The sequence below is a fragment of the Patagioenas fasciata genome, chromosome Z (genome assembly GCF_037038585.1).
Source record: "Patagioenas fasciata isolate bPatFas1 chromosome Z, bPatFas1.hap1, whole genome shotgun sequence".
In the NCBI taxonomy this organism is placed as follows: domain Eukaryota; kingdom Metazoa; phylum Chordata; class Aves; order Columbiformes; family Columbidae; genus Patagioenas; species Patagioenas fasciata.
Window position 1 is genome coordinate 41,688,203 of NC_092560.1, and position 71,805 is coordinate 41,760,007.

Here is a 71,805-nt window from a genome sequence, read left to right on the forward strand (position 1 = left end):
GAGCTCCGCTAGTAGGGTAGCAAAGACACTCGTAGGCAGTACTGAATGCTGCTCCGTGCTACTTCTCCTCCGCTGGCAAATGCTTCACAGTCGCCCGAGGAAAGACGTTTAACAATCGATCTCCAAGAGAAACGAAACACATGATGCCATAAGGCGAAAGAATAGCAGGGCATCTCTTCACAAGCTTGTCCCTGATGTATAGCTGAGGGCAAACACTTGTGTGCTTGTGGGAGAGCCTGTGTCTTTCCTGGAAGCGTTTGGGAGTTTTGCTCAGACGCGTGTTTCCTCAAGTTCAAGAATCAAGATCTAGGATACCTGCAGACAGGTGCCTGTTTGTGTGGAGACAGTCTGTTTGAAACTGTGTTCCTCAGCGCCCGCTCTTTCTCCCCGTCGCTCCACACGCCTGGGAGTCCCTTTCTTTCTCTCCACAAGCACGTGTGTTGACTTCGTCGCACATGTGCATCTGCACAAGCGTTGAGCTCAGCAGAGCGTGTCTCTTGACACTTGATGTGCGTTGGCTGTGTCTGCGTGCTCCAGTGAAGAGAGAAACGGGAAATCATCTTGGTAGAGGCAACAAAGCAAAAGCGAGGCAGGATTGACATCTGCTCAACAGAGACGGATTCCCTGCGCTGACACAGTTCACAGTTACACGAGAAGCAATCTGAGCGGTCCATCGACCGGAGACGTGTTTCCCAAGAGGTCGTTTAGCGAGTGAACAGCAGTGTGCGCGACTTTCAGGAGTGTGCGTGGAAAGTGCCAGAATCACCAGAGCATCTGTGCAAAAGCTGCTGCCTCTGTGACCGCATTGAGGCACGTTCCCGTGTCTGCGAGTATATAGACGGCTCTTTCGCGTTCGCTCCGAGGGAAACGGTCCGCTATTGCTTCTGTGCGTACAGACGCGATTCCCTTGTCTCTTGCGAACACAGGGAACTCTGTGCATCCAAATCTACAGGCTAAGGACGCGTCTGCATATGTTTTGGTGAACAATCGAGTGTGCGTGTTCTGACAGCTGCCTCTATGCAGACGTCTCCACAGAGCCACTTCTGAATGCCCCGCAGCCCAGGACTGAATGGATACACTAACAAGTGCACCGGTGTGAGCAACCACATATGCAGAAGGACGTCTTTCATCTCACAGAAGCGCGAACGTCTTGGCGTTCAAGCACATGGCAGAAACAAGGTGTGAACAGATGCGCTGCTTCTATTTTCTCCGTTCGGCATGCTTCGTTGTAGCTCTCTTGCCGGTCGCCGGCTTAGCGGCTTGCTTTGCGCGACTAGGACTGGGGAGTGAAGGAGATAGCGCCGGAAACCTTGCCTTTTGCCTTCTTCGGCGCTGGAACCTGGTTGCTGCGCCTTCTCTTTGTCCAAGTGCACACACACGATTCCTCAGCGAAAACCATGCAGAAACCTTACCTCGAGCACCCAGGGATGTGCACCCAGCACCACGTGCACGCACACGCAGCTAGAGAAAAGCACCTACCTTTTCACACACTGATGCCTAAGCAAACGCGTGGCCACACACACGCACACATCCGCAAGCGCGCCTACTCCCATCTATTGAGGGAAAGACGGACGAGCAACGTCCTGACAGGCTTGAGGGGAAAAACGTCCGTTGATGGTTGGCGTACTGCACGCCCGCCTACGGGGCTGCAGGGGAATCCACATTTGGAAGGTACCTGAAGATGTGTGCCTGTTCTTGGAGCTCCGCTAGTAGGGTAGCAAAGACACTCGTAGGCAGTACTGAATGCTGCTCCGTGCTACTTCTCCTCCGCTGGCAAATGCTTCACAGTTGCCCGAGGAAAGACGTTTAACAATCGATCTCCAAGAGAAACGAAACACATGATGCCATAAGGCGAAAGAATAGCAGGGCATCTCTTCACAAGCTTGTCCCTGATCTATAGCTGAGGGCAAACACTTGTGTGCTTGTGGGAGAGCCTGTGTCTTTCCTGGAAGCGTTTGGGAGTTTTGCTCAGACGCGTGTTTCCTCAAGTTCAAGAATCAAGATCTAGGATACCTGCAGACAGGTGCCTGTTTGTGTGGAGACAGTCTGTTTGAAACTGTGTTCCTCAGCGCCCGCTCTTTCTCCCCGTCGCTCCACACGCCTGGGAGTCCCTTTCTTTCTCTCCACAAGCACGTGTGTTGACTTCGTCGCACATGTGCATCTGCACAAGCGTTGAGCTCAGCAGAGCGTGTCTCTTGACACTTGATGTGCGTTGGCTGTGTCTGCGTGCTCCAGTGAAGAGAGAAACGGGAAATCATCTTGGTAGAGGCAACAAAGCAAAAGCGAGGCAGGATTGACATCTGCTCAACAGAGACGGATTCCCTGCGCTGACACAGTTCACAGTTACACGAGAAGCAATCTGAGCGGTCCATCGACCGGAGACGTGTTTCCCAAGAGGTCGTTTAGCGAGTGAACAGCAGTGTGCGCGACTTTCAGGAGTGTGCCTGGAAAGTGCCAGAATCACCAGAGCATCTGTGCAAAAGCTGCTGCCTCTGTGACCGCATTGAGGCACGTTCCCGTGTCTGCGAGTATATAGACGGCTCTTTCGCGTTCGCTCCGAGGGAAACGGTCCGCTATTGCTTCTGTGCGTACAGACGCGATTCCCTTGTCTCTTGCGAACACAGGGAACTCTGTGCATCCAAATCTACAGGCTAAGGACGCGTCTGCATATGTTTTGGTGAACAATCGAGTGTGCGTGTTCTGACAGCTGCCTCTATGCAGACGTCTCCACAGAGCCACTTCTGAATGCCCCGCAGCCCAGGACTGAATGGATACACTAACAAGTGCACCGGTGTGAGCAACCACATATGCAGAAGGACGTCTTTCATCTCACAGAAGCGCGAACGTCTTGGCGTTCAAGCACATGGCAGAAACAAGGTGTGAACAGATGCGCTGCTTCTATTTTCTCCGTTCGGCATGCTTCGTTGTAGCTCTCTTGCCGGTCGCCGGCTTAGCGGCTTGCTTTGCGCGACTAGGACTGGGGAGTGAAGGAGATAGCGCCGGAAACCTTGCCTTTTGCCTTCTTCGGCGCTGGAACCTGGTTGCTGCGCCTTCTCTTTGTCCAAGTGCACACACACGATTCCTCAGCGAAAACCATGCAGAAACCTTACCTCGAGCACCCAGGGATGTGCACCCAGCACCACGTGCACGCACACGCAGCTAGAGAAAAGCACCTACCTTTTCACACACTGATGCCTAAGCAAACGCGTGGCCACACACACGCACACATCCGCAAGCGCGCCTACTCCCATCTATTGAGGGAAAGACGGACGAGCAACGTCCTGACAGGCTTGAGGGGAAAAACGTCCGTTGATGGTTGGCGTACTGCACGCCCGCCTACGGGGCTGCAGGGGAATCCACATTTGGAAGGTACCTGAAGATGTGTGCCTGTTCTTGGAGCTCCGCTAGTAGGGTAGCAAAGACACTCGTAGGCAGTACTGAATGCTGCTCCGTGCTACTTCTCCTCCGCTGGCAAATGCTTCACAGTTGCCCGAGGAAAGACGTTTAACAATCGATCTCCAAGAGAAACGAAACACATGATGCCATAAGGCGAAAGAATAGCAGGGCATCTCTTCACAAGCTTGTCCCTGATCTATAGCTGAGGGCAAACACTTGTGTGCTTGTGGGAGAGCCTGTGTCTTTCCTGGAAGCGTTTGGGAGTTTTGCTCAGACGCGTGTTTCCTCAAGTTCAAGAATCAAGATCTAGGATACCTGCAGACAGGTGCCTGTTTGTGTGGAGACAGTCTGTTTGAAACTGTGTTCCTCAGCGCCCGCTCTTTCTCCCCGTCGCTCCACACGCCTGGGAGTCCCTTTCTTTCTCTCCACAAGCACGTGTGTTGACTTCGTCGCACATGTGCATCTGCACAAGCGTTGAGCTCAGCAGAGCGTGTCTCTTGACACTTGATGTGCGTTGGCTGTGTCTGCGTGCTCCAGTGAAGAGAGAAACGGGAAATCATCTTGGTAGAGGCAACAAAGCAAAAGCGAGGCAGGATTGACATCTGCTCAACAGAGACGGATTCCCTGCGCTGACACAGTTCACAGTTACACGAGAAGCAATCTGAGCGGTCCATCGACCGGAGACGTGTTTCCCAAGAGGTCGTTTAGCGAGTGAACAGCAGTGTGCGCGACTTTCAGGAGTGTGCCTGGAAAGTGCCAGAATCACCAGAGCATCTGTGCAAAAGCTGCTGCCTCTGTGACCGCATTGAGGCACGTTCCCGTGTCTGCGAGTATATAGACGGCTCTTTCGCGTTCGCTCCGAGGGAAACGGTCCGCTATTGCTTCTGTGCGTACAGACGCGATTCCCTTGTCTCTTGCGAACACAGGGAACTCTGTGCATCCAAATCTACAGGCTAAGGACGCGTCTGCATATGTTTTGGTGAACAATCGAGTGTGCGTGTTCTGACAGCTGCCTCTATGCAGACGTCTCCACAGAGCCACTTCTGAATGCCCCGCAGCCCAGGACTGAATGGATACACTAACAAGTGCACCGGTGTGAGCAACCACATATGCAGAAGGACGTCTTTCATCTCACAGAAGCGCGAACGTCTTGGCGTTCAAGCACATGGCAGAAACAAGGTGTGAACAGATGAGCTGCTGCTATTTTCTCCGTTCGGCATGCTTCGTTGTAGCTCTCTTGCCGGTCGCCGGCTTAGCGGCTTGCTTTGCGCGACTAGGACTGGGGAGTGAAGGAGATAGCGCCGGAAACCTTGCCTTTTGCCTTCTTCGGCGCTGGAACCTGGTTGCTGCGCCTTCTCTTTGTCCATGTGCACACACACGATTCCTCAGCGAAAACCATGCAGAAACCTTACCTCGAGCACCCAGGGATGTGCACCCAGCACCACGTGCACGCACACGCAGCTAGAGAAAAGCACCTACCTTTTCACACACTGATGCCTAAGCAAACGCGTGGCCACACACACGCACACATCCGCAAGCGCGCCTACTCCCATCTATTGAGGGAAAGACGGACGAGCAACGTCCTGACAGACTTGAGGGGAAAAACGTCCGTTGATGGTTGGCGTACTGCACGCCCGCCTACGGGGCTGCAGGGGAATCCACATTTGGAAGGTACCTGAAGATGTGTGCCTGTTCTTGGAGCTCCGCTAGTAGGGTAACAAAGACACTCGTAGGCAGTACTGAATGCTGCTCCGTGCTACTTCTCCTCCGCTGGCAAATGCTTCACAGTCGCCCGAGGAAAGACGTTTAACAATCGATCTCCAAGAGAAACGAAACACATGATGCCATAAGGCGAAAGAATAGCAGGGCATCTCTTCACAAGCTTGTCCCTGATCTATAGCTGAGGGCAAACACTTGTGTGCTTGTGGGAGAGCCTGTGTCTTTCCTGGAAGCGTTTGGGAGTTTTGCTCAGACGCGTGTTTCCTCAAGTTCAAGAATCAAGATCTAGGATACCTGCAGACAGGTGCCTGTTTGTGTGGAGACAGTCTGTTTGAAACTGTGTTCCTCAGCGCCCGCTCTTTCTCCCCGTCGCTCCACACGCCTGGGAGTCCCTTTCTTTCTCTCCACAAGCACGTGTGTTGACTTCGTCGCACATGTGCATCTGCACAAGCGTTGAGCTCAGCAGAGCGTGTCTCTTGACACTTGATGTGCGTTGGCTGTGTCTGCGTGCTCCAGTGAAGAGAGAAACGGGAAATCATCTTGGTAGAGGCAACAAAGCAAAAGCGAGGCAGGATTGACATCTGCTCAACAGAGACGGATTCCCTGCGCTGACACAGTTCACAGTTACACGAGAAGCAATCTGAGCGGTCCATCGACCGGAGACGTGTTTCCCAAGAGGTCGTTTAGCGAGTGAACAGCAGTGTGCGCGACTTTCAGGAGTGTGCCTGGAAAGTGCCAGAATCACCAGAGCATCTGTGCAAAAGCTGCTGCCTCTGTGACCGCATTGAGGCACGTTCCCGTGTCTGCGAGTATATAGACGGCTCTTTCGCGTTCGCTCCGAGGGAAACGGTCCGCTATTGCTTCTGTGCGTACAGACGCGATTCCCTTGTCTCTTGCGAACACAGGGAACTCTGTGCATCCAAATCTACAGGCTAAGGACGCGTCTGCATATGTTTTGGTGAACAATCGAGTGTGCGTGTTCTGACAGCTGCCTCTATGCAGACGTCTCCACAGAGCCACTTCTGAATGCCCCGCAGCCCAGGACTGAATGGATACACTAACAAGTGCACCGGTGTGAGCAACCACATATGCAGAAGGACGTCTTTCATCTCACAGAAGCGCGAACGTCTTGGCGTTCAAGCACATGGCAGAAACAAGGTGTGAACAGATGAGCTGCTGCTATTTTCTCCGTTCGGCATGCTTCGTTGTAGCTCTCTTGCCGGTCGCCGGCTTAGCGGCTTGCTTTGCGCGACTAGGACTGGGGAGTGAAGGAGATAGCGCCGGAAACCTTGCCTTTTGCCTTCTTCGGCGCTGGAACCTGGTTGCTGCGCCTTCTCTTTGTCCATGTGCACACACACGATTCCTCAGCGAAAACCATGCAGAAACCTTACCTCGAGCACCCAGGGATGTGCACCCAGCACCACGTGCACGCACACGCAGCTAGAGAAAAGCACCTACCTTTTCACACACTGATGCCTAAGCAAACGCGTGGCCACACACACGCACACATCCGCAAGCGCGCCTACTCCCATCTATTGAGGGAAAGACGGACGAGCAACGTCCTGACAGGCTTGAGGGGAAAAACGTCCGTTGATGGTTGGCGTACTGCACGCCCGCCTACGGGGCTGCAGGGGAATCCACATTTGGAAGGTACCTGAAGATGTGTGCCTGTTCTTGGAGCTCCGCTAGTAGGGTAACAAAGACACTCGTAGGCAGTACTGAATGCTGCTCCGTGCTACTTCTCCTCCGCTGGCAAATGCTTCACAGTCGCCCGAGGAAAGACGTTTAACAATCGATCTCCAAGAGAAACGAAACACATGATGCCATAAGGCGAAAGAATAGCAGGGCATCTCTTCACAAGCTTGTCCCTGATCTATAGCTGAGGGCAAACACTTGTGTGCTTGTGGGAGAGCCTGTGTCTTTCCTGGAAGCGTTTGGGAGTTTTGCTCAGACGCGTGTTTCCTCAAGTTCAAGAATCAAGATCTAGGATACCTGCAGACAGGTGCCTGTTTGTGTGGAGACAGTCTGTTTGAAACTGTGTTCCTCAGCGCCCGCTCTTTCTCCCCGTCGCTCCACACGCCTGGGAGTCCCTTTCTTTCTCTCCACAAGCACGTGTGTTGACTTCGTCGCACATGTGCATCTGCACAAGCGTTGAGCTCAGCAGAGCGTGTCTCTTGACACTTGATGTGCGTTGGCTGTGTCTGCGTGCTCCAGTGAAGAGAGAAACGGGAAATCATCTTGGTAGAGGCAACAAAGCAAAAGCGAGGCAGGATTGACATCTGCTCAACAGAGACGGATTCCCTGCGCTGACACAGTTCACAGTTACACGAGAAGCAATCTGAGCGGTCCATCGACCGGAGACGTGTTTCCCAAGAGGTCGTTTAGCGAGTGAACAGCAGTGTGCGCGACTTTCAGGAGTGTGCGTGGAAAGTGCCAGAATCACCAGAGCATCTGTGCAAAAGCTGCTGCCTCTGTGACCGCATTGAGGCACGTTCCCGTGTCTGCGAGTATATAGACGGCTCTTTCGCGTTCGCTCCGAGGGAAACGGTCCGCTATTGCTTCTGTGCGTACAGACGCGATTCCCTTGTCTCTTGCGAACACAGGGAACTCTGTGCATCCAAATCTACAGGCTAAGGACGCGTCTGCATATGTTTTGGTGAACAATCGAGTGTGCGTGTTCTGACAGCTGCCTCTATGCAGACGTCTCCACAGAGCCACTTCTGAATGCCCCGCAGCCCAGGACTGAATGGATACACTAACAAGTGCACCGGTGTGAGCAACCACATATGCAGAAGGACGTCTTTCATCTCACAGAAGCGCGAACGTCTTGGCGTTCAAGCACATGGCAGAAACAAGGTGTGAACAGATGAGCTGCTGCTATTTTCTCCGTTCGGCATGCTTCGTTGTAGCTCTCTTGCCGGTCGCCGGCTTAGCGGCTTGCTTTGCGCGACTAGGACTGGGGAGTGAAGGAGATAGCGCCGGAAACCTTGCCTTTTGCCTTCTTCGGCGCTGGAACCTGGTTGCTGCGCCTTCTCTTTGTCCATGTGCACACACACGATTCCTCAGCGAAAACCATGCAGAAACCTTACCTCGAGCACCCAGGGATGTGCACCCAGCACCACGTGCACGCACACGCAGCTAGAGAAAAGCACCTACCTTTTCACACACTGATGCCTAAGCAAACGCGTGGCCACACACACGCACACATCCGCAAGCGCGCCTACTCCCATCTATTGAGGGAAAGACGGACGAGCAACGTCCTGACAGGCTTGAGGGGAAAAACGTCCGTTGATGGTTGGCGTACTGCACGCCCGCCTACGGGGCTGCAGGGGAATCCACATTTGGAAGGTACCTGAAGATGTGTGCCTGTTCTTGGAGCTCCGCTAGTAGGGTAACAAAGACACTCGTAGGCAGTACTGAATGCTGCTCCGTGCTACTTCTCCTCCGCTGGCAAATGCTTCACAGTCGCCCGAGGAAAGACGTTTAACAATCGATCTCCAAGAGAAACGAAACACATGATGCCATAAGGCGAAAGAATAGCAGGGCATCTCTTCACAAGCTTGTCCCTGATCTATAGCTGAGGGCAAACACTTGTGTGCTTGTGGGAGAGCCTGTGTCTTTCCTGGAAGCGTTTGGGAGTTTTGCTCAGACGCGTGTTTCCTCAAGTTCAAGAATCAAGATCTAGGATACCTGCAGACAGGTGCCTGTTTGTGTGGAGACAGTCTGTTTGAAACTGTGTTCCTCAGCGCCCGCTCTTTCTCCCCGTCGCTCCACACGCCTGGGAGTCCCTTTCTTTCTCTCCACAAGCACGTGTGTTGACTTCGTCGCACATGTGCATCTGCACAAGCGTTGAGCTCAGCAGAGCGTGTCTCTTGACACTTGATGTGCGTTGGCTGTGTCTGCGTGCTCCAGTGAAGAGAGAAACGGGAAATCATCTTGGTAGAGGCAACAAAGCAAAAGCGAGGCAGGATTGACATCTGCTCAACAGAGACGGATTCCCTGCGCTGACACAGTTCACAGTTACACGAGAAGCAATCTGAGCGGTCCATCGACCGGAGACGTGTTTCCCAAGAGGTCGTTTAGCGAGTGAACAGCAGTGTGCGCGACTTTCAGGAGTGTGCCTGGAAAGTGCCAGAATCACCAGAGCATCTGTGCAAAAGCTGCTGCCTCTGTGACCGCATTGAGGCACGTTCCCGTGTCTGCGAGTATATAGACGGCTCTTTCGCGTTCGCTCCGAGGGAAACGGTCCGCTATTGCTTCTGTGCGTACAGACGCGATTCCCTTGTCTCTTGCGAACACAGGGAACTCTGTGCATCCAAATCTACAGGCTAAGGACGCGTCTGCATATGTTTTGGTGAACAATCGAGTGTGCGTGTTCTGACAGCTGCCTCTATGCAGACGTCTCCACAGAGCCACTTCTGAATGCCCCGCAGCCCAGGACTGAATGGATACACTAACAAGTGCACCGGTGTGAGCAACCACATATGCAGAAGGACGTCTTTCATCTCACAGAAGCGCGAACGTCTTGGCGTTCAAGCACATGGCAGAAACAAGGTGTGAACAGATGAGCTGCTGCTATTTTCTCCGTTCGGCATGCTTCGTTGTAGCTCTCTTGCCGGTCGCCGGCTTAGCGGCTTGCTTTGCGCGACTAGGACTGGGGAGTGAAGGAGATAGCGCCGGAAACCTTGCCTTTTGCCTTCTTCGGCGCTGGAACCTGGTTGCTGCGCCTTCTCTTTGTCCAAGTGCACACACACGATTCCTCAGCGAAAACCATGCAGAAACCTTACCTCGAGCACCCAGGGATGTGCACCCAGCACCACGTGCACGCACACGCAGCTAGAGAAAAGCACCTACCTTTTCACACACTGATGCCTAAGCAAACGCGTGGCCACACACACGCACACATCCGCAAGCGCGCCTACTCCCATCTATTGAGGGAAAGACGGACGAGCAACGTCCTGACAGGCTTGAGGGGAAAAACGTCCGTTGATGGTTGGCGTACTGCACGCCCGCCTACGGGGCTGCAGGGGAATCCACATTTGGAAGGTACCTGAAGATGTGTGCCTGTTCTTGGAGTTCCGCTAGTAGGGTAGCAAAGACACTCGTAGGCAGTACTGAATGCTGCTCCGTGCTACTTCTCCTCCGCTGGCAAATGCTTCACAGTTGCCCGAGGAAAGACGTTTAACAATCGATCTCCAAGAGAAACGAAACACATGATGCCATAAGGCGAAAGAATAGCAGGGCATCTCTTCACAAGCTTGTCCCTGATCTATAGCTGAGGGCAAACACTTGTGTGCTTGTGGGAGAGCCTGTGTCTTTCCTGGAAGCGTTTGGGAGTTTTGCTCAGACGCGTGTTTCCTCAAGTTCAAGAATCAAGATCTAGGATACCTGCAGACAGGTGCCTGTTTGTGTGGAGACAGTCTGTTTGAAACTGTGTTCCTCAGCGCCCGCTCTTTCTCCCCGTCGCTCCACACGCCTGGGAGTCCCTTTCTTTCTCTCCACAAGCACGTGTGTTGACTTCGTCGCACATGTGCATCTGCACAAGCGTTGAGCTCAGCAGAGCGTGTCTCTTGACACTTGATGTGCGTTGGCTGTGTCTGCGTGCTCCAGTGAAGAGAGAAACGGGAAATCATCTTGGTAGAGGCAACAAAGCAAAAGCGAGGCAGGATTGACATCTGCTCAACAGAGACGGATTCCCTGCGCTGACACAGTTCACAGTTACACGAGAAGCAATCTGAGCGGTCCATCGACCGGAGACGTGTTTCCCAAGAGGTCGTTTAGCGAGTGAACAGCAGTGTGCGCGACTTTCAGGAGTGTGCCTGGAAAGTGCCAGAATCACCAGAGCATCTGTGCAAAAGCTGCTGCCTCTGTGACCGCATTGAGGCACGTTCCCGTGGCTGCGAGTATATAGACGGCTCTTTCGCGTTCGCTCCGAGGGAAACGGTCCGCTATTGCTTCTGTGCGTACAGACGCGATTCCCTTGTCTCTTGCGAACACAGGGAACTCTGTGCATCCAAATCTACAGGCTAAGGACGCGTCTGCATATGTTTTGGTGAACAATCGAGTGTGCGTGTTCTGACAGCTGCCTCTATGCAGACGTCTCCACAGAGCCACTTCTGAATGCCCCGCAGCCCAGGACTGAATGGATACACTAACAAGTGCACCGGTGTGAGCAACCACATATGCAGAAGGACGTCTTTCATCTCACAGAAGCGCGAACGTCTTGGCGTTCAAGCACATGGCAGAAACAAGGTGTGAACAGATGAGCTGCTGCTATTTTCTCCGTTCGGCATGCTTCGTTGTAGCTCTCTTGCCGGTCGCCGGCTTAGCGGCTTGCTTTGCGCGACTAGGACTGGGGAGTGAAGGAGATAGCGCCGGAAACCTTGCCTTTTGCCTTCTTCGGCGCTGGAACCTGGTTGCTGCGCCTTCTCTTTGTCCATGTGCACACACACGATTCCTCAGCGAAAACCATGCAGAAACCTTACCTCGAGCACCCAGGGATGTGCACCCAGCACCACGTGCACGCACACGCAGCTAGAGAAAAGCACCTACCTTTTCACACACTGATGCCTAAGCAAACGCGTGGCCACACACACGCACACATCCGCAAGCGCGCCTACTCCCATCTATTGAGGGAAAGACGGACGAGCAACGTCCTGACAGGCTTGAGGGGAAAAACGTCCGTTGATGGTTGGCGTACTGCACGCCCGCCTACGGGGCTGCAGGGGAATCCACATTTGGAAGGTACCTGAAGATGTGTGCCTGTTCTTGGAGCTCCGCTAGTAGGGTAACAAAGACACTCGTAGGCAGTACTGAATGCTGCTCCGTGCTACTTCTCCTCCGCTGGCAAATGCTTCACAGTCGCCCGAGGAAAGACGTTTAACAATCGATCTCCAAGAGAAACGAAACACATGATGCCATAAGGCGAAAGAATAGCAGGGCATCTCTTCACAAGCTTGTCCCTGATCTATAGCTGAGGGCAAACACTTGTGTGCTTGTGGGAGAGCCTGTGTCTTTCCTGGAAGCGTTTGGGAGTTTTGCTCAGACGCGTGTTTCCTCAAGTTCAAGAATCAAGATCTAGGATACCTGCAGACAGGTGCCTGTTTGTGTGGAGACAGTCTGTTTGAAACTGTGTTCCTCAGCGCCCGCTCTTTCTCCCCGTCGCTCCACACGCCTGGGAGTCCCTTTCTTTCTCTCCACAAGCACGTGTGTTGACTTCGTCGCACATGTGCATCTGCACAAGCGTTGAGCTCAGCAGAGCGTGTCTCTTGACACTTGATGTGCGTTGGCTGTGTCTGCGTGCTCCAGTGAAGAGAGAAACGGGAAATCATCTTGGTAGAGGCAACAAAGCAAAAGCGAGGCAGGATTGACATCTGCTCAACAGAGACGGATTCCCTGCGCTGACACAGTTCACAGTTACACGAGAAGCAATCTGAGCGGTCCATCGACCGGAGACGTGTTTCCCAAGAGGTCGTTTAGCGAGTGAACAGCAGTGTGCGCGACTTTCAGGAGTGTGCCTGGAAAGTGCCAGAATCACCAGAGCATCTGTGCAAAAGCTGCTGCCTCTGTGACCGCATTGAGGCACGTTCCCGTGTCTGCGAGTATATAGACGGCTCTTTCGCGTTCGCTCCGAGGGAAACGGTCCGCTATTGCTTCTGTGCGTACAGACGCGATTCCCTTGTCTCTTGCGAACACAGGGAACTCTGTGCATCCAAATCTACAGGCTAAGGACGCGTCTGCATATGTTTTGGTGAACAATCGAGTGTGCGTGTTCTGACAGCTGCCTCTATGCAGACGTCTCCACAGAGCCACTTCTGAATGCCCCGCAGCCCAGGACTGAATGGATACACTAACAAGTGCACCGGTGTGAGCAACCACATATGCAGAAGGACGTCTTTCATCTCACAGAAGCGCGAACGTCTTGGCGTTCAAGCACATGGCAGAAACAAGGTGTGAACAGATGAGCTGCTGCTATTTTCTCCGTTCGGCATGCTTCGTTGTAGCTCTCTTGCCGGTCGCCGGCTTAGCGGCTTGCTTTGCGCGACTAGGACTGGGGAGTGAAGGAGATAGCGCCGGAAACCTTGCCTTTTGCCTTCTTCGGCGCTGGAACCTGGTTGCTGCGCCTTCTCTTTGTCCATGTGCACACACACGATTCCTCAGCGAAAACCATGCAGAAACCTTACCTCGAGCACCCAGGGATGTGCACCCAGCACCACGTGCACGCACACGCAGCTAGAGAAAAGCACCTACCTTTTCACACACTGATGCCTAAGCAAACGCGTGGCCACACACACGCACACATCCGCAAGCGCGCCTACTCCCATCTATTGAGGGAAAGACGGACGAGCAACGTCCTGACAGGCTTGAGGGGAAAAACGTCCGTTGATGGTTGGCGTACTGCACGCCCGCCTACGGGGCTGCAGGGGAATCCACATTTGGAAGGTACCTGAAGATGTGTGCCTGTTCTTGGAGCTCCGCTAGTAGGGTAGCAAAGACACTCGTAGGCAGTACTGAATGCTGCTCCGTGCTACTTCTCCTCCGCTGGCAAATGCTTCACAGTCGCCCGAGGAAAGACGTTTAACAATCGATCTCCAAGAGAAACGAAACACATGATGCCATAAGGCGAAAGAATAGCAGGGCATCTCTTCACAAGCTTGTCCCTGATCTATAGCTGAGGGCAAACACTTGTGTGCTTGTGGGAGAGCCTGTGTCTTTCCTGGAAGCGTTTGGGAGTTTTGCTCAGACGCGTGTTTCCTCAAGTTCAAGAATCAAGATCTAGGATACCTGCAGACAGGTGCCTGTTTGTGTGGAGACAGTCTGTTTGAAACTGTGTTCCTCAGCGCCCGCTCTTTCTCCCCGTCGCTCCACACGCCTGGGAGTCCCTTTCTTTCTCTCCACAAGCACGTGTGTTGACTTCGTCGCACATGTGCATCTGCACAAGCGTTGAGCTCAGCAGAGCGTGTCTCTTGACACTTGATGTGCGTTGGCTGTGTCTGCGTGCTCCAGTGAAGAGAGAAACGGGAAATCATCTTGGTAGAGGCAACAAAGCAAAAGCGAGGCAGGATTGACATCTGCTCAACAGAGACGGATTCCCTGCGCTGACACAGTTCACAGTTACACGAGAAGCAATCTGAGCGGTCCATCGACCGGAGACGTGTTTCCCAAGAGGTCGTTTAGCGAGTGAACAGCAGTGTGCGCGACTTTCAGGAGTGTGCGTGGAAAGTGCCAGAATCACCAGAGCATCTGTGCAAAAGCTGCTGCCTCTGTGACCGCATTGAGGCACGTTCCCGTGTCTGCGAGTATATAGACGGCTCTTTCGCGTTCGCTCCGAGGGAAACGGTCCGCTATTGCTTCTGTGCGTACAGACGCGATTCCCTTGTCTCTTGCGAACACAGGGAACTCTGTGCATCCAAATCTACAGGCTAAGGACGCGTCTGCATATGTTTTGGTGAACAATCGAGTGTGCGTGTTCTGACAGCTGCCTCTATGCAGACGTCTCCACAGAGCCACTTCTGAATGCCCCGCAGCCCAGGACTGAATGGATACACTAACAAGTGCACCGGTGTGAGCAACCACATATGCAGAAGGACGTCTTTCATCTCACAGAAGCGCGAACGTCTTGGCGTTCAAGCACATGGCAGAAACAAGGTGTGAACAGATGAGCTGCTGCTATTTTCTCCGTTCGGCATGCTTCGTTGTAGCTCTCTTGCCGGTCGCCGGCTTAGCGGCTTGCTTTGCGCGACTAGGACTCGGGAGTGAAGGAGATAGCGCCGGAAACCTTGCCTTTTGCCTTCTTCGGCGCTGGAACCTGGTTGCTGCGCCTTCTCTTTGTCCATGTGCACACACACGATTCCTCAGCGAAAACCATGCAGAAACCTTACCTCGAGCACCCAGGGATGTGCACCCAGCACCACGTGCACGCACACGCAGCTAGAGAAAAGCACCTACCTTTTCACACACTGATGCCTAAGCAAACGCGTGGCCACACACACGCACACATCCGCAAGCGCGCCTACTCCCATCTATTGAGGGAAAGACGGACGAGCAACGTCCTGACAGGCTTGAGGGGAAAAACGTCCGTTGATGGTTGGCGTACTGCACGCCCGCCTACGGGGCTGCAGGGGAATCCACATTTGGAAGGTACCTGAAGATGTGTGCCTGTTCTTGGAGCTCCGCTAGTAGGGTAGCAAAGACACTCGTAGGCAGTACTGAATGCTGCTCCGTGCTACTTCTCCTCCGCTGGCAAATGCTTCACAGTCGCCCGAGGAAAGACGTTTAACAATCGATCTCCAAGAGAAACGAAACACATGATGCCATAAGGCGAAAGAATAGCAGGGCATCTCTTCACAAGCTTGTCCCTGATGTATAGCTGAGGGCAAACACTTGTGTGCTTGTGGGAGAGCCTGTGTCTTTCCTGGAAGCGTTTGGGAGTTTTGCTCAGACGCGTGTTTCCTCAAGTTCAAGAATCAAGATCTAGGATACCTGCAGACAGGTGCCTGTTTGTGTGGAGACAGTCTGTTTGAAACTGTGTTCCTCAGCGCCCGCTCTTTCTCCCCGTCGCTCCACACGCCTGGGAGTCCCTTTCTTTCTCTCCACAAGCACGTGTGTTGACTTCGTCGCACATGTGCATCTGCACAAGCGTTGAGCTCAGCAGAGCGTGTCTCTTGACACTTGATGTGCGTTGGCTGTGTCTGCGTGCTCCAGTGAAGAGAGAAACGGGAAATCATCTTGGTAGAGGCAACAAAGCAAAAGCGAGGCAGGATTGACATCTGCTCAACAGAGACGGATTCCCTGCGCTGACACAGTTCACAGTTACACGAGAAGCAATCTGAGCGGTCCATCGACCGGAGACGTGTTTCCCAAGAGGTCGTTTAGCGAGTGAACAGCAGTGTGCGCGACTTTCAGGAGTGTGCGTGGAAAGTGCCAGAATCACCAGAGCATCTGTGCAAAAGCTGCTGCCTCTGTGACCGCATTGAGGCACGTTCCCGTGTCTGCGAGTATATAGACGGCTCTTTCGCGTTCGCTCCGAGGGAAACGGTCCGCTATTGCTTCTGTGCGTACAGACGCGATTCCCTTGTCTCTTGCGAACACAGGGAACTCTGTGCATCCAAATCTACAGGCTAAGGACGCGTCTGCATATGTTTTGGTGAACAATCGAGTGTGCGTGTTCTGACAGCTGCCTCTATGCAGACGTCTCCACAGAGCCACTTCAGAATGCCCCGCAGCCCAGGACTGAATGGATACACTAACAAGTGCACCGGTGTGAGCAACCACATATGCAGAAGGACGTCTTTCATCTCACAGAAGCGCGAACGTCTTGGCGTTCAAGCACATGGCAGAAACAAGGTGTGAACAGATGCGCTGCTGCTATTTTCTCCGTTCGGCATGCTTCGTTGTAGCTCTCTTGCCGGTCGCCGGCTTAGCGGCTTGCTTTGCGCGACTAGGACTGGGGAGTGAAGGAGATAGCGCCGGAAACCTTGCCTTTTGCCTTCTTCGGCGCTGGAACCTGGTTGCTGCGCTTTCTCTTTGTCCATGTGCACACACACGATTCCTCAGCGAAAACCATGCAGAAACCTTACCTCGAGCACCCAGGGATGTGCACCCAGCACCACGTGCACGCACACGCAGCTAGAGAAAAGCACCTACCTTTTCACACACTGATGCCTAAGCAAACGCGTGGCCACACACACGCACACATCCGCAAGCGCGCCTACTCCCATCTATTGAGGGAAAGACGGACGAGCAACGTCCTGACAGGCTTGAGGGGAAAAACGTCCGTTGATGGTTGGCGTACTGCACGCCCGCCTACGGGGCTGCAGGGGAATCCACATTTGGAAGGTACCTGAAGATCTGTGCCTGTTCTTGGAGCTCCGCTAGTAGGGTAGCAAAGACACTCGTAGGCAGTACTGAATGCTGCTCCGTGCTACTTCTCCTCCGCTGGCAAATGCTTCACAGTCGCCCGAGGAAAGACGTTTAACAATCGATCTCCAAGAGAAACGAAACACATGATGCCATAAGGCGAAAGAATAGCAGGGCATCTCTTCACAAGCTTGTCCCTGATCTATAGCTGAGGGCAAACACTTGTGTGCTTGTGGGAGAGCCTGTGTCTTTCCTGGAAGCGTTTGGGAGTTTTGCTCAGACGCGTGTTTCCTCAAGTTCAAGAATCAAGATCTAGGATACCTGCAGACAGGTGCCTGTTTGTGTGGAGACAGTCTGTTTGAAACTGTGTTCCTCAGCGCCCGCTCTTTCTCCCCGTCGCTCCACACGCCTGGGAGTCCCTTTCTTTCTCTCCACAAGCACGTGTGTTGACTTCGTCGCACATGTGCATCTGCACAAGCGTTGAGCTCAGCAGAGCGTGTCTCTTGACACTTGATGTGCGTTGGCTGTGTCTGCGTGCTCCAGTGAAGAGAGAAACGGGAAATCATCTTGGTAGAGGCAACAAAGCAAAAGCGAGGCAGGATTGACATCTGCTCAACAGAGACGGATTCCCTGCGCTGACACAGTTCACAGTTACACGAGAAGCAATCTGAGCGGTCCATCGACCGGAGACGTGTTTCCCAAGAGGTCGTTTAGCGAGTGAACAGCAGTGTGCGCGACTTTCAGGAGTGTGCGTGGAAAGTGCCAGAATCACCAGAGCATCTGTGCAAAAGCTGCTGCCTCTGTGACCGCATTGAGGCACGTTCCCGTGTCTGCGAGTATATAGACGGCTCTTTCGCGTTCGCTCCGAGGGAAACGGTCCGCTATTGCTTCTGTGCGTACAGACGCGATTCCCTTGTCTCTTGCGAACACAGGGAACTCTGTGCATCCAAATCTACAGGCTAAGGACGCGTCTGCATATGTTTTGGTGAACAATCGAGTGTGCGTGTTCTGACAGCTGCCTCTATGCAGACGTCTCCACAGAGCCACTTCTGAATGCCCCGCAGCCCAGGACTGAATGGATACACTAACAAGTGCACCGGTGTGAGCAACCACATATGCAGAAGGACGTCTTTCATCTCACAGAAGCGCGAACGTCTTGGCGTTCAAGCACATGGCAGAAACAAGGTGTGAACAGATGCGCTGCTGCTATTTTCTCCGTTCGGCATGCTTCGTTGTAGCTCTCTTGCCGGTCGCCGGCTTAGCGGCTTGCTTTGCGCGACTAGGACTGGGGAGTGAAGGAGATAGCGCCGGAAACCTTGCCTTTTGCCTTCTTCGGCGCTGGAACCTGGTTGCTGCGCCTTCTCTTTGTCCATGTGCACACACACGATTCCTCAGCGAAAACCATGCAGAAACCTTACCTCGAGCACCCAGGGATGTGCACCCAGCACCACGTGCACGCACACGCAGCTAGAGAAAAGCACCTACCTTTTCACACACTGATGCCTAAGCAAACGCGTGGCCACACACACGCACACATCCGCAAGCGCGCCTACTCCCATCTATTGAGGGAAAGACGGACGAGCAACGTCCTGACAGGCTTGAGGGGAAAAACGTCCGTTGATGGTTGGCGTACTGCACGCCCGCCTACGGGGCTGCAGGGGAATCCACATTTGGAAGGTACCTGAAGATCTGTGCCTGTTCTTGGAGCTCCGCTAGTAGGGTAGCAAAGACACTCGTAGGCAGTACTGAATGCTGCTCCGTGCTACTTCTCCTCCGCTGGCAAATGCTTCACAGTCGCCCGAGGAAAGACGTTTAACAATCGATCTCCAAGAGAAACGAAACACATGATGCCATAAGGCGAAAGAATAGCAGGGCATCTCTTCACAAGCTTGTCCCTGATCTATAGCTGAGGGCAAACACTTGTGTGCTTGTGGGAGAGCCTGTGTCTTTCCTGGAAGCGTTTGGGAGTTTTGCTCAGACGCGTGTTTCCTCAAGTTCAAGAATCAAGATCTAGGATACCTGCAGACAGGTGCCTGTTTGTGTGGAGACAGTCTGTTTGAAACTGTGTTCCTCAGCGCCCGCTCTTTCTCCCCGTCGCTCCACACGCCTGGGAGTCCCTTTCTTTCTCTCCACAAGCACGTGTGTTGACTTCGTCGCACATGTGCATCTGCACAAGCGTTGAGCTCAGCAGAGCGTGTCTCTTGACACTTGATGTGCGTTGGCTGTGTCTGCGTGCTCCAGTGAAGAGAGAAACGGGAAATCATCTTGGTAGAGGCAACAAAGCAAAAGCGAGGCAGGATTGACATCTGCTCAACAGAGACGGATTCCCTGCGCTGACACAGTTCACAGTTACACGAGAAGCAATCTGAGCGGTCCATCGACCGGAGACGTGTTTCCCAAGAGGTCGTTTAGCGAGTGAACAGCAGTGTGCGCGACTTTCAGGAGTGTGCCTGGAAAGTGCCAGAATCACCAGAGCATCTGTGCAAAAGCTGCTGCCTCTGTGACCGCATTGAGGCACGTTCCCGTGTCTGCGAGTATATAGACGGCTCTTTCGCGTTCGCTCCGAGGGAAACGGTCCGCTATTGCTTCTGTGCGTACAGACGCGATTCCCTTGTCTCTTGCGAACACAGGGAACTCTGTGCATCCAAATCTACAGGCTAAGGACGCGTCTGCATATGTTTTGGTGAACAATCGAGTGTGCGTGTTCTGACAGCTGCCTCTATGCAGACGTCTCCACAGAGCCACTTCTGAATGCCCCGCAGCCCAGGACTGAATGGATACACTAACAAGTGCACCGGTGTGAGCAACCACATATGCAGAAGGACGTCTTTCATCTCACAGAAGCGCGAACGTCTTGGCGTTCAAGCACATGGCAGAAACAAGGTGTGAACAGATGAGCTGCTGCTATTTTCTCCGTTCGGCATGCTTCGTTGTAGCTCTCTTGCCGGTCGCCGGCTTAGCGGCTTGCTTTGCGCGACTAGGACTGGGGAGTGAAGGAGATAGCGCCGGAAACCTTGCCTTTTGCCTTCTTCGGCGCTGGAACCTGGTTGCTGCGCCTTCTCTTTGTCCAAGTGCACACACACGATTCCTCAGCGAAAACCATGCAGAAACCTTACCTCGAGCACCCAGGGATGTGCACCCAGCACCACGTGCACGCACACGCAGCTAGAGAAAAGCACCTACCTTTTCACACACTGATGCCTAAGCAAACGCGTGGCCACACACACGCACACATCCGCAAGCGCGCCTACTCCCATCTATTGAGGGAAAGACGGACGAGCAACGTCCTGACAGGCTTGAGGGGAAAAACGTCCGTTGATGGTTGGCGTACTGCACGCCCGCCTACGGGGCTGCAGGGGAATCCACATTTGGAAGGTACCTGAAGATGTGTGCCTGTTCTTGGAGTTCCGCTAGTAGGGTAGCAAAGACACTCGTAGGCAGTACTGAATGCTGCTCCGTGCTACTTCTCCTCCGCTGGCAAATGCTTCACAGTCGCCCGAGGAAAGACGTTTAACAATCGATCTCCAAGAGAAACGAAACACATGATGCCATAAGGCGAAAGAATAGCAGGGCATCTCTTCACAAGCTTGTCCCTGATGTATAGCTGAGGGCAAACACTTGTGTGCTTGTGGGAGAGCCTGTGTCTTTCCTGGAAGCGTTTGGGAGTTTTGCTCAGACGCGTGTTTCCTCAAGTTCAAGAATCAAGATCTAGGATACCTGCAGACAGGTGCCTGTTTGTGTGGAGACAGTCTGTTTGAAACTGTGTTCCTCAGCGCCCGCTCTTTCTCCCCGTCGCTCCACACGCCTGGGAGTCCCTTTCTTTCTCTCCACAAGCACGTGTGTTGACTTCGTCGCACATGTGCATCTGCACAAGCGTTGAGCTCAGCAGAGCGTGTCTCTTGACACTTGATGTGCGTTGGCTGTGTCTGCGTGCTCCAGTGAAGAGAGAAACGGGAAATCATCTTGGTAGAGGCAACAAAGCAAAAGCGAGGCAGGATTGACATCTGCTCAACAGAGACGGATTCCCTGCGCTGACACAGTTCACAGTTACACGAGAAGCAATCTGAGCGGTCCATCGACCGGAGACGTGTTTCCCAAGAGGTCGTTTAGCGAGTGAACAGCAGTGTGCGCGACTTTCAGGAGTGTGCCTGGAAAGTGCCAGAATCACCAGAGCATCTGTGCAAAAGCTGCTGCCTCTGTGACCGCATTGAGGCACGTTCCCGTGTCTGCGAGTATATAGACGGCTCTTTCGCGTTCGCTCCGAGGGAAACGGTCCGCTATTGCTTCTGTGCGTACAGACGCGATTCCCTTGTCTCTTGCGAACACAGGGAACTCTGTGCATCCAAATCTACAGGCTAAGGACGCGTCTGCATATGTTTTGGTGAACAATCGAGTGTGCGTGTTCTGACAGCTGCCTCTATGCAGACGTCTCCACAGAGCCACTTCTGAATGCCCCGCAGCCCAGGACTGAATGGATACACTAACAAGTGCACCGGTGTGAGCAACCACATATGCAGAAGGACGTCTTTCATCTCACAGAAGCGCGAACGTCTTGGCGTTCAAGCACATGGCAGAAACAAGGTGTGAACAGATGCGCTGCTGCTATTTTCTCCGTTCGGCATGCTTCGTTGTAGCTCTCTTGCCGGTCGCCGGCTTAGCGGCTTGCTTTGCGCGACTAGGACTGGGGAGTGAAGGAGATAGCGCCGGAAACCTTGCCTTTTGCCTTCTTCGGCGCTGGAACCTGGTTGCTGCGCCTTCTCTTTGTCCAAGTGCACACACACGATTCCTCAGCGAAAACCATGCAGAAACCTTACCTCGAGCACCCAGGGATGTGCACCCAGCACCACGTGCACGCACACGCAGCTAGAGAAAAGCACCTACCTTTTCACACACTGATGCCTAAGCAAACGCGTGGCCACACACACGCACACATCCGCAAGCGCGCCTACTCCCATCTATTGAGGGAAAGACGGACGAGCAACGTCCTGACAGGCTTGAGGGGAAAAACGTCCGTTGATGGTTGGCGTACTGCACGCCCGCCTACGGGGCTGCAGGGGAATCCACATTTGGAAGGTACCTGAAGATGTGTGCCTGTTCTTGGAGTTCCGCTAGTAGGGTAGCAAAGACACTCGTAGGCAGTACTGAATGCTGCTCCGTGCTACTTCTCCTCCGCTGGCAAATGCTTCACAGTCGCCCGAGGAAAGACGTTTAACAATCGATCTCCAAGAGAAACGAAACACATGATGCCATAAGGCGAAAGAATAGCAGGGCATCTCTTCACAAGCTTGTCCCTGATGTATAGCTGAGGGCAAACACTTGTGTGCTTGTGGGAGAGCCTGTGTCTTTCCTGGAAGCGTTTGGGAGTTTTGCTCAGACGCGTGTTTCCTCAAGTTCAAGAATCAAGATCTAGGATACCTGCAGACAGGTGCCTGTTTGTGTGGAGACAGTCTGTTTGAAACTGTGTTCCTCAGCGCCCGCTCTTTCTCCCCGTCGCTCCACACGCCTGGGAGTCCCTTTCTTTCTCTCCACAAGCACGTGTGTTGACTTCGTCGCACATGTGCATCTGCACAAGCGTTGAGCTCAGCAGAGCGTGTCTCTTGACACTTGATGTGCGTTGGCTGTGTCTGCGTGCTCCAGTGAAGAGAGAAACGGGAAATCATCTTGGTAGAGGCAACAAAGCAAAAGCGAGGCAGGATTGACATCTGCTCAACAGAGACGGATTCCCTGCGCTGACACAGTTCACAGTTACACGAGAAGCAATCTGAGCGGTCCATCGACCGGAGACGTGTTTCCCAAGAGGTCGTTTAGCGAGTGAACAGCAGTGTGCGCGACTTTCAGGAGTGTGCCTGGAAAGTGCCAGAATCACCAGAGCATCTGTGCAAAAGCTGCTGCCTCTGTGACCGCATTGAGGCACGTTCCCGTGTCTGCGAGTATATAGACGGCTCTTTCGCGTTCGCTCCGAGGGAAACGGTCCGCTATTGCTTCTGTGCGTACAGACGCGATTCCCTTGTCTCTTGCGAACACAGGGAACTCTGTGCATCCAAATCTACAGGCTAAGGACGCGTCTGCATATGTTTTGGTGAACAATCGAGTGTGCGTGTTCTGACAGCTGCCTCTATGCAGACGTCTCCACAGAGCCACTTCTGAATGCCCCGCAGCCCAGGACTGAATGGATACACTAACAAGTGCACCGGTGTGAGCAACCACATATGCAGAAGGACGTCTTTCATCTCACAGAAGCGCGAACGTCTTGGCGTTCAAGCACATGGCAGAAACAAGGTGTGAACAGATGAGCTGCTGCTATTTTCTCCGTTCGGCATGCTTCGTTGTAGCTCTCTTGCCGGTCGCCGGCTTAGCGGCTTGCTTTGCGCGACTAGGACTGGGGAGTGAAGGAGATAGCGCCGGAAACCTTGCCTTTTGCCTTCTTCGGCGCTGGAACCTGGTTGCTGCGCCTTCTCTTTGTCCATGTGCACACACACGATTCCTCAGCGAAAACCATGCAGAAACCTTACCTCGAGCACCCAGGGATGTGCACCCAGCACCACGTGCACGCACACGCAGCTAGAGAAAAGCACCTACCTTTTCACACACTGATGCCTAAGCAAACGCGTGGCCACACACACGCACACATCCGCAAGCGCGCCTACTCCCATCTATTGAGGGAAAGACGGACGAGCAACGTCCTGACAGGCTTGAGGGGAAAAACGTCCGTTGATGGTTGGCGTACTGCACGCCCGCCTACGGGGCTGCAGGGGAATCCACATTTGGAAGGTACCTGAAGATGTGTGCCTGTTCTTGGAGCTCCGCTAGTAGGGTAACAAAGACACTCGTAGGCAGTACTGAATGCTGCTCCGTGCTACTTCTCCTCCGCTGGCAAATGCTTCACAGTCGCCCGAGGAAAGACGTTTAACAATCGATCTCCAAGAGAAACGAAACACATGATGCCATAAGGCGAAAGAATAGCAGGGCATCTCTTCACAAGCTTGTCCCTGATCTATAGCTGAGGGCAAACACTTGTGTGCTTGTGGGAGAGCCTGTGTCTTTCCTGGAAGCGTTTGGGAGTTTTGCTCAGACGCGTGTTTCCTCAAGTTCAAGAATCAAGATCTAGGATACCTGCAGACAGGTGCCTGTTTGTGTGGAGACAGTCTGTTTGAAACTGTGTTCCTCAGCGCCCGCTCTTTCTCCCCGTCGCTCCACACGCCTGGGAGTCCCTTTCTTTCTCTCCACAAGCACGTGTGTTGACTTCGTCGCACATGTGCATCTGCACAAGCGTTGAGCTCAGCAGAGCGTGTCTCTTGACACTTGATGTGCGTTGGCTGTGTCTGCGTGCTCCAGTGAAGAGAGAAACGGGAAATCATCTTGGTAGAGGCAACAAAGCAAAAGCGAGGCAGGATTGACATCTGCTCAACAGAGACGGATTCCCTGCGCTGACACAGTTCACAGTTACACGAGAAGCAATCTGAGCGGTCCATCGACCGGAGACGTGTTTCCCAAGAGGTCGTTTAGCGAGTGAACAGCAGTGTGCGCGACTTTCAGGAGTGTGCCTGGAAAGTGCCAGAATCACCAGAGCATCTGTGCAAAAGCTGCTGCCTCTGTGACCGCATTGAGGCACGTTCCCGTGTCTGCGAGTATATAGACGGCTCTTTCGCGTTCGCTCCGAGGGAAACGGTCCGCTATTGCTTCTGTGCGTACAGACGCGATTCCCTTGTCTCTTGCGAACACAGGGAACTCTGTGCATCCAAATCTACAGGCTAAGGACGCGTCTGCATATGTTTTGGTGAACAATCGAGTGTGCGTGTTCTGACAGCTGCCTCTATGCAGACGTCTCCACAGAGCCACTTCTGAATGCCCCGCAGCCCAGGACTGAATGGATACACTAACAAGTGCACCGGTGTGAGCAACCACATATGCAGAAGGACGTCTTTCATCTCACAGAAGCGCGAACGTCTTGGCGTTCAAGCACATGGCAGAAACAAGGTGTGAACAGATGAGCTGCTGCTATTTTCTCCGTTCGGCATGCTTCGTTGTAGCTCTCTTGCCGGTCGCCGGCTTAGCGGCTTGCTTTGCGCGACTAGGACTGGGGAGTGAAGGAGATAGCGCCGGAAACCTTGCCTTTTGCCTTCTTCGGCGCTGGAACCTGGTTGCTGCGCCTTCTCTTTGTCCAAGTGCACACACACGATTCCTCAGCGAAAACCATGCAGAAACCTTACCTCGAGCACCCAGGGATGTGCACCCAGCACCACGTGCACGCACACGCAGCTAGAGAAAAGCACCTACCTTTTCACACACTGATGCCTAAGCAAACGCGTGGCCACACACACGCACACATCCGCAAGCGCGCCTACTCCCATCTATTGAGGGAAAGACGGACGAGCAACGTCCTGACAGGCTTGAGGGGAAAAACGTCCGTTGATGGTTGGCGTACTGCACGCCCGCCTACGGGGCTGCAGGGGAATCCACATTTGGAAGGTACCTGAAGATGTGTGCCTGTTCTTGGAGTTCCGCTAGTAGGGTAGCAAAGACACTCGTAGGCAGTACTGAATGCTGCTCCGTGCTACTTCTCCTCCGCTGGCAAATGCTTCACAGTCGCCCGAGGAAAGACGTTTAACAATCGATCTCCAAGAGAAACGAAACACATGATGCCATAAGGCGAAAGAATAGCAGGGCATCTCTTCACAAGCTTGTCCCTGATGTATAGCTGAGGGCAAACACTTGTGTGCTTGTGGGAGAGCCTGTGTCTTTCCTGGAAGCGTTTGGGAGTTTTGCTCAGACGCGTGTTTCCTCAAGTTCAAGAATCAAGATCTAGGATACCTGCAGACAGGTGCCTGTTTGTGTGGAGACAGTCTGTTTGAAACTGTGTTCCTCAGCGCCCGCTCTTTCTCCCCGTCGCTCCACACGCCTGGGAGTCCCTTTCTTTCTCTCCACAAGCACGTGTGTTGACTTCGTCGCACATGTGCATCTGCACAAGCGTTGAGCTCAGCAGAGCGTGTCTCTTGACACTTGATGTGCGTTGGCTGTGTCTGCGTGCTCCAGTGAAGAGAGAAACGGGAAATCATCTTGGTAGAGGCAACAAAGCAAAAGCGAGGCAGGATTGACATCTGCTCAACAGAGACGGATTCCCTGCGCTGACACAGTTCACAGTTACACGAGAAGCAATCTGAGCGGTCCATCGACCGGAGACGTGTTTCCCAAGAGGTCGTTTAGCGAGTGAACAGCAGTGTGCGCGACTTTCAGGAGTGTGCCTGGAAAGTGCCAGAATCACCAGAGCATCTGTGCAAAAGCTGCTGCCTCTGTGACCGCATTGAGGCACGTTCCCGTGTCTGCGAGTATATAGACGGCTCTTTCGCGTTCGCTCCGAGGGAAACGGTCCGCTATTGCTTCTGTGCGTACAGACGCGATTCCCTTGTCTCTTGCGAACACAGGGAACTCTGTGCATCCAAATCTACAGGCTAAGGACGCGTCTGCATATGTTTTGGTGAACAATCGAGTGTGCGTGTTCTGACAGCTGCCTCTATGCAGACGTCTCCACAGAGCCACTTCTGAATGCCCCGCAGCCCAGGACTGAATGGATACACTAACAAGTGCACCGGTGTGAGCAACCACATATGCAGAAGGACGTCTTTCATCTCACAGAAGCGCGAACGTCTTGGCGTTCAAGCACATGGCAGAAACAAGGTGTGAACAGATGAGCTGCTGCTATTTTCTCCGTTCGGCATGCTTCGTTGTAGCTCTCTTGCCGGTCGCCGGCTTAGCGGCTTGCTTTGCGCGACTAGGACTGGGGAGTGAAGGAGATAGCGCCGGAAACCTTGCCTTTTGCCTTCTTCGGCGCTGGAACCTGGTTGCTGCGCCTTCTCTTTGTCCATGTGCACACACACGATTCCTCAGCGAAAACCATGCAGAAACCTTACCTCGAGCACCCAGGGATGTGCACCCAGCACCACGTGCACGCACACGCAGCTAGAGAAAAGCACCTACCTTTTCACACACTGATGCCTAAGCAAACGCGTGGCCACACACACGCACACATCCGCAAGCGCGCCTACTCCCATCTATTGAGGGAAAGACGGACGAGCAACGTCCTGACAGGCTTGAGGGGAAAAACGTCCGTTGATGGTTGGCGTACTGCACGCCCGCCTACGGGGCTGCAGGGGAATCCACATTTGGAAGGTACCTGAAGATGTGTGCCTGTTCTTGGAGCTCCGCTAGTAGGGTAGCAAAGACACTCGTAGGCAGTACTGAATGCTGCTCCGTGCTACTTCTCCTCCGCTGGCAAATGCTTCACAGTTGCCCGAGGAAAGACGTTTAACAATCGATCTCCAAGAGAAACGAAACACATGATGCCATAAGGCGAAAGAATAGCAGGGCATCTCTTCACAAGCTTGTCCCTGATCTATAGCTGAGGGCAAACACTTGTGTGCTTGTGGGAGAGCCTGTGTCTTTCCTGGAAGCGTTTGGGAGTTTTGCTCAGACGCGTGTTTCCTCAAGTTCAAGAATCAAGATCTAGGATACCTGCAGACAGGTGCCTGTTTGTGTGGAGACAGTCTGTTTGAAACTGTGTTCCTCAGCGCCCGCTCTTTCTCCCCGTCGCTCCACACGCCTGGGAGTCCCTTTCTTTCTCTCCACAAGCACGTGTGTTGACTTCGTCGCACATGTGCATCTGCACAAGCGTTGAGCTCAGCAGAGCGTGTCTCTTGACACTTGATGTGCGTTGGCTGTGTCTGCGTGCTCCAGTGAAGAGAGAAACGGGAAATCATCTTGGTAGAGGCAACAAAGCAAAAGCGAGGCAGGATTGACATCTGCTCAACAGAGACGGATTCCCTGCGCTGACACAGTTCACAGTTACACGAGAAGCAATCTGAGCGGTCCATCGACCGGAGACGTGTTTCCCAAGAGGTCGTTTAGCGAGTGAACAGCAGTGTGCGCGACTTTCAGGAGTGTGCCTGGAAAGTGCCAGAATCACCAGAGCATCTGTGCAAAAGCTGCTGCCTCTGTGACCGCATTGAGGCACGTTCCCGTGTCTGCGAGTATATAGACGGCTCTTTCGCGTTCGCTCCGAGGGAAACGGTCCGCTATTGCTTCTGTGCGTACAGACGCGATTCCCTTGTCTCTTGCGAACACAGGGAACTCTGTGCATCCAAATCTACAGGCTAAGGACGCGTCTGCATATGTTTTGGTGAACAATCGAGTGTGCGTGTTCTGACAGCTGCCTCTATGCAGACGTCTCCACAGAGCCACTTCTGAATGCCCCGCAGCCCAGGACTGAATGGATACACTAACAAGTGCACCGGTGTGAGCAACCACATATGCAGAAGGACGTCTTTCATCTCACAGAAGCGCGAACGTCTTGGCGTTCAAGCACATGGCAGAAACAAGGTGTGAACAGATGAGCTGCTGCTATTTTCTCCGTTCGGCATGCTTCGTTGTAGCTCTCTTGCCGGTCGCCGGCTTAGCGGCTTGCTTTGCGCGACTAGGACTGGGGAGTGAAGGAGATAGCGCCGGAAACCTTGCCTTTTGCCTTCTTCGGCGCTGGAACCTGGTTGCTGCGCCTTCTCTTTGTCCAAGTGCACACACACGATTCCTCAGCGAAAACCATGCAGAAACCTTACCTCGAGCACCCAGGGATGTGCACCCAGCACCACGTGCACGCACACGCAGCTAGAGAAAAGCACCTACCTTTTCACACACTGATGCCTAAGCAAACGCGTGGCCACACACACGCACACATCCGCAAGCGCGCCTACTCCCATCTATTGAGGGAAAGACGGACGAGCAACGTCCTGACAGGCTTGAGGGGAAAAACGTCCGTTGATGGTTGGCGTACTGCACGCCCGCCTACGGGGCTGCAGGGGAATCCACATTTGGAAGGTACCTGAAGATGTGTGCCTGTTCTTGGAGTTCCGCTAGTAGGGTAGCAAAGACACTCGTAGGCAGTACTGAATGCTGCTCCGTGCTACTTCTCCTCCGCTGGCAAATGCTTCACAGTCGCCCGAGGAAAGACGTTTAACAATCGATCTCCAAGAGAAACGAAACACATGATGCCATAAGGCGAAAGAATAGCAGGGCATCTCTTCACAAGCTTGTCCCTGATGTATAGCTGAGGGCAAACACTTGTGTGCTTGTGGGAGAGCCTGTGTCTTTCCTGGAAGCGTTTGGGAGTTTTGCTCAGACGCGTGTTTCCTCAAGTTCAAGAATCAAGATCTAGGATACCTGCAGACAGGTGCCTGTTTGTGTGGAGACAGTCTGTTTGAAACTGTGTTCCTCAGCGCCCGCTCTTTCTCCCCGTCGCTCCACACGCCTGGGAGTCCCTTTCTTTCTCTCCACAAGCACGTGTGTTGACTTCGTCGCACATGTGCATCTGCACAAGCGTTGAGCTCAGCAGAGCGTGTCTCTTGACACTTGATGTGCGTTGGCTGTGTCTGCGTGCTCCAGTGAAGAGAGAAACGGGAAATCATCTTGGTAGAGGCAACAAAGCAAAAGCGAGGCAGGATTGACATCTGCTCAACAGAGACGGATTCCCTGCGCTGACACAGTTCACAGTTACACGAGAAGCAATCTGAGCGGTCCATCGACCGGAGACGTGTTTCCCAAGAGGTCGTTTAGCGAGTGAACAGCAGTGTGCGCGACTTTCAGGAGTGTGCCTGGAAAGTGCCAGAATCACCAGAGCATCTGTGCAAAAGCTGCTGCCTCTGTGACCGCATTGAGGCACGTTCCCGTGTCTGCGAGTATATAGACGGCTCTTTCGCGTTCGCTCCGAGGGAAACGGTCCGCTATTGCTTCTGTGCGTACAGACGCGATTCCCTTGTCTCTTGCGAACACAGGGAACTCTGTGCATCCAAATCTACAGGCTAAGGACGCGTCTGCATATGTTTTGGTGAACAATCGAGTGTGCGTGTTCTGACAGCTGCCTCTATGCAGACGTCTCCACAGAGCCACTTCTGAATGCCCCGCAGCCCAGGACTGAATGGATACACTAACAAGTGCACCGGTGTGAGCAACCACATATGCAGAAGGACGTCTTTCATCTCACAGAAGCGCGAACGTCTTGGCGTTCAAGCACATGGCAGAAACAAGGTGTGAACAGATGAGCTGCTGCTATTTTCTCCATTCGGCATGCTTCGTTGTAGCTCTCTTGCCGGTCGCCGGCTTAGCGGCTTGCTTTGCGCGACTAGGACTGGGGAGTGAAGGAGATAGCGCCGGAAACCTTGCCTTTTGCCTTCTTCGGCGCTGGAACCTGGTTGCTGCGCCTTCTCTTTGTCCATGTGCACACACACGATTCCTCAGCGAAAACCATGCAGAAACCTTACCTCGAGCACCCAGGGATGTGCACCCAGCACCACGTGCACGCACACGCAGCTAGAGAAAAGCACCTACCTTTTCACACACTGATGCCTAAGCAAACGCGTGGCCACACACACGCACACATCCGCAAGCGCGCCTACTCCCATCTATTGAGGGAAAGACGGACGAGCAACGTCCTGACAGGCTTGAGGGGAAAAACGTCCGTTGATGGTTGGCGTACTGCACGCCCGCCTACGGGGCTGCAGGGGAATCCACATTTGGAAGGTACCTGAAGATGTGTGCCTGTTCTTGGAGCTCCGCTAGTAGGGTAGCAAAGACACTCGTAGGCAGTACTGAATGCTGCTCCGTGCTACTTCTCCTCCGCTGGCAAATGCTTCACAGTTGCCCGAGGAAAGACGTTTAACAATCGATCTCCAAGAGAAACGAAACACATGATGCCATAAGGCGAAAGAATAGCAGGGCATCTCTTCACAAGCTTGTCCCTGATCTATAGCTGAGGGCAAACACTTGTGTGCTTGTGGGAGAGCCTGTGTCTTTCCTGGAAGCGTTTGGGAGTTTTGCTCAGACGCGTGTTTCCTCAAGTTCAAGAATCAAGATCTAGGATACCTGCAGACAGGTGCCTGTTTGTGTGGAGACAGTCTGTTTGAAACTGTGTTCCTCAGCGCCCGCTCTTTCTCCCCGTCGCTCCACACGCCTGGGAGTCCCTTTCTTTCTCTCCACAAGCACGTGTGTTGACTTCGTCGCACATGTGCATCTGCACAAGCGTTGAGCTCAGCAGAGCGTGTCTCTTGACACTTGATGTGCGTTGGCTGTGTCTGCGTGCTCCAGTGAAGAGAGAAACGGGAAATCATCTTGGTAGAGGCAACAAAGCAAAAGCGAGGCAGGATTGACATCTGCTCAACAGAGACGGATTCCCTGCGCTGACACAGTTCACAGTTACACGAGAAGCAATCTGAGCGGTCCATCGACCGGAGACGTGTTTCCCAAGAGGTCGTTTAGCGAGTGAACAGCAGTGTGCGCGACTTTCAGGAGTGTGCCTGGAAAGTGCCAGAATCACCAGAGCATCTGTGCAAAAGCTGCTGCCTCTGTGACCGCATTGAGGCACGTTCCCGTGTCTGCGAGTATATAGACGGCTCTTTCGCGTTCGCTCCGAGGGAAACGGTCCGCTATTGCTTCTGTGCGTACAGACGCGATTCCCTTGTCTCTTGCGAACACAGGGAACTCTGTGCATCCAAATCTACAGGCTAAGGACGCGTCTGCATATGTTTTGGTGAACAATCGAGTGTGCGTGTTCTGACAGCTGCCTCTATGCAGACGTCTCCACAGAGCCACTTCTGAATGCCCCGCAGCCCAGGACTGAATGGATACACTAACAAGTGCACCGGTGTGAGCAACCACATATGCAGAAGGACGTCTTTCATCTCACAGAAGCGCGAACGTCTTGGCGTTCAAGCACATGGCAGAAACAAGGTGTGAACAGATGAGCTGCTGCTATTTTCTCCGTTCGGCATGCTTCGTTGTAGCTCTCTTGCCGGTCGCCGGCTTAGCGGCTTGCTTTGCGCGACTAGGACTGGGGAGTGAAGGAGATAGCGCCGGAAACCTTGCCTTTTGCCTTCTTCGGCGCTGGAACCTGGTTGCTGCGCCTTCTCTTTGTCCATGTGCACACACACGATTCCTCAGCGAAAACCATGCAGAAACCTTACCTCGAGCACCCAGGGATGTGCACCCAGCACCACGTGCACGCACACGCAGCTAGAGAAAAGCACCTACCTTTTCACACACTGATGCCTAAGCAAACGCGTGGCCACACACACGCACACATCCGCAAGCGCGCCTACTCCCATCTATTGAGGGAAAGACGGACGAGCAACGTCCTGACAGGCTTGAGGGGAAAAACGTCCGTTGATGGTTGGCGTACTGCACGCCCGCCTACGGGGCTGCAGGGGAATCCACATTTGGAAGGTACCTGAAGATGTGTGCCTGTTCTTGGAGCTCCGCTAGTAGGGTAGCAAAGACACTCATAGGCAGTACTGAATGCTGCTCCGTGCTACTTCTCCTCCGCTGGCAAATGCTTCACAGTTGCCCGAGGAAAGACGTTTAACAATCGATCTCCAAGAGAAACGAAACACATGATGCCATAAGGCGAAAGAATAGCAGGGCATCTCTTCACAAGCTTGTCCCTGATCTATAGCTGAGGGCAAACACTTGTGTGCTTGTGGGAGAGCCTGTGTCTTTCCTGGAAGCGTTTGGGAGTTTTGCTCAGACGCGTGTTTCCTCAAGTTCAAGAATCAAGATCTAGGATACCTGCAGACAGGTGCCTGTTTGTGTGGAGACAGTCTGTTTGAAACTGTGTTCCTCAGCGCCCGCTCTTTCTCCCCGTCGCTCCACACGCCTGGGAGTCCCTTTCTTTCTCTCCACAAGCACGTGTGTTGACTTCGTCGCACATGTGCATCTGCACAAGCGTTGAGCTCAGCAGAGCGTGTCTCTTGACACTTGATGTGCGTTGGCTGTGTCTGCGTGCTCCAGTGAAGAGAGAAACGGGAAATCATCTTGGTAGAGGCAACAAAGCAAAAGCGAGGCAGGATTGACATCTGCTCAACAGAGACGGATTCCCTGCGCTGACACAGTTCACAGTTACACGAGAAGCAATCTGAGCGGTCCATCGACCGGAGACGTGTTTCCCAAGAGGTCGTTTAGCGAGTGAACAGCAGTGTGCGCGACTTTCAGGAGTGTGCCTGGAAAGTGCCAGAATCACCAGAGCATCTGTGCAAAAGCTGCTGCCTCTGTGACCGCATTGAGGCACGTTCCCGTGTCTGCGAGTATATAGACGGCTCTTTCGCGTTCGCTCCGAGGGAAACGGTCCGCTATTGCTTCTGTGCGTACAGACGCGATTCCCTTGTCTCTTGCGAACACAGGGAACTCTGTGCATCCAAATCTACAGGCTAAGGACGCGTCTGCATATGTTTTGGTGAACAATCGAGTGTGCGTGTTCTGACAGCTGCCTCTATGCAGACGTCTCCACAGAGCCACTTCTGAATGCCCCGCAGCCCAGGACTGAATGGATACACTAACAAGTGCACCGGTGTGAGCAACCACATATGCAGAAGGACGTCTTTCATCTCACAGAAGCGCGAACGTCTTGGCGTTCAAGCACATGGCAGAAACAAGGTGTGAACAGATGAGCTGCTGCTATTTTCTCCGTTCGGCATGCTTCGTTGTAGCTCTCTTGCCGGTCGCCGGCTTAGCGGCTTGCTTTGCGCGACTAGGACTGGGGAGTGAAGGAGATAGCGCCGGAAACCTTGCCTTTTGCCTTCTTCGGCGCTGGAACCTGGTTGCTGCGCCTTCTCTTTGTCCAAGTGCACACACACGATTCCTCAGCGAAAACCATGCAGAAACCTTACCTCGAGCACCCAGGGATGTGCACCCAGCACCACGTGCATGCACACGCAGCTAGAGAAAAGCACCTACCTTTTCACACACTGATGCCTAAGCAAATGCGTGGCCACACACACGCACACATCCGCAAGCGCGCCTACTCCCATCTATTGAGGGAAAGACGGACGAGCAACGTCCTGACAGGCTTGAGGGGAAAAACGTCCGTTGATGGTTGGCGTACTGCACGCCCGCCTACGGGGCTGCAGGGGAATCCACATTTGGAAGGTACCTGAAGATGTGTGCCTGTTCTTGGAGCTCCGCTAGTAGGGTAGCAAAGACACTCGTAGGCAGTACTGAATGCTGCTCCGTGCTACTTCTCCTCCGCTGGCAAATGCTTCACAGTCGCCCGAGGAAAGACGTTTAACAATCGATCTCCAAGAGAAACGAAACACATGATGCCATAAGGCGAAAGAATAGCAGGGCATCTCTTCACAAGCTTGTCCCTGATCTATAGCTGAGGGCAAACACTTGTGTGCTTGTGGGAGAGCCTGTGTCTTTCCTGGAAGCGTTTGGGAGTTTTGCTCAGACGCGTGTTTCCTCAAGTTCAAGAATCAAGATCTAGGATACCTGCAGACAGGTGCCTGTTTGTGTGGAGACAGTCTGTTTGAAACTGTGTTCCTCAGCGCCCGCTCTTTCTCCCCGTCGCTCCACACGCCTGGGAGTCCCTTTCTTTCTCTCCACAAGCACGTGTGTTGACTTCGTCGCACATGTGCATCTGCACAAGCGTTGAGCTCAGCAGAGCGTGTCTCTTGACACTTGATGTGCGTTGGCTGTGTCTGCGTGCTCCAGTGAAGAGAGAAACGGGAAATCATCTTGGTAGAGGCAACAAAGCAAAAGCGAGGCAGGATTGACATCTGCTCAACAGAGACGGATTCCCTGCGCTGACACAGTTCACAGTTACACGAGAAGCAATCTGAGCGGTCCATCGACCGGAGACGTGTTTCCCAAGAGGTCGTTTAGCGAGTGAACAGCAGTGTGCGCGACTTTCAGGAGTGTGCCTGGAAAGTGCCAGAATCACCAGAGCATCTGTGCAAAAGCTGCTGCCTCTGTGACCGCATTGAGGCACGTTCCCGTGTCTGCGAGTATATAGACGGCTCTTTCGCGTTCGCTCCGAGGGAAACGGTCCGCTATTGCTTCTGTGCGTACAGACGCGATTCCCTTGTCTCTTGCGAACACAGGGAACTCTGTGCATCCAAATCTACAGGCTAAGGACGCGTCTGCATATGTTTTGGTGAACAATCGAGTGTGCGTGTTCTGACAGCTGCCTCTATGCAGACGTCTCCACAGAGCCACTTCTGAATGCCCCGCAGCCCAGGACTGAATGGATACACTAACAAGTGCACCGGTGTGAGCAACCACATATGCAGAAGGACGTCTTTCATCTCACAGAAGCGCGAACGTCTTGGCGTTCAAGCACATGGCAGAAACAAGGTGTGAACAGATGCGCTGCTGCTATTTTCTCCGTTCGGCATGCTTCGTTGTAGCTCTCTTGCCGGTCGCCGGCTTAGCGGCTTGCTTTGCGCGACTAGGACTGGGGAGTGAAGGAGATAGCGCCGGAAACCTTGCCTTTTGCCTTCTTCGGCGCTGGAACCTGGTTGCTGCGCCTTCTCTTTGTCCAAGTGCACACACACGATTCCTCAGCGAAAACCATGCAGAAACCTTACCTCGAGCACCCAGGGATGTGCACCCAGCACCACGTGCATGCACACGCAGCTAGAGAAAAGCACCTACCTTTTCACACACTGATGCCTAAGCAAATGCGTGGCCACACACACGCACACATCCGCAAGCGCGCCTACTCCCATCTATTGAGGGAAAGACGGACGAGCAACGTCCTGACAGGCTTGAGGGGAAAAACGTCCGTTGATGGTTGGCGTACTGCACGCCCGCCTACGGGGCTGCAGGGGAATCCACATTTGGAAGGTACCTGAAGATGTGTGCCTGTTCTTGGAGCTCCGCTAGTAGGGTAGCAAAGACACTCGTAGGCAGTACTGAATGCTGCTCCGTGCTACTTCTCCTCCGCTGGCAAATGCTTCACAGTCGCCCGAGGAAAGACGTTTAACAATCGATCTCCAAGAGAAACGAAACACATGATGCCATAAGGCGAAAGAATAGCAGGGCATCTCTTCACAAGCTTGTCCCTGATCTATAGCTGAGGGCAAACACTTGTGTGCTTGTGGGAGAGCCTGTGTCTTTCCTGGAAGCGTTTGGGAGTTTTGCTCAGACGCGTGTTTCCTCAAGTTCAAGAATCAAGATCTAGGATACCTGCAGACAGGTGCCTGTTTGTGTGGAGACAGTCTGTTTGAAACTGTGTTCCTCAGCGCCCGCTCTTTCTCCCCGTCGCTCCACACGCCTGGGAGTCCCTTTCTTTCTCTCCACAAGCACGTGTGTTGACTTCGTCGCACATGTGCATCTGCACAAGCGTTGAGCTCAGCAGAGCGTGTCTCTTGACACTTGATGTGCGTTGGCTGTGTCTGCGTGCTCCAGTGAAGAGAGAAACGGGAAATCATCTTGGTAGAGGCAACAAAGCAAAAGCGAGGCAGGATTGACATCTGCTCAACAGAGACGGATTCCCTGCGCTGACACAGTTCACAGTTACACGAGAAGCAATCTGAGCGGTCCATCGACCGGAGACGTGTTTCCCAAGAGGTCGTTTAGCGAGTGAACAGCAGTGTGCGCGACTTTCAGGAGTGTGCCTGGAAAGTGCCAGAATCACCAGAGCATCTGTGCAAAAGCTGCTGCCTCTGTGACCGCATTGAGGCACGTTCCCGTGTCTGCGAGTATATAGACGGCTCTTTCGCGTTCGCTCCGAGGGAAACGGTCCGCTATTGCTTCTGTGCGTACAGACGCGATTCCCTTGTCTCTTGCGAACACAGGGAACTCTGTGCATCCAAATCTACAGGCTAAGGACGCGTCTGCATATGTTTTGGTGAACAATCGAGTGTGCGTGTTCTGACAGCTGCCTCTATGCAGACGTCTCCACAGAGCCACTTCTGAATGCCCCGCAGCCCAGGACTGAATGGATACACTAACAAGTGCACCGGTGTGAGCAACCACATATGCAGAAGGACGTCTTTCATCTCACAGAAGCGCGAACGTCTTGGCGTTCAAGCACATGGCAGAAACAAGGTGTGAACAGATGAGCTGCTGCTATTTTCTCCGTTCGGCATGCTTCGTTGTAGCTCTCTTGCCGGTCGCCGGCTTAGCGGCTTGCTTTGCGCGACTAGGACTGGGGAGTGAAGGAGATAGCGCCGGAAACCTTGCCTTTTGCCTTCTTCGGCGCTGGAACCTGGTTGCTGCGCCTTCTCTTTGTCCATGTGCACACACACGATTCCTCAGCGAAAACCATGAAGAAACCTTACCTCGAGCACCCAGGGATGTGCACCCAGCACCACGTGCACGCACACGCAGCTAGAGAAAAGCACCTACCTTTTCACACACTGATGCCTAAGCAAACGCGTGGCCACACACACGCACACATCCGCAAGCGCGCCTACTCCCATCTATTGAGGGAAAGACGGACGAGCAACGTCCTGACAGGCTTGAGGGGAAAAACGTCCGTTGATGGTTGGCGTACTGCACGCCCGCCTACGGGGCTGCAGGGGAATCCACATTTGGAAAGTACCTGAAGATCTGTGCCTGTTCTTGGAGCTCCGCTAGTAGGGTAGCAGACACTCGTAGGCAGTACTGAATGCTGCTCCGTGCTACTTCTCCTCCGCTGGCAAATGCTTCACAGTCGCCCGAGGAAAGACGTTTAACAATCGATCTCCAAGAGAAACGAAACACATGATGCCATAAGGCGAAAGAATAGCAGGGCATCTCTTCACAAGCTTGTCCCTGATGTATAGCTGAGGGCAAACACTTGTGTGCTTGTGGGAGAGCCTGTGTCTTTCCTGGAAGCTTTTGGGAGTTTTGCTCAGACGCGTGTTTCCTCAAGTTCAAGAATCAAGATCTAGGATACCTGCAGACAGGTGCCTGTTTGTGTGGAGACAGTCTGTTTGAAACTGTGTTCCTCAGCGCCCGCTCTTTCTCCCCGTCGCTCCACACGCCTGGGAGTCCCTTTCTTTCTCTCCACAAGCACGTGTGTTGACTTCGTCGCACATGTGCATCTGCACAAGCGTTGAGCTCAGCAGAGCGTGTCTCTTGACACTTGATGTGCGTTGGCTGTGTCTGCGTGCTCCAGTGAAGAGAGAAACGGGAAATCATCTTGGTAGAGGCAACAAAGCAAAAGCGAGGCAGGATTGACATCTGCTCAACAGAGACGGATTCCCTGCGCTGACACAGTTCACAGTTACACGAGAAGCAATCTGAGCGGTCCATCGACCGGAGACGTGTTTCCCAAGAGGTCGTTTAGCGAGTGAACAGCAGTGTGCGCGACTTTCAGGAGTGTGCCTGGAAAGTGCCAGAATCACCAGAGCATCTGTGCAAAAGCTGCTGCCTCTGTGACCGCATTGAGGCACGTTCCCGTGTCTGCGAGTATATAGACGGCTCTTTCGCGTTCGCTCCGAGGGAAACGGTCCGCTATTGCTTCTGTGCGTACAGACGCGATTCCCTTGTCTCTTGCGAACACAGGGAACTCTGTGCATCCAAATCTACAGGCTAAGGACGCGTCTGCATATGTTTTGGTGAACAATCGAGTGTGCGTGTTCTGACAGCTGCCTCTATGCAGACGTCTCCACAGAGCCACTTCTGAATGCCCCGCAGCCCAGGACTGAATGGATACACTAACAAGTGCACCGGTGTGAGCAACCACATATGCAGAAGGACGTCTTTCATCTCACAGAAGCGCGAACGTCTTGGCGTTCAAGCACATGGCAGAAACAAGGTGTGAACAGATGAGCTGCTGCTATTTTCTCCGTTCGGCATGCTTCGTTGTAGCTCTCTTGCCGGTCGCCGGCTTAGCGGCTTGCTTTGCGCGACTAGGACTGGGGAGTGAAGGAGATAGCGCCGGAAACCTTGCCTTTTGCCTTCTTCGGCGCTGGAACCTGGTTGCTGCGCCTTCTCTTTGTCCATGTGCACACACACGATTCCTCAGCGAAAACCATGCAGAAACCTTACCTCGAGCACCCAGGGATGTGCACCCAGCACCACGTGCACGCACACGCAGCTAGAGAAAAGCACCTACCTTTTCACACACTGATGCCTAAGCAAACGCGTGGCCACACACACGCACACATCCGCAAGCGCGCCTACTCCCATCTATTGAGGGAAAGACGGACGAGCAACGTCCTGACAGGCTTGAGGGGAAAAACGTCCGTTGATGGTTGGCGTACTGCACGCCCGCCTACGGGGCTGCAGGGGAATCCACATTTGGAAGGTACCTGAAGATGTGTGCCTGTTCTTGGAGCTCCGCTAGTAGGGTAACAAAGACACTCGTAGGCAGTACTGAATGCTGCTCCGTGCTACTTCTCCTCCGCTGGCAAATGCTTCACAGTCGCCCGAGGAAAGACGTTTAACAATCGATCTCCAAGAGAAACGAAACACATGATGCCATAAGGCGAAAGAATAGCAGGGCATCTCTTCACAAGCTTGTCCCTGATCTATAGCTGAGGGCAAACACTTGTGTGCTTGTGGGAGAGCCTGTGTCTTTCCTGGAAGCGTTTGGGAGTTTTGCTCAGACGCGTGTTTCCTCAAGTTCAAGAATCAAGATCTAGGATACCTGCAGACAGGTGCCTGTTTGTGTGGAGACAGTCTGTTTGAAACTGTGTTCCTCAGCGCCCGCTCTTTCTCCCCGTCGCTCCACACGCCTGGGAGTCCCTTTCTTTCTCTCCACAAGCACGTGTGTTGACTTCGTCGCACATGTGCATCTGCACAAGCGTTGAGCTCAGCAGAGCGTGTCTCTTGACACTTGATGTGCGTTGGCTGTGTCTGCGTGCTCCAGTGAAGAGAGAAACGGGAAATCATCTTGGTAGAGGCAACAAAGCAAAAGCGAGGCAGGATTGACATCTGCTCAACAGAGACGGATTCCCTGCGCTGACACAGTTCACAGTTACACGAGAAGCAATCTGAGCGGTCCATCGACCGGAGACGTGTTTCCCAAGAGGTCGTTTAGCGAGTGAACAGCAGTGTGCGCGACTTTCAGGAGTGTGCGTGGAAAGTGCCAGAATCACCAGAGCATCTGTGCAAAAGCTGCTGCCTCTGTGACCGCATTGAGGCACGTTCCCGTGTCTGCGAGTATATAGACGGCTCTTTCGCGTTCGCTCCGAGGGAAACGGTCCGCTATTGCTTCTGTGCGTACAGACGCGATTCCCTTGTCTCTTGCGAACACAGGGAACTCTGTGCATCCAAATCTACAGGCTAAGGACGCGTCTGCATATGTTTTGGTGAACAATCGAGTGTGCGTGTTCTGACAGCTGCCTCTATGCAGACGTCTCCACAGAGCCACTTCTGAATGCCCCGCAGCCCAGGACTGAATGGATACACTAACAAGTGCACCGGTGTGAGCAACCACATATGCAGAAGGACGTCTTTCATCTCACAGAAGCGCGAACGTCTTGGCGTTCAAGCACATGGCAGAAACAAGGTGTGAACAGATGAGCTGCTGCTATTTTCTCCGTTCGGCATGCTTCGTTGTAGCTCTCTTGCCGGTCGCCGGCTTAGCGGCTTGCTTTGCGCGACTAGGACTGGGGAGTGAAGGAGATAGCGCCGGAAACCTTGCCTTTTGCCTTCTTCGGCGCTGGAACCTGGTTGCTGCGCCTTCTCTTTGTCCATGTGCACACACACGATTCCTCAGCGAAAACCATGCAGAAACCTTACCTCGAGCACCCAGGGATGTGCACCCAGCACCACGTGCACGCACACGCAGCTAGAGAAAAGCACCTACCTTTTCACACACTGATGCCTAAGCAAACGCGTGGCCACACACACGCACACATCCGCAAGCGCGCCTACTCCCATCTATTGAGGGAAAGACGGACGAGCAACGTCCTGACAGGCTTGAGGGGAAAAACGTCCGTTGATGGTTGGCGTACTGCACGCCCGCCTACGGGGCTGCAGGGGAATCCACATTTGGAAGGTACCTGAAGATGTGTGCCTGTTCTTGGAGCTCCGCTAGTAGGGTAGCAAAGACACTCGTAGGCAGTACTGAATGCTGCTCCGTGCTACTTCTCCTCCGCTGGCAAATGCTTCACAGTCGCCCGAGGAAAGACGTTTAACAATCGATCTCCAAGAGAAACGAAACACATGATGCCATAAGGCGAAAGAATAGCAGGGCATCTCTTCACAAGCTTGTCCCTGATCTATAGCTGAGGGCAAACACTTGTGTGCTTGTGGGAGAGCCTGTGTCTTTCCTGGAAGCGTTTGGGAGTTTTGCTCAGACGCGTGTTTCCTCAAGTTCAAGAATCAAGATCTAGGATACCTGCAGACAGGTGCCTGTTTGTGTGGAGACAGTCTGTTTGAAACTGTGTTCCTCAGCGCCCGCTCTTTCTCCCCGTCGCTCCACACGCCTGGGAGTCCCTTTCTTTCTCTCCACAAGCACGTGTGTTGACTTCGTCGCACATGTGCATCTGCACAAGCGTTGAGCTCAGCAGAGCGTGTCTCTTGACACTTGATGTGCGTTGGCTGTGTCTGCGTGCTCCAGTGAAGAGAGAAACGGGAAATCATCTTGGTAGAGGCAACAAAGCAAAAGCGAGGCAGGATTGACATCTGCTCAACAGAGACGGATTCCCTGCGCTGACACAGTTCACAGTTACACGAGAAGCAATCTGAGCGGTCCATCGACCGGAGACGTGTTTCCCAAGAGGTCGTTTAGCGAGTGAACAGCAGTGTGCGCGACTTTCAGGAGTGTGCCTGGAAAGTGCCAGAATCACCAGAGCATCTGTGCAAAAGCTGCTGCCTCTGTGACCGCATTGAGGCACGTTCCCGTGTCTGCGAGTATATAGACGGCTCTTTCGCGTTCGCTCCGAGGGAAACGGTCCGCTATTGCTTCTGTGCGTACAGACGCGATTCCCTTGTCTCTTGCGAACACAGGGAACTCTGTGCATCCAAATCTACAGGCTAAGGACGCGTCTGCATATGTTTTGGTGAACAATCGAGTGTGCGTGTTCTGACAGCTGCCTCTATGCAGACGTCTCCACAGAGCCACTTCTGAATGCCCCGCAGCCCAGGACTGAATGGATACACTAACAAGTGCACCGGTGTGAGCAACCACATATGCAGAAGGACGTCTTTCATCTCACAGAAGCGCGAACGTCTTGGCGTTCAAGCACATGGCAGAAACAAGGTGTGAACAGATGAGCTGCTGCTATTTTCTCCGTTCGGCATGCTTCGTTGTAGCTCTCTTGCCGGTCGCCGGCTTAGCGGCTTGCTTTGCGCGACTAGGACTGGGGAGTGAAGGAGATAGCGCCGGAAACCTTGCCTTTTGCCTTCTTCGGCGCTGGAACCTGGTTGCTGCGCCTTCTCTTTGTCCAAGTGCACACACACGATTCCTCAGCGAAAACCATGCAGAAACCTTACCTCGAGCACCCAGGGATGTGCACCCAGCACCACGTGCACGCACACGCAGCTAGAGAAAAGCACCTACCTTTTCACACACTGATGCCTAAGCAAACGCGTGGCCACACACACGCACACATCCGCAAGCGCGCCTACTCCCATCTATTGAGGGAAAGACGGACGAGCAACGTCCTGACAGGCTTGAGGGGAAAAACGTCCGTTGATGGTTGGCGTACTGCACGCCCGCCTACGGGGCTGCAGGGGAATCCACATTTGGAAGGTACCTGAAGATGTGTGCCTGTTCTTGGAGTTCCGCTAGTAGGGTAGCAAAGACACTCGTAGGCAGTACTGAATGCTGCTCCGTGCTACTTCTCCTCCGCTGGCAAATGCTTCACAGTCGCCCGAGGAAAGACGTTTAACAATCGATCTCCAAGAGAAACGAAACACATGATGCCATAAGGCGAAAGAATAGCAGGGCATCTCTTCACAAGCTTGTCCCTGATGTATAGCTGAGGGCAAACACTTGTGTGCTTGTGGGAGAGCCTGTGTCTTTCCTGGAAGCGTTTGGGAGTTTTGCTCAGACGCGTGTTTCCTCAAGTTCAAGAATCAAGATCTAGGATACCTGCAGACAGGTGCCTGTTTGTGTGGAGACAGTCTGTTTGAAACTGTGTTCCTCAGCGCCCGCTCTTTCTCCCCGTCGCTCCACACGCCTGGGAGTCCCTTTCTTTCTCTCCACAAGCACGTGTGTTGACTTCGTCGCACATGTGCATCTGCACAAGCGTTGAGCTCAGCAGAGCGTGTCTCTTGACACTTGATGTGCGTTGGCTGTGTCTGCGTGCTCCAGTGAAGAGAGAAACGGGAAATCATCTTGGTAGAGGCAACAAAGCAAAAGCGAGGCAGGATTGACATCTGCTCAACAGAGACGGATTCCCTGCGCTGACACAGTTCACAGTTACACGAGAAGCAATCTGAGCGGTCCATCGACCGGAGACGTGTTTCCCAAGAGGTCGTTTAGCGAGTGAACAGCAGTGTGCGCGACTTTCAGGAGTGTGCCTGGAAAGTGCCAGAATCACCAGAGCATCTGTGCAAAAGCTGCTGCCTCTGTGACCGCATTGAGGCACGTTCCCGTGTCTGCGAGTATATAGACGGCTCTTTCGCGTTCGCTCCGAGGGAAACGGTCCGCTATTGCTTCTGTGCGTACAGACGCGATTCCCTTGTCTCTTGCGAACACAGGGAACTCTGTGCATCCAAATCTACAGGCTAAGGACGCGTCTGCATATGTTTTGGTGAACAATCGAGTGTGCGTGTTCTGACAGCTGCCTCTATGCAGACGTCTCCACAGAGCCACTTCTGAATGCCCCGCAGCCCAGGACTGAATGGATACACTAACAAGTGCACCGGTGTGAGCAACCACATATGCAGAAGGACGTCTTTCATCTCACAGAAGCGCGAACGTCTTGGCGTTCAAGCACATGGCAGAAACAAGGTGTGAACAGATGAGCTGCTGCTATTTTCTCCGTTCGGCATGCTTCGTTGTAGCTCTCTTGCCGGTCGCCGGCTTAGCGGCTTGCTTTGCGCGACTAGGACTGGGGAGTGAAGGAGATAGCGCCGGAAACCTTGCCTTTTGCCTTCTTCGGCGCTGGAACCTGGTTGCTGCGCCTTCTCTTTGTCCATGTGCACACACACGATTCCTCAGCGAAAACCATGCAGAAACCTTACCTCGAGCACCCAGGGATGTGCACCCAGCACCACGTGCACGCACACGCAGCTAGAGAAAAGCACCTACCTTTTCACACACTGATGCCTAAGCAAACGCGTGGCCACACACACGCACACATCCGCAAGCGCGCCTACTCCCATCTATTGAGGGAAAGACGGACGAGCAACGTCCTGACAGGCTTGAGGGGAAAAACGTCCGTTGATGGTTGGCGTACTGCACGCCCGCCTACGGGGCTGCAGGGGAATCCACATTTGGAAGGTACCTGAAGATGTGTGCCTGTTCTTGGAGCTCCGCTAGTAGGGTAGCAAAGACACTCGTAGGCAGTACTGAATGCTGCTCCGTGCTACTTCTCCTCCGCTGGCAAATGCTTCACAGTCGCCCGAGGAAAGACGTTTAACAATCGATCTCCAAGAGAAACGAAACACATGATGCCATAAGGCGAAAGAATAGCAGGGCATCTCTTCACAAGCTTGTCCCTGATCTATAGCTGAGGGCAAACACTTGTGTGCTTGTGGGAGAGCCTGTGTCTTTCCTGGAAGCGTTTGGGAGTTTTGCTCAGACGCGTGTTTCCTCAAGTTCAAGAATCAAGATCTAGGATACCTGCAGACAGGTGCCTGTTTGTGTGGAGACAGTCTGTTTGAAACTGTGTTCCTCAGCGCCCGCTCTTTCTCCCCGTCGCTCCACACGCCTGGGAGTCCCTTTCTTTCTCTCCACAAGCACGTGTGTTGACTTCGTCGCACATGTGCATCTGCACAAGCGTTGAGCTCAGCAGAGCGTGTCTCTTGACACTTGATGTGCGTTGGCTGTGTCTGCGTGCTCCAGTGAAGAGAGAAACGGGAAATCATCTTGGTAGAGGCAACAAAGCAAAAGCGAGGCAGGATTGACATCTGCTCAACAGAGACGGATTCCCTGCGCTGACACAGTTCACAGTTACACGAGAAGCAATCTGAGCGGTCCATCGACCGGAGACGTGTTTCCCAAGAGGTCGTTTAGCGAGTGAACAGCAGTGTGCGCGACTTTCAGGAGTGTGCCTGGAAAGTGCCAGAATCACCAGAGCATCTGTGCAAAAGCTGCTGCCTCTGTGACCGCATTGAGGCACGTTCCCGTGTCTGCGAGTATATAGACGGCTCTTTCGCGTTCGCTCCGAGGGAAACGGTCCGCTATTGCTTCTGTGCGTACAGACGCGATTCCCTTGTCTCTTGCGAACACAGGGAACTCTGTGCATCCAAATCTACAGGCTAAGGACGCGTCTGCATATGTTTTGGTGAACAATCGAGTGTGCGTGTTCTGACAGCTGCCTCTATGCAGACGTCTCCACAGAGCCACTTCTGAATGCCCCGCAGCCCAGGACTGAATGGATACACTAACAAGTGCACCGGTGTGAGCAACCACATATGCAGAAGGACGTCTTTCATCTCACAGAAGCGCGAACGTCTTGGCGTTCAAGCACATGGCAGAAACAAGGTGTGAACAGATGAGCTGCTGCTATTTTCTCCGTTCGGCATGCTTCGTTGTAGCTCTCTTGCCGGTCGCCGGCTTAGCGGCTTGCTTTGCGCGACTAGGACTGGGGAGTGAAGGAGATAGCGCCGGAAACCTTGCCTTTTGCCTTCTTCGGCGCTGGAACCTGGTTGCTGCGCCTTCTCTTTGTCCAAGTGCACACACACGATTCCTCAGCGAAAACCATGCAGAAACCTTACCTCGAGCACCCAGGGATGTGCACCCAGCACCACGTGCACGCACACGCAGCTAGAGAAAAGCACCTACCTTTTCACACACTGATGCCTAAGCAAACGCGTGGCCACACACACGCACACATCCGCAAGCGCGCCTACTCCCATCTATTGAGGGAAAGACGGACGAGCAACGTCCTGACAGGCTTGAGGGGAAAAACGTCCGTTGATGGTTGGCGTACTGCACGCCCGCCTACGGGGCTGCAGGGGAATCCACATTTGGAAGGTACCTGAAGATGTGTGCCTGTTCTTGGAGTTCCGCTAGTAGGGTAGCAAAGACACTCGTAGGCAGTACTGAATGCTGCTCCGTGCTACTTCTCCTCCGCTGGCAAATGCTTCACAGTCGCCCGAGGAAAGACGTTTAACAATCGATCTCCAAGAGAAACGAAACACATGATGCCATAAGGCGAAAGAATAGCAGGGCATCTCTTCACAAGCTTGTCCCTGATGTATAGCTGAGGGCAAACACTTGTGTGCTTGTGGGAGAGCCTGTGTCTTTCCTGGAAGCGTTTGGGAGTTTTGCTCAGACGCGTGTTTCCTCAAGTTCAAGAATCAAGATCTAGGATACCTGCAGACAGGTGCCTGTTTGTGTGGAGACAGTCTGTTTGAAACTGTGTTCCTCAGCGCCCGCTCTTTCTCCCCGTCGCTCCACACGCCTGGGAGTCCCTTTCTTTCTCTCCACAAGCACGTGTGTTGACTTCGTCGCACATGTGCATCTGCACAAGCGTTGAGCTCAGCAGAGCGTGTCTCTTGACACTTGATGTGCGTTGGCTGTGTCTGCGTGCTCCAGTGAAGAGAGAAACGGGAAATCATCTTGGTAGAGGCAACAAAGCAAAAGCGAGGCAGGATTGACATCTGCTCAACAGAGACGGATTCCCTGCGCTGACACAGTTCACAGTTACACGAGAAGCAATCTGAGCGGTCCATCGACCGGAGACGTGTTTCCCAAGAGGTCGTTTAGCGAGTGAACAGCAGTGTGCGCGACTTTCAGGAGTGTGCCTGGAAAGTGCCAGAATCACCAGAGCATCTGTGCAAAAGCTGCTGCCTCTGTGACCGCATTGAGGCACGTTCCCGTGTCTGCGAGTATATAGACGGCTCTTTCGCGTTCGCTCCGAGGGAAACGGTCCGCTATTGCTTCTGTGCGTACAGACGCGATTCCCTTGTCTCTTGCGAACACAGGGAACTCTGTGCATCCAAATCTACAGGCTAAGGACGCGTCTGCATATGTTTTGGTGAACAATCGAGTGTGCGTGTTCTGACAGCTGCCTCTATGCAGACGTCTCCACAGAGCCACTTCTGAATGCCCCGCAGCCCAGGACTGAATGGATACACTAACAAGTGCACCGGTGTGAGCAACCACATATGCAGAAGGACGTCTTTCATCTCACAGAAGCGCGAACGTCTTGGCGTTCAAGCACATGGCAGAAACAAGGTGTGAACAGATGAGCTGCTGCTATTTTCTCCGTTCGGCATGCTTCGTTGTAGCTCTCTTGCCGGTCGCCGGCTTAGCGGCTTGCTTTGCGCGACTAGGACTGGGGAGTGAAGGAGATAGCGCCGGAAACCTTGCCTTTTGCCTTCTTCGGCGCTGGAACCTGGTTGCTGCGCCTTCTCTTTGTCCATGTGCACACACACGATTCCTCAGCGAAAACCATGCAGAAACCTTACCTCGAGCACCCAGGGATGTGCACCCAGCACCACGTGCACGCACACGCAGCTAGAGAAAAGCACCTACCTTTTCACACACTGATGCCTAAGCAAACGCGTGGCCACACACACGCACACATCCGCAAGCGCGCCTACTCCCATCTATTGAGGGAAAGACGGACGAGCAACGTCCTGACAGGCTTGAGGGGAAAAACGTCCGTTGATGGTTGGCGTACTGCACGCCCGCCTACGGGGCTGCAGGGGAATCCACATTTGGAAGGTACCTGAAGATCTGTGCCTGTTCTTGGAGCTCCGCTAGTAGGGTAACAAAGACACTCGTAGGCAGTACTGAATGCTGCTCCGTGCTACTTCTCCTCCGCTGGCAAATGCTTCACAGTCGCCCGAGGAAAGACGTTTAACAATCGATCTCCAAGAGAAACGAAACACATGATGCCATAAGGCGAAAGAATAGCAGGGCATCTCTTCACAAGCTTGTCCCTGATCTATAGCTGAGGGCAAACACTTGTGTGCTTGTGGGAGAGCCTGTGTCTTTCCTGGAAGCGTTTGGGAGTTTTGCTCAGACGCGTGTTTCCTCAAGTTCAAGAATCAAGATCTAGGATACCTGCAGACAGGTGCCTGTTTGCGTGGAGACAGTCTGTTTGAAACTGTGTTCCTCAGCGCCCGCTCTTTCTCCCCGTCGCTCCACACACCTGGGAGTCCCTTTCTTTCTCTCCACAAGCACGTGTGTTGACTTCGTCGCACATGTGCATCTGCACAAGCGTTGAGCTCAGCAGAGCGTGTCTCTTGACACTTGATGTGCGTTGGCTGTGTCTGCGTGCTCCAGTGAAGAGAGAAACGGGAAATCATCTTGGTAGAGGCAACAAAGCAAAAGCGAGGCAGGATTGACATCTGCTCAACAGAGACGGATTCCCTGCGCTGACACAGTTCACAGTTACACGAGAAGCAATCTGAGCGGTCCATCGACCGGAGACGTGTTTCCCAAGAGGTCGTTTAGCGAGTGAACAGCAGTGTGCGCGACTTTCAGGAGTGTGCCTGGAAAGTGCCAGAATCACCAGAGCATCTGTGCAAAAGCTGCTGCCTCTGTGACCGCATTGAGGCACGTTCCCGTGTCTGCGAGTATATAGACGGCTCTTTCGCGTTCGCTCCGAGGGAAACGGTCCGCTATTGCTTCTGTGCGTACAGACGCGATTCCCTTGTCTCTTGCGAACACAGGGAACTCTGTGCATCCAAATCTACAGGCTAAGGACGCGTCTGCATATGTTTTGGTGAACAATCGAGTGTGCGTGTTCTGACAGCTGCCTCTATGCAGACGTCTCCACAGAGCCACTTCTGAATGCCCCGCAGCCCAGGACTGAATGGATACACTAACAAGTGCACCGGTGTGAGCAACCACATATGCAGAAGGACGTCTTTCATCTCACAGAAGCGCGAACGTCTTGGCGTTCAAGCACATGGCAGAAACAAGGTGTGAACAGATGAGCTGCTGCTATTTTCTCCGTTCGGCATGCTTCGTTGTAGCTCTCTTGCCGGTCGCCGGCTTAGCGGCTTGCTTTGCGCGACTAGGACTGGGGAGTGAAGGAGATAGCGCCGGAAACCTTGCCTTTTGCCTTCTTCGGCGCTGGAACCTGGTTGCTGCGCCTTCTCTTTGTCCATGTGCACACACACGATTCCTCAGCGAAAACCATGCAGAAACCTTACCTCGAGCACCCAGGGATGTGCACCCAGCACCACGTGCACGCACACGCAGCTAGAGAAAAGCACCTACCTTTTCACACACTGATGCCTAAGCAAACGCGTGGCCACACACACGCACACATCCGCAAGCGCGCCTACTCCCATCTATTGAGGGAAAGACGGAGGAGCAACGTCCTGACAGGCTTGAGGGGAAAAACGTCCGTTGATGGTTGGCGTACTGCACGCCCGCCTACGGGGCTGCAGGGGAATCCACATTTGGAAGGTACCTGAAGATGTGTGCCTGTTCTTGGAGCTCCGCTAGTAGGGTAGCAAAGACACTCGTAGGCAGTACTGAATGCTGCTCCGTGCTACTTCTCCTCCGCTGGCAAATGCTTCACAGTCGCCCGAGGAAAGACGTTTAACAATCGATCTCCAAGAGAAACGAAACACATGATGCCATAAGGCGAAAGAATAGCAGGGCATCTCTTCACAAGCTTGTCCCTGATCTATAGCTGAGGGCAAACACTTGTGTGCTTGTGGGAGAGCCTGTGTCTTTCCTGGAAGCGTTTGGGAGTTTTGCTCAGACGCGTGTTTCCTCAAGTTCAAGAATCAAGATCTAGGATACCTGCAGACAGGTGCCTGTTTGTGTGGAGACAGTCTGTTTGAAACTGTGTTCCTCAGCGCCCGCTCTTTCTCCCCGTCGCTCCACACGCCTGGGAGTCCCTTTCTTTCTCTCCACAAGCACGTGTGTTGACTTCGTCGCACATGTGCATCTGCACAAGCGTTGAGCTCAGCAGAGCGTGTCTCTTGACACTTGATGTGCGTTGGCTGTGTCTGCGTGCTCCAGTGAAGAGAGAAACGGGAAATCATCTTGGTAGAGGCAACAAAGCAAAAGCGAGGCAGGATTGACATCTGCTCAACAGAGACGGATTCCCTGCGCTGACACAGTTCACAGTTACACGAGAAGCAATCTGAGCGGTCCATCGACCGGAGACGTGTTTCCCAAGAGGTCGTTTAGCGAGTGAACAGCAGTGTGCGCGACTTTCAGGAGTGTGCGTGGAAAGTGCCAGAATCACCAGAGCATCTGTGCAAAAGCTGCTGCCTCTGTGACCGCATTGAGGCACGTTCCCGTGTCTGCGAGTATATAGACGGCTCTTTCGCGTTCGCTCCGAGGGAAACGGTCCGCTATTGCTTCTGTGCGTACAGACGCGATTCCCTTGTCTCTTGCGAACACAGGGAACTCTGTGCATCCAAATCTACAGGCTAAGGACGCGTCTGCATATGTTTTGGTGAACAATCGAGTGTGCGTGTTCTGACAGCTGCCTCTATGCAGACGTCTCCACAGAGCCACTTCTGAATGCCCCGCAGCCCAGGACTGAATGGATACACTAACAAGTGCACCGGTGTGAGCAACCACATATGCAGAAGGACGTCTTTCATCTCACAGAAGCGCGAACGTCTTGGCGTTCAAGCACATGGCAGAAACAAGGTGTGAACAGATGAGCTGCTGCTATTTTCTCCGTTCGGCATGCTTCGTTGTAGCTCTCTTGCCGGTCGCCGGCTTAGCGGCTTGCTTTGCGCGACTAGGACTGGGGAGTGAAGGAGATAGCGCCGGAAACCTTGCCTTTTGCCTTCTTCGGCGCTGGAACCTGGTTGCTGCGCCTTCTCTTTGTCCATGTGCACACACACGATTCCTCAGCGAAAACCATGCAGAAACCTTACCTCGAGCACCCAGGGATGTGCACCCAGCACCACGTGCACGCACACGCAGCTAGAGAAAAGCACCTACCTTTTCACACACTGATGCCTAAGCAAACGCGTGGCCACACACACGCACACATCCGCAAGCGCGCCTACTCCCATCTATTGAGGGAAAGACGGACGAGCAACGTCCTGACAGGCTTGAGGGGAAAAACGTCCGTTGATGGTTGGCGTACTGCACGCCCGCCTACGGGGCTGCAGGGGAATCCACATTTGGAAGGTACCTGAAGATGTGTGCCTGTTCTTGGAGCTCCGCTAGTAGGGTAGCAAAGACACTCGTAGGCAGTACTGAATGCTGCTCCGTGCTACTTCTCCTCCGCTGGCAAATGCTTCACAGTCGCCCGAGGAAAGACGTTTAACAATCGATCTCCAAGAGAAACGAAACACATGATGCCATAAGGCGAAAGAATAGCAGGGCATCTCTTCACAAGCTTGTCCCTGATCTATAGCTGAGGGCAAACACTTGTGTGCTTGTGGGAGAGCCTGTGTCTTTCCTGGAAGCGTTTGGGAGTTTTGCTCAGACGCGTGTTTCCTCAAGTTCAAGAATCAAGATCTAGGATACCTGCAGACAGGTGCCTGTTTGTGTGGAGACAGTCTGTTTGAAACTGTGTTCCTCAGCGCCCGCTCTTTCTCCCCGTCGCTCCACACGCCTGGGAGTCCCTTTCTTTCTCTCCACAAGCACGTGTGTTGACTTCGTCGCACATGTGCATCTGCACAAGCGTTGAGCTCAGCAGAGCGTGTCTCTTGACACTTGATGTGCGTTGGCTGTGTCTGCGTGCTCCAGTGAAGAGAGAAACGGGAAATCATCTTGGTAGAGGCAACAAAGCAAAAGCGAGGCAGGATTGACATCTGCTCAACAGAGACGGATTCCCTGCGCTGACACAGTTCACAGTTACACGAGAAGCAATCTGAGCGGTCCATCGACCGGAGACGTGTTTCCCAAGAGGTCGTTTAGCGAGTGAACAGCAGTGTGCGCGACTTTCAGGAGTGTGCCTGGAAAGTGCCAGAATCACCAGAGCATCTGTGCAAAAGCTGCTGCCTCTGTGACCGCATTGAGGCACGTTCCCGTGTCTGCGAGTATATAGACGGCTCTTTCGCGTTCGCTCCGAGGGAAACGGTCCGCTATTGCTTCTGTGCGTACAGACGCGATTCCCTTGTCTCTTGCGAACACAGGGAACTCTGTGCATCCAAATCTACAGGCTAAGGACGCGTCTGCATATGTTTTGGTGAACAATCGAGTGTGCGTGTTCTGACAGCTGCCTCTATGCAGACGTCTCCACAGAGCCACTTCTGAATGCCCCGCAGCCCAGGACTGAATGGATACACTAACAAGTGCACCGGTGTGAGCAACCACATATGCAGAAGGACGTCTTTCATCTCACAGAAGCGCGAACGTCTTGGCGTTCAAGCACATGGCAGAAACAAGGTGTGAACAGATGAGCTGCTGCTATTTTCTCCGTTCGGCATGCTTCGTTGTAGCTCTCTTGCCGGTCGCCGGCTTAGCGGCTTGCTTTGCGCGACTAGGACTGGGGAGTGAAGGAGATAGCGCCGGAAACCTTGCCTTTTGCCTTCTTCGGCGCTGGAACCTGGTTGCTGCGCCTTCTCTTTGTCCATGTGCACACACACGATTCCTCAGCGAAATCCATGCAGAAACCTTACCTCGAGCACCCAGGGATGTGCACCCAGCACCACGTGCACGCACACGCAGCTAGAGAAAAGCACCTACCTTTTCACACACTGATGCCTAAGCAAACGCGTGGCCACACACACGCACACATCCGCAAGCGCGCCTACTCCCATCTATTGAGGGAAAGACGGACGAGCAACGTCCTGACAGGCTTGAGGGGAAAAACGTCCGTTGATGGTTGGCGTACTGCACGCCCGCCTACGGGGCTGCAGGGGAATCCACATTTGGAAGGTACCTGAAGATGTGTGCCTGTTCTTGGAGCTCCGCTAGTAGGGTAGCAAAGACACTCGTAGGCAGTACTGAATGCTGCTCCGTGCTACTTCTCCTCCGCTGGCAAATGCTTCACAGTTGCCCGAGGAAAGACGTTTAACAATCGATCTCCAAGAGAAACGAAACACATGATGCCATAAGGCGAAAGAATAGCAGGGCATCTCTTCACAAGCTTGTCCCTGATCTATAGCTGAGGGCAAACACTTGTGTGCTTGTGGGAGAGCCTGTGTCTTTCCTGGAAGCGTTTGGGAGTTTTGCTCAGACGCGTGTTTCCTCAAGTTCAAGAATCAAGATCTAGGATACCTGCAGACAGGTGCCTGTTTGTGTGGAGACAGTCTGTTTGAAACTGTGTTCCTCAGCGCCCGCTCTTTCTCCCCGTCGCTCCACACGCCTGGGAGTCCCTTTCTTTCTCTCCACAAGCACGTGTGTTGACTTCGTCGCACATGTGCATCTGCACAAGCGTTGAGCTCAGCAGAGCGTGTCTCTTGACACTTGATGTGCGTTGGCTGTGTCTGCGTGCTCCAGTGAAGAGAGAAACGGGAAATCATCTTGGTAGAGGCAACAAAGCAAAAGCGAGGCAGGATTGACATCTGCTCAACAGAGACGGATTCCCTGCGCTGACACAGTTCACAGTTACACGAGAAGCAATCTGAGCGGTCCATCGACCGGAGACGTGTTTCCCAAGAGGTCGTTTAGCGAGTGAACAGCAGTGTGCGCGACTTTCAGGAGTGTGCGTGGAAAGTGCCAGAATCACCAGAGCATCTGTGCAAAAGCTGCTGCCTCTGTGACCGCATTGAGGCACGTTCCCGTGTCTGCGAGTATATAGACGGCTCTTTCGCGTTCGCTCCGAGGGAAACGGTCCGCTATTGCTTCTGTGCGTACAGACGCGATTCCCTTGTCTCTTGCGAACACAGGGAACTCTGTGCATCCAAATCTACAGGCTAAGGACGCGTCTGCATATGTTTTGGTGAACAATCGAGTGTGCGTGTTCTGACAGCTGCCTCTATGCAGACGTCTCCACAGAGCCACTTCTGAATGCCCCGCAGCCCAGGACTGAATGGATACACTAACAAGTGCACCGGTGTGAGCAACCACATATGCAGAAGGACGTCTTTCATCTCACAGAAGCGCGAACGTCTTGGCGTTCAAGCACATGGCAGAAACAAGGTGTGAACAGATGAGCTGCTGCTATTTTCTCCGTTCGGCATGCTTCGTTGTAGCTCTCTTGCCGGTCGCCGGCTTAGCGGCTTGCTTTGCGCGACTAGGACTGGGGAGTGAAGGAGATAGCACCGGAAACCTTGCCTTTTGCCTTCTTCGGCGCTGGAACCTGGTTGCTGCGCCTTCTCTTTGTCCATGTGCACACACACGATTCCTCAGCGAAATCCATGCAGAAACCTTACCTCGAGCACCCAGGGATGTGCACCCAGCACCACGTGCACGCACACGCAGCTAGAGAAAAGCACCTACCTTTTCACACACTGATGCCTAAGCAAACGCGTGGCCACACACACGCACACATCCGCAAGCGCGCCTACTCCCATCTATTGAGGGAAAGACGGACGAGCAACGTCCTGACAGGCTTGAGGGGAAAAACGTCCGTTGATGGTTGGCGTACTGCACGCCCGCCTACGGGGCTGCAGGGGAATCCACATTTGGAAGGTACCTGAAGATGTGTGCCTGTTCTTGGAGCTCCGCTAGTAGGGTAACAAAGACACTCGTAGGCAGTACTGAATGCTGCTCCGTGCTACTTCTCCTCCGCTGGCAAATGCTTCACAGTCGCCCGAGGAAAGACGTTTAACAATCGATCTCCAAGAGAAACGAAACACATGATGCCATAAGGCGAAAGAATAGCAGGGCATCTCTTCACAAGCTTGTCCCTGATCTATAGCTGAGGGCAAACACTTGTGTGCTTGTGGGAGAGCCTGTGTCTTTCCTGGAAGCGTTTGGGAGTTTTGCTCAGACGCGTGTTTCCTCAAGTTCAAGAATCAAGATCTAGGATACCTGCAGACAGGTGCCTGTTTGTGTGGAGACAGTCTGTTTGAAACTGTGTTCCTCAGCGCCCGCTCTTTCTCCCCGTCGCTCCACACGCCTGGGAGTCCCTTTCTTTCTCTCCACAAGCACGTGTGTTGACTTCGTCGCACATGTGCATCTGCACAAGCGTTGAGCTCAGCAGAGCGTGTCTCTTGACACTTGATGTGCGTTGGCTGTGTCTGCGTGCTCCAGTGAAGAGAGAAACGGGAAATCATCTTGGTAGAGGCAACAAAGCAAAAGCGAGGCAGGATTGACATCTGCTCAACAGAGACGGATTCCCTGCGCTGACACAGTTCACAGTTACACGAGAAGCAATCTGAGCGGTCCATCGACCGGAGACGTGTTTCCCAAGAGGTCGTTTAGCGAGTGAACAGCAGTGTGCGCGACTTTCAGGAGTGTGCGTGGAAAGTGCCAGAATCACCAGAGCATCTGTGCAAAAGCTGCTGCCTCTGTGACCGCATTGAGGCACGTTCCCGTGTCTGCGAGTATATAGACGGCTCTTTCGCGTTCGCTCCGAGGGAAACGGTCCGCTATTGCTTCTGTGCGTACAGACGCGATTCCCTTGTCTCTTGCGAACACAGGGAACTCTGTGCATCCAAATCTACAGGCTAAGGACGCGTCTGCATATGTTTTGGTGAACAATCGAGTGTGCGTGTTCTGACAGCTGCCTCTATGCAGACGTCTCCACAGAGCCACTTCTGAATGCCCCGCAGCCCAGGACTGAATGGATACACTAACAAGTGCACCGGTGTGAGCAACCACATATGCAGAAGGACGTCTTTCATCTCACAGAAGCGCGAACGTCTTGGCGTTCAAGCACATGGCAGAAACAAGGTGTGAACAGATGAGCTGCTGCTATTTTCTCCGTTCGGCATGCTTCGTTGTAGCTCTCTTGCCGGTCGCCGGCTTAGCGGCTTGCTTTGCGCGACTAGGACTGGGGAGTGAAGGAGATAGCGCCGGAAACCTTGCCTTTTGCCTTCTTCGGCGCTGGAACCTGGTTGCTGCGCCTTCTCTTTGTCCATGTGCACACACACGATTCCTCAGCGAAAACCATGCAGAAACCTTACCTCGAGCACCCAGGGATGTGCACCCAGCACCACGTGCACGCACACGCAACTAGAGAAAAGCACCTACCTTTTCACACACTGATGCCTAAGCAAACATGTGGCCACACACACGCACACATCCGCAAGCGCGCCTACTCCCATCTATTGAGGGAAAGACGGACGAGCAACGTCCTGACAGGCTTGAGGGGAAAAACGTCCGTTGATGGTTGGCGTACTGCACGCCCGCCTACGGGGCTGCAGGGGAATCCACATTTGGAAGGTACCTGAAGATGTGTGCCTGTTCTTGGAGCTCCGCTAGTAGGGTAGCAAAGACACTCGTAGGCAGTACTGAATGCTGCTCCGTGCTACTTCTCCTCCGCTGGCAAATGCTTCACAGTCGCCCGAGGAAAGACGTTTAACAATCGATCTCCAAGAGAAACGAAACACATGATGCCATAAGGCGAAAGAATTGCAGGGCATCTCTTCACAAGCTTGTCCCTGATCTATAGCTGAGGGCAAACACTTGTGTGCTTGTGGGAGAGCCTGTGTCTTTCCTGGAAGCGTTTGGGAGTTTTGCTCAGACGCGTGTTTCCTCAAGTTCAAGAATCAAGATCTAGGATACCTGCAGACAGGTGCCTGTTTGTGTGGAGACAGTCTGTTTGAAACTGTGTTCCTCAGCGCCCGCTCTTTCTCCCCGTCGCTCCACACGCCTGGGAGTCCCTTTCTTTCTCTCCACAAGCACGTGTGTTGACTTCGTCGCACATGTGCATCTACACAAGCGTTGAGCTCAGCAGAGCGTGTCTCTTGACACTTGATGTGCGTTGGCTGTGTCTGCGTGCTCCAGTGAAGAGAGAAACGGGAAATCATCTTGGTAGAGGCAACAAAGCAAAAGCGAGGCAGGATTGACATCTGCTCAACAGAGACGGATTCCCTGCGCTGACACAGTTCACAGTTACACGAGAAGCAATCTGAGCGGTCCATCGACCGGAGACGTGTTTCCCAAGAGGTCGTTTAGCGAGTGAACAGCAGTGTGCGCGACTTTCAGGAGTGTGCGTGGAAAGTGCCAGAATCACCAGAGCATCTGTGCAAAAGCTGCTGCCTCTGTGACCGCATTGAGGCACGTTCCCGTGTCTGCGAGTATATAGACGGCTCTTTCGCGTTCGCTCCGAGGGAAACGGTCCGCTATTGCTTCTGTGCGTACAGACGCGATTCCCTTGTCTCTTGCGAACACAGGGAACTCTGTGCATCCAAATCTACAGGCTAAGGACGCGTCTGCATATGTTTTGGTGAACAATCGAGTGTGCGTGTTCTGACAGCTGCCTCTATGCAGACGTCTCCACAGAGCCACTTCTGAATGCCCCGCAGCCCAGGACTGAATGGATACACTAACAAGTGCACCGGTGTGAGCAACCACATATGCAGAAGGACGTCTTTCATCTCACAGAAGCGCGAACGTCTTGGCGTTCAAGCACATGGCAGAAACAAGGTGTGAACAGATGAGCTGCTGCTATTTTCTCCGTTCGGCATGCTTCGTTGTAGCTCTCTTGCCGGTCGCCGGCTTAGCGGCTTGCTTTGCGCGACTAGGACTGGGGAGTGAAGGAGATAGCGCCGGAAACCTTGCCTTTTGCCTTCTTCGGCGCTGGAACCTGGTTGCTGCGCCTTCTCTTTGTCCATGTGCACACACACGATTCCTCAGCGAAAACCATGCAGAAACCTTACCTCGAGCACCCAGGGATGTGCACCCAGCACCACGTGCACGCACACGCAGCTAGAGAAAAGCACCTACCTTTTCACACACTGATGCCTAAGCAAACGCGTGGCCACACACACGCACACATCCGCAAGCGCGCCTACTCCCATCTATTGAGGGAAAGACGGACGAGCAACGTCCTGACAGGCTTGAGGGGAAAAACGTCCGTTGATGGTTGGCGTACTGCACGCCCGCCTACGGGGCTGCAGGGGAATCCACATTTGGAAGGTACCTGAAGATGTGTGCCTGTTCTTGGAGCTCCGCTAGTAGGGTAACAAAGACACTCGTAGGCAGTACTGAATGCTGCTCCGTGCTACTTCTCCTCCGCTGGCAAATGCTTCACAGTCGCCCGAGGAAAGACGTTTAACAATCGATCTCCAAGAGAAACGAAACACATGATGCCATAAGGCGAAAGAATAGCAGGGCATCTCTTCACAAGCTTGTCCCTGATCTATAGCTGAGGGCAAACACTTGTGTGCTTGTGGGAGAGCCTGTGTCTTTCCTGGAAGCGTTTGGGAGTTTTGCTCAGACGCGTGTTTCCTCAAGTTCAAGAATCAAGATCTAGGATACCTGCAGACAGGTGCCTGTTTGTGTGGAGACAGTCTGTTTGAAACTGTGTTCCTCAGCGCCCGCTCTTTCTCCCCGTCGCTCCACACGCCTGGGAGTCCCTTTCTTTCTCTCCACAAGCACGTGTGTTGACTTCGTCGCACATGTGCATCTGCACAAGCGTTGAGCTCAGCAGAGCGTGTCTCTTGACACTTGATGTGCGTTGGCTGTGTCTGCGTGCTCCAGTGAAGAGAGAAACGGGAAATCATCTTGGTAGAGGCAACAAAGCAAAAGCGAGGCAGGATTGACATCTGCTCAACAGAGACGGATTCCCTGCGCTGACACAGTTCACAGTTACACGAGAAGCAATCTGAGCGGTCCATCGACCGGAGACGTGTTTCCCAAGAGGTCGTTTAGCGAGTGAACAGCAGTGTGCGCGACTTTCAGGAGTGTGCGTGGAAAGTGCCAGAATCACCAGAGCATCTGTGCAAAAGCTGCTGCCTCTGTGACCGCATTGAGGCACGTTCCCGTGTCTGCGAGTATATAGACGGCTCTTTCGCGTTCGCTCCGAGGGAAACGGTCCGCTATTGCTTCTGTGCGTACAGACGCGATTCCCTTGTCTCTTGCGAACACAGGGAACTCTGTGCATCCAAATCTACAGGCTAAGGACGCGTCTGCATATGTTTTGGTGAACAATCGAGTGTGCGTGTTCTGACAGCTGCCTCTATGCAGACGTCTCCACAGAGCCACTTCTGAATGCCCCGCAGCCCAGGACTGAATGGATACACTAACAAGTGCACCGGTGTGAGCAACCACATATGCAGAAGGACGTCTTTCATCTCACAGAAGCGCGAACGTCTTGGCGTTCAAGCACATGGCAGAAACAAGGTGTGAACAGATGAGCTGCTGCTATTTTCTCCGTTCGGCATGCTTCGTTGTAGCTCTCTTGCCGGTCGCCGGCTTAGCGGCTTGCTTTGCGCGACTAGGACTGGGGAGTGAAGGAGATAGCGCCGGAAACCTTGCCTTTTGCCTTCTTCGGCGCTGGAACCTGGTTGCTGCGCCTTCTCTTTGTCCATGTGCACACACACGATTCCTCAGCGAAAACCATGCAGAAACCTTACCTCGAGCACCCAGGGATGTGCACCCAGCACCACGTGCACGCACACGCAGCTAGAGAAAAGCACCTACCTTTTCACACACTGATGCCTAAGCAAACGCGTGGCCACACACACGCACACATCCGCAAGCGCGCCTACTCCCATCTATTGAGGGAAAGACGGACGAGCAACGTCCTGACAGGCTTGAGGGGAAAAACGTCCGTTGATGGTTGGCGTACTGCACGCCCGCCTACGGGGCTGCAGGGGAATCCACATTTGGAAGGTACCTGAAGATGTGTGCCTGTTCTTGGAGCTCCGCTAGTAGGGTAGCAAAGACACTCGTAGGCAGTACTGAATGCTGCTCCGTGCTACTTCTCCTCCGCTGGCAAATGCTTCACAGTCGCCCGAGGAAAGACGTTTAACAATCGATCTCCAAGAGAAACGAAACACATGATGCCATAAGGCGAAAGAATAGCAGGGCATCTCTTCACAAGCTTGTCCCTGATGTATAGCTGAGGGCAAACACTTGTGTGCTTGTGGGAGAGCCTGTGTCTTTCCTGGAAGCGTTTGGGAGTTTTGCTCAGACGCGTGTTTCCTCAAGTTCAAGAATCAAGATCTAGGATACCTGCAGACAGGTGCCTGTTTGTGTGGAGACAGTCTGTTTGAAACTGTGTTCCTCAGCGCCCGCTCTTTCTCCCCGTCGCTCCACACGCCTGGGAGTCCCTTTCTTTCTCTCCACAAGCACGTGTGTTGACTTCGTCGCACATGTGCATCTGCACAAGCGTTGAGCTCAGCAGAGCGTGTCTCTTGACACTTGATGTGCGTTGGCTGTGTCTGCGTGCTCCAGTGAAGAGAGAAACGGGAAATCATCTTGGTAGAGGCAACAAAGCAAAAGCGAGGCAGGATTGACATCTGCTCAACAGAGACGGATTCCCTGCGCTGACACAGTTCACAGTTACACGAGAAGCAATCTGAGCGGTCCATCGACCGGAGACGTGTTTCCCAAGAGGTCGTTTAGCGAGTGAACAGCAGTGTGCGCGACTTTCAGGAGTGTGCCTGGAAAGTGCCAGAATCACCAGAGCATCTGTGCAAAAGCTGCTGCCTCTGTGACCGCATTGAGGCACGTTCCCGTGTCTGCGAGTATATAGACGGCTCTTTCGCGTTCGCTCCGAGGGAAACGGTCCGCTATTGCTTCTGTGCGTACAGACGCGATTCCCTTGTCTCTTGCGAACACAGGGAACTCTGTGCATCCAAATCTACAGGCTAAGGACGCGTCTGCATATGTTTTGGTGAACAATCGAGTGTGCGTGTTCTGACAGCTGCCTCTATGCAGACGTCTCCACAGAGCCACTTCTGAATGCCCCGCAGCCCAGGACTGAATGGATACACTAACAAGTGCACCGGTGTGAGCAACCACATATGCAGAAGGACGTCTTTCATCTCACAGAAGCGCGAACGTCTTGGCGTTCAAGCACATGGCAGAAACAAGGTGTGAACAGATGAGCTGCTGCTATTTTCTCCGTTCGGCATGCTTCGTTGTAGCTCTCTTGCCGGTCGCCGGCTTAGCGGCTTGCTTTGCGCGACTAGGACTGGGGAGTGAAGGAGATAGCGCCGGAAACCTTGCCTTTTGCCTTCTTCGGCGCTGGAACCTGGTTGCTGCGCCTTCTCTTTGTCCATGTGCACACACACGATTCCTCAGCGAAATCCATGCAGAAACCTTACCTCGAGCACCCAGGGATGTGCACCCAGCACCACGTGCACGCACACGCAGCTAGAGAAAAGCACCTACCTTTTCACACACTGATGCCTAAGCAAACGCGTGGCCACACACACGCACACATCCGCAAGCGCGCCTACTCCCATCTATTGAGGGAAAGACGGACGAGCAACGTCCTGACAGGCTTGAGGGGAAAAACGTCCGTTGATGGTTGGCGTACTGCACGCCCGCCTACGGGGCTGCAGGGGAATCCACATTTGGAAGGTACCTGAAGATGTGTGCCTGTTCTTGGAGCTCCGCTAGTAGGGTAACAAAGACACTCGTAGGCAGTACTGAATGCTGCTCCGTGCTACTTCTCCTCCGCTGGCAAATGCTTCACAGTCGCCCGAGGAAAGACGTTTAACAATCGATCTCCAAGAGAAACGAAACACATGATGCCATAAGGCGAAAGAATAGCAGGGCATCTCTTCACAAGCTTGTCCCTGATGTATAGCTGAGGGCAAACACTTGTGTGCTTGTGGGAGAGCCTGTGTCTTTCCTGGAAGCGTTTGGGAGTTTTGCTCAGACGCGTGTTTCCTCAAGTTCAAGAATCAAGATCTAGGATACCTGCAGACAGGTGCCTGTTTGTGTGGAGACAGTCTGTTTGAAACTGTGTTCCTCAGCGCCCGCTCTTTCTCCCCGTCGCTCCACACGCCTGGGAGTCCCTTTCTTTCTCTCCACAAGCACGTGTGTTGACTTCGTCGCACATGTGCATCTGCACAAGCGTTGAGCTCAGCAGAGCGTGTCTCTTGACACTTGATGTGCGTTGGCTGTGTCTGCGTGCTCCAGTGAAGAGAGAAACGGGAAATCATCTTGGTAGAGGCAACAAAGCAAAAGCGAGGCAGGATTGACATCTGCTCAACAGAGACGGATTCCCTGCGCTGACACAGTTCACAGTTACACGAGAAGCAATCTGAGCGGTCCATCGACCGGAGACGTGTTTCCCAAGAGGTCGTTTAGCGAGTGAACAGCAGTGTGCGCGACTTTCAGGAGTGTGCCTGGAAAGTGCCAGAATCACCAGAGCATCTGTGCAAAAGCTGCTGCCTCTGTGACCGCATTGAGGCACGTTCCCGTGTCTGCGAGTATATAGACGGCTCTTTCGCGTTCGCTCCGAGGGAAACGGTCCGCTATTGCTTCTGTGCGTACAGACGCGATTCCCTTGTCTCTTGCGAACACAGGGAACTCTGTGCATCCAAATCTACAGGCTAAGGACGCGTCTGCATATGTTTTGGTGAACAATCGAGTGTGCGTGTTCTGACAGCTGCCTCTATGCAGACGTCTCCACAGAGCCACTTCTGAATGCCCCGCAGCCCAGGACTGAATGGATACACTAACAAGTGCACCGGTGTGAGCAACCACATATGCAGAAGGACGTCTTTCATCTCACAGAAGCGCGAACGTCTTGGCGTTCAAGCACATGGCAGAAACAAGGTGTGAACAGATGAGCTGCTGCTATTTTCTCCGTTCGGCATGCTTCGTTGTAGCTCTCTTGCCGGTCGCCGGCTTAGCGGCTTGCTTTGCGCGACTAGGACTGGGGAGTGAAGGAGATAGCGCCGGAAACCTTGCCTTTTGCCTTCTTCGGCGCTGGAACCTGGTTGCTGCGCCTTCTCTTTGTCCATGTGCACACACACGATTCCTCAGCGAAAACCATGCAGAAACCTTACCTCGAGCACCCAGGGATGTGCACCCAGCACCACGTGCACGCACACGCAGCTAGAGAAAAGCACCTACCTTTTCACACACTGATGCCTAAGCAAACGCGTGGCCACACACACGCACACATCCGCAAGCGCGCCTACTCCCATCTATTGAGGGAAAGACGGACGAGCAACGTCCTGACAGGCTTGAGGGGAAAAACGTCCGTTGATGGTTGGCGTACTGCACGCCCGCCTACGGGGCTGCAGGGGAATCCACATTTGGAAGGTACCTGAAGATGTGTGCCTGTTCTTGGAGCTCCGCTAGTAGGGTAGCAAAGACACTCGTAGGCAGTACTGAATGCTGCTCCGTGCTACTTCTCCTCCGCTGGCAAATGCTTCACAGTCGCCCGAGGAAAGACGTTTAACAATCGATCTCCAAGAGAAACGAAACACATGATGCCATAAGGCGAAAGAATAGCAGGGCATCTCTTCACAAGCTTGTCCCTGATCTATAGCTGAGGGCAAACACTTGTGTGCTTGTGGGAGAGCCTGTGTCTTTCCTGGAAGCGTTTGGGAGTTTTGCTCAGACGCGTGTTTCCTCAAGTTCAAGAATCAAGATCTAGGATACCTGCAGACAGGTGCCTGTTTGTGTGGAGACAGTCTGTTTGAAACTGTGTTCCTCAGCGCCCGCTCTTTCTCCCCGTCGCTCCACACGCCTGGGAGTCCCTTTCTTTCTCTCCACAAGCACGTGTGTTGACTTCGTCGCACATGTGCATCTGCACAAGCGTTGAGCTCAGCAGAGCGTGTCTCTTGACACTTGATGTGCGTTGGCTGTGTCTGCGTGCTCCAGTGAAGAGAGAAACGGGAAATCATCTTGGTAGAGGCAACAAAGCAAAAGCGAGGCAGGATTGACATCTGCTCAACAGAGACGGATTCCCTGCGCTGACACAGTTCACAGTTACACGAGAAGCAATCTGAGCGGTCCATCGACCGGAGACGTGTTTCCCAAGAGGTCGTTTAGCGAGTGAACAGCAGTGTGCGCGACTTTCAGGAGTGTGCGTGGAAAGTGCCAGAATCACCAGAGCATCTGTGCAAAAGCTGCTGCCTCTGTGACCGCATTGAGGCACGTTCCCGTGTCTGCGAGTATATAGACGGCTCTTTCGCGTTCGCTCCGAGGGAAACGGTCCGCTATTGCTTCTGTGCGTACAGACGCGATTCCCTTGTCTCTTGCGAACACAGGGAACTCTGTGCATCCAAATCTACAGGCTAAGGACGCGTCTGCATATGTTTTGGTGAACAATCGAGTGTGCGTGTTCTGACAGCTGCCTCTATGCAGACGTCTCCACAGAGCCACTTCTGAATGCCCCGCAGCCCAGGACTGAATGGATACACTAACAAGTGCACCGGTGTGAGCAACCACATATGCAGAAGGACGTCTTTCATCTCACAGAAGCGCGAACGTCTTGGCGTTCAAGCACATGGCAGAAACAAGGTGTGAACAGATGAGCTGCTGCTATTTTCTCCGTTCGGCATGCTTCGTTGTAGCTCTCTTGCCGGTCGCCGGCTTAGCGGCTTGCTTTGCGCGACTAGGACTGGGGAGTGAAGGAGATAGCGCCGGAAACCTTGCCTTTTGCCTTCTTCGGCGCTGGAACCTGGTTGCTGCGCCTTCTCTTTGTCCATGTGCACACACACGATTCCTCAGCGAAAACCATGCAGAAACCTTACCTCGAGCACCCAGGGATGTGCACCCAGCACCACGTGCACGCACACGCAGCTAGAGAAAAGCACCTACCTTTTCACACACTGATGCCTAAGCAAACGCGTGGCCACACACACGCACACATCCGCAAGCGCGCCTACTCCCATCTATTGAGGGAAAGACGGACGAGCAACGTCCTGACAGGCTTGAGGGGAAAAACGTCCGTTGATGGTTGGCGTACTGCACGCCCGCCTACGGGGCTGCAGGGGAATCCACATTTGGAAGGTACCTGAAGATGTGTGCCTGTTCTTGGAGCTCCGCTAGTAGGGTAGCAAAGACACTCGTAGGCAGTACTGAATGCTGCTCCGTGCTACTTCTCCTCCGCTGGCAAATGCTTCACAGTCGCCCGAGGAAAGACGTTTAACAATCGATCTCCAAGAGAAACGAAACACATGATGCCATAAGGCGAAAGAATAGCAGGGCATCTCTTCACAAGCTTGTCCCTGATGTATAGCTGAGGGCAAACACTTGTGTGCTTGTGGGAGAGCCTGTGTCTTTCCTGGAAGCGTTTGGGAGTTTTGCTCAGACGCGTGTTTCCTCAAGTTCAAGAATCAAGATCTAGGATACCTGCAGACAGGTGCCTGTTTGTGTGGAGACAGTCTGTTTGAAACTGTGTTCCTCAGCGCCCGCTCTTTCTCCCCGTCGCTCCACACGCCTGGGAGTCCCTTTCTTTCTCTCCACAAGCACGTGTGTTGACTTCGTCGCACATGTGCATCTGCACAAGCGTTGAGCTCAGCAGAGCGTGTCTCTTGACACTTGATGTGCGTTGGCTGTGTCTGCGTGCTCCAGTGAAGAGAGAAACGGGAAATCATCTTGGTAGAGGCAACAAAGCAAAAGCGAGGCAGGATTGACATCTGCTCAACAGAGACGGATTCCCTGCGCTGACACAGTTCACAGTTACACGAGAAGCAATCTGAGCGGTCCATCGACCGGAGACGTGTTTCCCAAGAGGTCGTTTAGCGAGTGAACAGCAGTGTGCGCGACTTTCAGGAGTGTGCGTGGAAAGTGCCAGAATCACCAGAGCATCTGTGCAAAAGCTGCTGCCTCTGTGACCGCATTGAGGCACGTTCCCGTGTCTGCGAGTATATAGACGGCTCTTTCGCGTTCGCTCCGAGGGAAACGGTCCGCTATTGCTTCTGTGCGTACAGACGCGATTCCCTTGTCTCTTGCGAACACAGGGAACTCTGTGCATCCAAATCTACAGGCTAAGGACGCGTCTGCATATGTTTTGGTGAACAATCGAGTGTGCGTGTTCTGACAGCTGCCTCTATGCAGACGTCTCCACAGAGCCACTTCTGAATGCCCCGCAGCCCAGGACTGAATGGATACACTAACAAGTGCACCGGTGTGAGCAACCACATATGCAGAAGGACGTCTTTCATCTCACAGAAGCGCGAACGTCTTGGCGTTCAAGCACATGGCAGAAACAAGGTGTGAACAGATGAGCTGCTGCTATTTTCTCCGTTCGGCATGCTTCGTTGTAGCTCTCTTGCCGGTCGCCGGCTTAGCGGCTTGCTTTGCGCGACTAGGACTCGGGAGTGAAGGAGATAGCGCCGGAAACCTTGCCTTTTGCCTTCTTCGGCGCTGGAACCTGGTTGCTGCGCCTTCTCTTTGTCCATGTGCACACACACGATTCCTCAGCGAAAACCATGCAGAAACCTTACCTCGAGCACCCAGGGATGTGCACCCAGCACCACGTGCACGCACACGCAGCTAGAGAAAAGCACCTACCTTTTCACACACTGATGCCTAAGCAAACGCGTGGCCACACACACGCACACATCCGCAAGCGCGCCTACTCCCATCTATTGAGGGAAAGACGGACGAGCAACGTCCTGACAGGCTTGAGGGGAAAAACGTCCGTTGATGGTTGGCGTACTGCACGCCCGCCTACGGGGCTGCAGGGGAATCCACATTTGGAAGGTACCTGAAGATGTGTGCCTGTTCTTGGAGCTCCGCTAGTAGGGTAGCAAAGACACTCGTAGGCAGTACTGAATGCTGCTCCGTGCTACTTCTCCTCCGCTGGCAAATGCTTCACAGTCGCCCGAGGAAAGACGTTTAACAATCGATCTCCAAGAGAAACGAAACACATGATGCCATAAGGCGAAAGAATAGCAGGGCATCTCTTCACAAGCTTGTCCCTGATCTATAGCTGAGGGCAAACACTTGTGTGCTTGTGGGAGAGCCTGTGTCTTTCCTGGAAGCGTTTGGGAGTTTTGCTCAGACGCGTGTTTCCTCAAGTTCAAGAATCAAGATCTAGGATACCTGCAGACAGGTGCCTGTTTGTGTGGAGACAGTCTGTTTGAAACTGTGTTCCTCAGCGCCCGCTCTTTCTCCCCGTCGCTCCACACGCCTGGGAGTCCCTTTCTTTCTCTCCACAAGCACGTGTGTTGACTTCGTCGCACATGTGCATCTGCACAAGCGTTGAGCTCAGCAGAGCGTGTCTCTTGACACTTGATGTGCGTTGGCTGTGTCTGCGTGCTCCAGTGAAGAGAGAAACGGGAAATCATCTTGGTAGAGGCAACAAAGCAAAAGCGAGGCAGGATTGACATCTGCTCAACAGAGACGGATTCCCTGCGCTGACACAGTTCACAGTTACACGAGAAGCAATCTGAGCGGTCCATCGACCGGAGACGTGTTTCCCAAGAGGTCGTTTAGCGAGTGAACAGCAGTGTGCGCGACTTTCAGGAGTGTGCGTGGAAAGTGCCAGAATCACCAGAGCATCTGTGCAAAAGCTGCTGCCTCTGTGACCGCATTGAGGCACGTTCCCGTGTCTGCGAGTATATAGACGGCTCTTTCGCGTTCGCTCCGAGGGAAACGGTCCGCTATTGCTTCTGTGCGTACAGACGCGATTCCCTTGTCTCTTGCGAACACAGGGAACTCTGTGCATCCAAATCTACAGGCTAAGGACGCGTCTGCATATGTTTTGGTGAACAATCGAGTGTGCGTGTTCTGACAGCTGCCTCTATGCAGACGTCTCCACAGAGCCACTTCTGAATGCCCCGCAGCCCAGGACTGAATGGATACACTAACAAGTGCACCGGTGTGAGCAACCACATATGCAGAAGGACGTCTTTCATCTCACAGAAGCGCGAACGTCTTGGCGTTCAAGCACATGGCAGAAACAAGGTGTGAACAGATGAGCTGCTGCTATTTTCTCCGTTCGGCATGCTTCGTTGTAGCTCTCTTGCCGGTCGCCGGCTTAGCGGCTTGCTTTGCGCGACTAGGACTGGGGAGTGAAGGAGATAGCGCCGGAAACCTTGCCTTTTGCCTTCTTCGGCGCTGGAACCTGGTTGCTGCGCCTTCTCTTTGTCCATGTGCACACACACGATTCCTCAGCGAAAACCATGCAGAAACCTTACCTCGAGCACCCAGGGATGTGCACCCAGCACCACGTGCACGCACACGCAGCTAGAGAAAAGCACCTACCTTTTCACACACTGATGCCTAAGCAAACGCGTGGCCACACACACGCACACATCCGCAAGCGCGCCTACTCCCATCTATTGAGGGAAAGACGGACGAGCAACGTCCTGACAGGCTTGAGGGGAAAAACGTCCGTTGATGGTTGGCGTACTGCACGCCCGCCTACGGGGCTGCAGGGGAATCCACATTTGGAAGGTACCTGAAGATGTGTGCCTGTTCTTGGAGCTCCGCTAGTAGGGTAGCAAAGACACTCGTAGGCAGTACTGAATGCTGCTCCGTGCTACTTCTCCTCCGCTGGCAAATGCTTCACAGTCGCCCGAGGAAAGACGTTTAACAATCGATCTCCAAGAGAAACGAAACACATGATGCCATAAGGCGAAAGAATAGCAGGGCATCTCTTCACAAGCTTGTCCCTGATGTATAGCTGAGGGCAAACACTTGTGTGCTTGTGGGAGAGCCTGTGTCTTTCCTGGAAGCGTTTGGGAGTTTTGCTCAGACGCGTGTTTCCTCAAGTTCAAGAATCAAGATCTAGGATACCTGCAGACAGGTGCCTGTTTGTGTGGAGACAGTCTGTTTGAAACTGTGTTCCTCAGCGCCCGCTCTTTCTCCCCGTCGCTCCACACGCCTGGGAGTCCCTTTCTTTCTCTCCACAAGCACGTGTGTTGACTTCGTCGCACATGTGCATCTGCACAAGCGTTGAGCTCAGCAGAGCGTGTCTCTTGACACTTGATGTGCGTTGGCTGTGTCTGCGTGCTCCAGTGAAGAGAGAAACGGGAAATCATCTTGGTAGAGGCAACAAAGCAAAAGCGAGGCAGGATTGACATCTGCTCAACAGAGACGGATTCCCTGCGCTGACACAGTTCACAGTTACACGAGAAGCAATCTGAGCGGTCCATCGACCGGAGACGTGTTTCCCAAGAGGTCGTTTAGCGAGTGAACAGCAGTGTGCGCGACTTTCAGGAGTGTGCGTGGAAAGTGCCAGAATCACCAGAGCATCTGTGCAAAAGCTGCTGCCTCTGTGACCGCATTGAGGCACGTTCCCGTGTCTGCGAGTATATAGACGGCTCTTTCGCGTTCGCTCCGAGGGAAACGGTCCGCTATTGCTTCTGTGCGTACAGACGCGATTCCCTTGTCTCTTGCGAACACAGGGAACTCTGTGCATCCAAATCTACAGGCTAAGGACGCGTCTGCATATGTTTTGGTGAACAATCGAGTGTGCGTGTTCTGACAGCTGCCTCTATGCAGACGTCTCCACAGAGCCACTTCTGAATGCCCCGCAGCCCAGGTCTGAATGGATACACTAACAAGTGCACCGGTGTGAGCAACCACATATGCAGAAGGACGTCTTTCATCTCACAGAAGCGCGAACGTCTTGGCGTTCAAGCACATGGCAGAAACAAGGTGTGAACAGATGAGCTGCTGCTATTTTCTCCGTTCGGCATGCTTCGTTGTAGCTCTCTTGCCGGTCGCCGGCTTAGCGGCTTGCTTTGCGCGACTAGGACTGGGGAGTGAAGGAGATAGCGCCGGAAACCTTGCCTTTTGCCTTCTTCGGCGCTGGAACCTGGTTGCTGCGCCTTCTCTTTGTCCATGTGCACACACACGATTCCTCAGCGAAAACCATGCAGAAACCTTACCTCGAGCACCCAGGGATGTGCACCCAGCACCACGTGCACGCACACGCAGCTAGAGAAAAGCACCTACCTTTTCACACACTGATGCCTAAGCAAACGCGTGGCCACACACACGCACACATCCGCAAGCGCGCCTACTCCCATCTATTGAGGGAAAGACGGACGAGCAACGTCCTGACAGGCTTGAGGGGAAAAACGTCCGTTGATGGTTGGCGTACTGCACGCCCGCCTACGGGGCTGCAGGGGAATCCACATTTGGAAGGTACCTGAAGATCTGTGCCTGTTCTTGGAGCTCCGCTAGTAGGGTAACAAAGACACTCGTAGGCAGTACTGAATGCTGCTCCGTGCTACTTCTCCTCCGCTGGCAAATGCTTCACAGTCGCCCGAGGAAAGACGTTTAACAATCGATCTCCAAGAGAAACGAAACACATGATGCCATAAGGCGAAAGAATAGCAGGGCATCTCTTCACAAGCTTGTCCCTGATCTATAGCTGAGGGCAAACACTTGTGTGCTTGTGGGAGAGCCTGTGTCTTTCCTGGAAGCGTTTGGGAGTTTTGCTCAGACGCGTGTTTCCTCAAGTTCAAGAATCAAGATCTAGGATACCTGCAGACAGGTGCCTGTTTGCGTGGAGACAGTCTGTTTGAAACTGTGTTCCTCAGCGCCCGCTCTTTCTCCCCGTCGCTCCACACGCCTGGGAGTCCCTTTCTTTCTCTCCACAAGCACGTGTGTTGACTTCGTCGCACATGTGCATCTGCACAAGCGTTGAGCTCAGCAGAGCGTGTCTCTTGACACTTGATGTGCGTTGGCTGTGTCTGCGTGCTCCAGTGAAGAGAGAAACGGGAAATCATCTTGGTAGAGGCAACAAAGCAAAAGCGAGGCAGGATTGACATCTGCTCAACAGAGACGGATTCCCTGCGCTGACACAGTTCACAGTTACACGAGAAGCAATCTGAGCGGTCCATCGACCGGAGACGTGTTTCCCAAGAGGTCGTTTAGCGAGTGAACAGCAGTGTGCGCGACTTTCAGGAGTGTGCCTGGAAAGTGCCAGAATCACCAGAGCATCTGTGCAAAAGCTGCTGCCTCTGTGACCGCATTGAGGCACGTTCCCGTGTCTGCGAGTATATAGACGGCTCTTTCGCGTTCGCTCCGAGGGAAACGGTCCGCTATTGCTTCTGTGCGTACAGACGCGATTCCCTTGTCTCTTGCGAACACAGGGAACTCTGTGCATCCAAATCTACAGGCTAAGGACGCGTCTGCATATGTTTTGGTGAACAATCGAGTGTGCGTGTTCTGACAGCTGCCTCTATGCAGACGTCTCCACAGAGCCACTTCTGAATGCCCCGCAGCCCAGGACTGAATGGATACACTAACAAGTGCACCGGTGTGAGCAACCACATATGCAGAAGGACGTCTTTCATCTCACAGAAGCGCGAACGTCTTGGCGTTCAAGCACATGGCAGAAACAAGGTGTGAACAGATGCGCTGCTGCTATTTTCTCCGTTCGGCATGCTTCGTTGTAGCTCTCTTGCCGGTCGCCGGCCTAGCGGCTTGCTTTGCGCGACTAGGACTGGGGAGTGAAGGAGATAGCGCCGGAAACCTTGCCTTTTGCCTTCTTCGGCGCTGGAACCTGGTTGCTGCGCCTTCTCTTTGTCCATGTGCACACACACGATTCCTCAGCGAAAACCATGCAGAAACCTTACCTCGAGCACCCAGGGATGTGCACCCAGCACCACGTGCACGCACACGCAGCTAGAGAAAAGCACCTACCTTTTCACACACTGATGCCTAAGCAAACGCGTGGCCACACACACGCACACATCCGCAAGCGCGCCTACTCCCATCTATTGAGGGAAAGACGGACGAGCAACGTCCTGACAGGCTTGAGGGGAAAAACGTCCGTTGATGGTTGGCGTACTGCACGCCCGCCTACGGGGCTGCAGGGGAATCCACATTTGGAAGGTACCTGAAGATGTGTGCCTGTTCTTGGAGCTCCGCTAGTAGGGTAGCAAAGACACTCGTAGGCAGTACTGAATGCTGCTCCGTGCTACTTCTCCTCCGCTGGCAAATGCTTCACAGTCGCCCGAGGAAAGACGTTTAACAATCGATCTCCAAGAGAAACGAAACACATGATGCCATAAGGCGAAAGAATAGCAGGGCATCTCTTCACAAGCTTGTCCCTGATGTATAGCTGAGGGCAAACACTTGTGTGCTTGTGGGAGAGCCTGTGTCTTTCCTGGAAGCGTTTGGGAGTTTTGCTCAGACGCGTGTTTCCTCAAGTTCAAGAATCAAGATCTAGGATACCTGCAGACAGGTGCCTGTTTGTGTGGAGACAGTCTGTTTGAAACTGTGTTCCTCAGCGCCCGCTCTTTCTCCCCGTCGCTCCACACGCCTGGGAGTCCCTTTCTTTCTCTCCACAAGCACGTGTGTTGACTTCGTCGCACATGTGCATCTGCACAAGCGTTGAGCTCAGCAGAGCG